The following is a 72,089-nucleotide window of genomic DNA, read 5'->3' as shown; positions in this document are numbered from 1 at the left end:
AATAGTTAACCATGTCCTATAGGATGATTTATTGTCTCCTGGTGCAAGTGTCTTTTTGTGTTGCCTTGCCTCCTAAAGGATGTTTTACAGAGTTTGTGTACTTTAGTTGTCAATAGCACTGAAAAAGAACAAGAATATGTAAAACTGAATAAATAAATCCAGTCGTAGCTGTACTATTTCAGTTCTCTAAGGAGCTTTGCTTAAAATGTCAGTGGGCAGTTGTTCATTTGTATGGAGGTAAAGCATCATACTCACTTTTTAAGTATTTTTATTGTTAAAGGTGCAATTGTCCTCAACCACCTTTTAGAAAATCCACTATAATTCAACTAACATTATAGACCTTCCCTGTAATTTCAAAATTCCCTAAATAATAAAGCAAATACAGAAATATAGCAAGTAATAATTCTTGCAAAATGTGGGAAAGAAGCTATAACTTTTCACCTTAACTTAGTCTGAATGAAAAGTAATTATTCTGAAAAAATTGGAACTACCAAACTAAATGCACCATTGGAAGCTAAAGGCTATTGTTTATTAAACATGAGTTAATAGCTGACAACATATTACAAACATATAAATTAAACATTAACAACAAAACTCAAAGATCTATTCAGATATAATATTCTTTCTTTTAAATTTATGACTTTTTAAATCACTATGCAAAAATGTTTGCTTGAAACAAAGTCAAATAGTTATTTGACACTACACTTAACAATGGGAAATAACATTTAATCAAGATTGGCCATTTACAACACTAGCTGGCATCACAGGGTTGAAATTTCACAACATACAAAGGTACTTAGAATAAGAACTACACCTTGAAAAATGATTTGAAAATATTCCTAAAAATGTTTTCATAACAAGCTGTTTTTAAAGAGAAACAACATACCAAATGTAGTGATGACACAAGCTCATTCTTTTATTCATATTATTCTGACATATGTTATTTAGTCATAAATTGCATTTTTTTGTTGTTGTCGTTGGGACTTACTGTTTTACATGTGCAGGATTTGTTTTTCCTTAACTTTTATGCTTCCCAGACACTGTACAGTACATGTGCTGCATTTAATAGCAAATCAATAGAGCAACTGCATTGAAAAATTCACCCTTCTGACACGGCACTTTGCCTTAATAGCGGAACAGAGAGAACCTTTAACCTTGTCACATATACTGTACATATTAATCTCAAAAGCACAATTGCTAGGTATGCTCTCAGAAGAAGGAGGAATTAAATTAAGAACATTAGGTGTTTTCTTCCTCAGATTGTATTATATTATATTATATATTTTAATATTTTCTCCCTCGTTTTTTTAAGTTGTTTGAATAGCCTCCTGTCTGGCAACATGAAAAGCATGCCACTCTGGTACAGTCACCATTGGCCTCTTTGCCCTGTTACTCAGGTCATTGGTGCTGCAGTGCTACTGGTTCACTCCATGAAAAAGAGTGGGTCCATCCCCCCTCCCTTCCATTTTATTCCTCATCCTTATGCCACCCCAAGTTTGCTCCCTCCTTTAGACCAGTATATTCTGTGAGCAGGAAGAAGTCCAAATTTCTTCCTTCACCATAGCAATGTGAACAAGCACTTAAAACAAACTCCACTGAAGTGTCTCTTTTTATGTCCTCATTGCTGCTGAGTTAGCTACTTGCTTTTTTAGTAGGAGCAAAGCACATTAATGAAATAAACACAAGTTTCATTTTTGTGCAGGTTTGCAAAACAAAGACTCTTTTGTCATCTCCTTTTTGAGTTTTTTTTTACCTCATATACAGTATATATTTCACAAAAGATTGTTACAGTATATTTTTTTTTCCACAGACATAATAGCTACCTGGTGGGCACTTTATTTGACCTGGTATCTGGAGATTTAAGGTGATATATACAGTACAAAAATATCGGACATAAATCTAATTTTCTTTGAGGTCCAAACTGAAATTTCCTAGTCTGAAGAAAAATTGAAAATGGTTATTTCGACACCTCGAATGAGAACTCCAGTAATTTCTAACATGTGTTCTGTCAGCTCTCTACAGATATGAGTGAGTGGCAGTTTCTGCACTGCTTTCAGAAGAGCTCAATAGCGGGAGGGCCTCTCTTCTTTCATTGAGCTTTCCCCAGGTTTCTCACCTGTCTGGTTATTATGCTTTAAAAGAGTACCCCCCAAGGGGGTTCCCTGTAATATGGCAAAATGAAAAGGTGGACAGTGTGGGCTTCACTTTGTGTGACATTTCAATTGTATGAACTATGGGCAACTTCTGATATACTGTACAGTATGTCATTAAAATTAACTTGATCATTTCTATCAGTGACTTTACCCTAAATGGTTTCTCCTTGGAGCTTCACTTTGTGTGACATTTCAATTGTATGAACTATGGGCCACTTCTGATGCACTTGATTAATATTAACCTGATCATTTCTATTAGTGACTTTACCCTAAATGGTTTCTCCTTGGGATATCTTTCACTTTGCTCTTCTACTGTTGTAAACCTTTCACGACACGTCTATTCCATGACATCTTCATCCCAGCAACTGGGACAATTGCTTCAGGCATTCCCTTTCACACATCTTGAAGTTGTTTCATGCATTTCCTATCAAACATCCACTAAAGGTAAAGGTGACTTTCTAGATTTTCAGACTCACTTCCTTGCAGATGTTTGTTCACACGAGAAAACAGTTGCCAAAATGTACAAATCCCTCATGAACTTACTGATGTTCTTAAATAATTTTGCATGCTAGATGCAAATTGAGTTATGTTTTCACCTTATGACATGAAAAAGAAATGTATTTTTTAACTGGTAGCAATATAATTGAAAACAAATATTTACTTTTACTGTTGATTTTGTTGTAAAAACAATACAGAAAGCCATTTGCGTTTTATGCCACATAGCATTTCAGATTTAGTTGTTCTGGAAATAAATCATAATTTGATCTGCATTTGCAAAGACTTTATATCAATGTGAGATGCATAGACAACAGCAATTAAAAAACAAGACTTGAAAGGCCAACAACAAAGCCTAGTGTTTTCCAATGACAAGCTGCAGTGTTTGCACTTCAGTCAGGTGGTGCTAAATAGGATCTGTGGATCAAGTAGTGCACTAAAACAAAAAAAAAATACAGTAGTGCTTGATAAAGCACTTGGTAATTATCCACCCTTTGGAAAGGTTGTTTATGGGTTTAGAATGGGAACGTACATTGGTTTTTAATGTGGTTTCAAAAGTTAAATACTATGGATGTGATAGCATCGAAACCTGTTGTCAGAAGCTGATAATCTCTACTTATGGTGAATCTACAAAAGGGTAAAGCTTCATGAGCAGATTTTTAATCCATCTATATATAGAATTTTAATATGCAACGTTGACTCATTTTATACAATATTACAGACCTTGCAACACCTTTTGTCTGGATTAAAAAATAAAACATTATGTAAAGTTATTGATTACATAAAGCAAACAGTGATGTGGTCTCGTTGGGATTATCTTGGATTTGTATTCAATTGACTGCAATTACTACAGTAAGCAATTAAAATATTACAAGATTTTTCAAAGCCTGCTTCTTGTATCGTGTTGCAGTATTCTTAAACATGTATAGACATTGTGCTTTACTGCAGGAATCATTTGGTGAGCAATAACTCCCTACATTTCAGCAGATGTTGTCCTTGTATGCAGGTATTCCTGGATAAAAGGTGGACATCAAGGGAAACCGTGGAAAGTCAGGGGGTTCATCTGAGAAGCATGAAAATGAGAGGGATTTATGTGGAAAGAAAAGAAGACAAAGATAAGGAGCTAGTTATTTCCACACCATGAAGATACCTTTCTAGGCTTTTACTCTTAGTTCGCAAATGAACTATTATAAATGTTTAGAACTAATGTATTGTACTGATTAATGTGTTCATATTTCTGTGTCTAAAAAAAAGTCACAGGAAATAATATGTTCATGATGGCTATTCCGGAAATCATTTAAATATATTGAGTGACATTTAAAATCATAAAAATATATTATTTTATATATCTCAATGTAAGAAAGGCATGAGTATTTTCCACTTCCAAGTACAGCTGAATGTGAATATAGTTAAAATAAGAATGAAATCCCCTTTTAAGATTTTTAAAATAATTTATCCAAATTATCACCTGTTTTTTAGCAAGGACGTTTATCATGCAGTGCTAATATTTCAAAGTGTACTGCACTTTCTTAAAAAGACCCTGAAGCATTAGTGTTGTTCTGGTAAAGTCTTCAGACCCCATAAAGAGCATACAACATACCATACAGTATGGCTTTTTTTCAGAAAACAGCACATCTTACATCTCATTGAAGTTTCAAAGACTTCAGTACACCTCCCTTTGTAAAATATCTTCAAGGGACCTTTCTTAATATTTCAGATAAATCATTTTGTAAAGCAGGTTTCCTCACTGGCATATTCTGCTCATCTGCCTTGGCTTGTTACTGTATGTGTCTTCTCAGTCATCTGTCCATTTGCATAAAATGTGATATGAAGTTCTTCCAAATAAATTCAATCATTCTGGAATTAGTTTGAATCACTGAAGATACAGCAATTCCTTCACCTTTAACCTAGATGGGGAGGGCTAAGAGTATTCAAGAAACCAAAACAATATTTAATAATATTAGGAGACTTTTAAATGATATATTTACTACATCAGGCTAGACTAATGCTTTTTTTTTCCAAACACGTTAGATGGAGTCTTCAAAGAAGACTATAGCCCAATTAGCCATCTTTCAAATGCTAAAACACAGATTTTTTTAACAAATTACTGCAGGATAACTCTGCTTTTGTGTCCTAATCTGGTAGGTATAGCCAGAGGAGAGGAAGTCTCACAGGGTCAGTCAATCCTAGCTTGGGGGAAGAAGATAGTAAAGTGTCCTCACTTTGCTCAGAGAGAGGAAAACCAGCTAGTTACATTAGTCTTTACAAGGTTCTTACTTAACCTCAGAGAGAAGCCCTAACATTTTTTTGTCTTTAATGTTGATGTATTTTAGTCTTACACTTACAAGAATCAATCTACTAAATATATTATTTCCTACTACATAGTAGTAGTGTAATTATTTAAAATATCATATAGTGCCTGGAGTGAATGATCTAAAGTTAATTAGTTTTCCTAGCGTAAAAAGTAATTACCTTTTTTGATATCAAAATCAAATTTCAAAATAATTCAATATATGCAAAAGGTTGTTGTGGTTTCAGGTGCACCCAATTTCAAAATTAAAGATACCATTTTAGATACTTCAATGCAAGTCTCTATATTTTATGGTTTTTAGGTAAGGTTTTAACTATCATCCACAGTGATTTTTTATGTTAATCTCTTGCATTGCTCTTGGATTTCTCATCACGTTAGTTTCAAAAAGCTTCACACTGTTTATGATCTCTTGTTTTTTAAGAACTCTAGCATTGGAATTAAATAGAAAGTGCTACAGTATAGAAAATGAATATGCTTGTATTATTCATATGCAAAAAGGGACATGCAAAGCTTTACAGCCATACTGGATATTTATTTTAAAAAATTAAACCAGGCAAGATCATTTCACAAAATCTCTCCTGAACAGATAAGGGCTTAAAATCATGAGCTTCAGAAACTGCATTAGTTGTCCCCTGTTATTTTTCTCCCTTTGAATTAGCTGTTTGGTTTCTCCATTTAAAAAAAATGTAAAAAACAGCACTGCACTAATTGCATCATGAATATGGCCTTAATTGTCTTAGAAACTGCTGGACATCAAAGGCCTTGAGAGAGTGAAATGGGAGACGTATTTGAACAGAAGTGTGACTTTCTCCTTGCCTTCTGTTTTTGTTCCAATTGCCTGAGAGGCTCGAGGCCAGACCATCTGAATTAGGCTTCAAACCCTCTTAAGCAGCAACCTTATTGAAATGCACGGAGCCTCTCTTTGTAAGAAACCTAGGTCTACTCCTCCTGCAACAGGCCCAAATTAAAGGCACAAAGAGGGAGAATGGGGATTGATTGCAATGAGGACTATTGTCTCTTATTTATATGGTTATTGGGTGATGTCAATTGAGCCTGCCAGTGTCAAAGTTCCCACATCTACGACACCTCCTCTTATTTCAGAGCCCTACTTGTCCAGCTCTTAACTGCTTGCTAACAATGCAGACTTCACTTGGGTGACAAGGGTTATAGGGCTCTGTTTCGAGCTCAAGATAATTTCCTTCAGTTAGAGACATGTCGCTAGCAGGGCTCAATTTTTCTCCATCCTGTGTGCATCATGTTGTATTTGGGGGTGGCTGGAAGGGGGGCTGGGGATTTGTGTAATGCCTCAATGTTGGGAGAGGTATTTCAGGGTAGAGGAACACCCCAATCCTCCCACTTCTTCCCCATTTCGCATACTGAGATGCGTGAAGCCCAGAGTCTTTCATTGTCACCTTGTAATGGAGTATGGCAGAGTTCAAATGTAGGGCATCTTTTAACATGCCTCATTTTAATAATCTTTTTCACAAAGATCACACCTCTCCTTAATGCACTGGTGGTTCAGCAAAATACCATTAAGCAAAAAAAAGACAACTGTAACCTAAGTATTTAAATCTAAAAAATAGCATTCATTTCTAGTCAACAGCTACTATGAACTTGGAAGTTCTGCAACACAGCAAATTAATTAGATTAATTAATGGCTGCATTAATATGTACCCGGGTACATCTGAGTATATTTTAGCATTCGAACTCTCAAGTACCGCACTCTTACTTGTGGTTGAGATGTACTGTACATAAGGCTATGGTGGTACTGTAGTTCCCCTGATGAACACCAAGAACAGCACTAGACATGACTGATGTTAATAAAGAAGACAAGCCTGTTTAAGCATGCATTATCACTAAGTGATTGCAATGTGGTGTTAAGATTTAGAATGTATGGCGTGTATCTACATATCATAAACCTTAGTAATCACAAAACAGCAGACAACTCAGAAGAAGATACACCTGAACAGGAAATGTTCAGCAAATCTCTCACGCAAAACCATTTAAAGAATTAGTTTGGATTATCTTTCCTTTTTGAGATGCCCAGATGATCTAAAAGAAAATGAATTCGACCATACTTTTTGCTTTAAATTAAACTATTTGTGAAATGGAAAGAGATAAAAATTAAACAATTTTATTTTTTTGATCAGAGAAGTAGACAAAAAGCATTCAGAAAACATGAAAAGATCAATGATCTACATACTGCATTGCATGCAAAAAGGCCACTTTACATATATAATGACAAAGATTGAAAGCAAAATAAGTTACTTGTTATTTTACCTTATATCTCCTTTGTAGTTTTGAATATGAAAGTTCCTTCGTCAAGAAAGGTACACCAGGCATGAGTGGTGTAAACTGGTGTGAAGGTTGCTATGGAATTTTCTCTGTGAATTCTGAAGTTTTTGAAACCATTCTCCGGGATCTAATTTCTAAAACTGACGCACAGTGCCAGGCTCTATTTACATTTGCATAAGTAACACAACCTGCAGTTCTAAATATTTTTTTCCAGTTCAAGAATATCAGTGTATTACACTGGAGCTAAATTTTATACACATCTTTCAAAGCCTAAATTCCACAATAACAATAATGAATATGCAGAATGAATAATAATATACTAGATATATTAGATCTAAATATATTTTATTTAGGTACAAAGAACACAAATGTCAGTTCATGTCAGTCATTTGATATGTACTGTATATTAAGTTTGGACTGTTATTCACAGTAACAGTCTCATATTGACTTTGAGACCTGTTACATTTACTGTATTTTGTATTGAATGGGATGTAATACCATGTGATACTGTATCTCAAATCAAAAACAGATGAAAAAAATCTGAATGACCATTAAATATGGAATTAAATGGGTATGAAAATACTAGATGTAAAAAGTGCTCAAAGAACAGGAGCAGGGAACAAATACTGGTCCCACATTTTTAAATAGTAAGATATCTAAGATTCCATACATCTATACATACATTTTCTAACTGTTTTTTTTTCAATACAGAGTCACAGGGGAACCAGCGAGATACGCCCTGTATAGGACGCCTGTCCATTGCATACAAACACAAATGTAGCCCAGTCACACCAGGGCTAATGTTCCCCAAAGCCAAATAACCTACCTGTATGTTTTTTGGACTGTGGGAGGAAACCGAAGCACAATGAGAAAAACCCACGTGATCACAGGAAGAACATACAAACACCACATGTAGCTCCCCAGGAACTGAACTCTTCAGATTGACTTTTATTATTTCTGGTGCCTTTTGGCCAGATACATACTCTCTTCAAAGTAAGTGGTGTAACAATGCTTTTAAGTCAAGTTAATGACGTATTTTTAAAAAAGGAGCCAAAACTACAGACCTCAGTCCAATTAATAATACACTCCGGATATCTAAGTTTAGATCAGGGCATAACAATTTCACATAGAGCTTTCTAAAATTAGACTTAAATTAAAGATGGCTCACTCAGTGTTAAGATTAACTTGGCCAAAGTCCAGAGAATTGAGTATTTTTAAAAATATGAGTTAAACCACTTAGACCTGAGTCTCAATAATAAATCGTGACTCTTAATTTTTGCTCCAGGAGTTAAAAAATTAAAGCATCATAGCTTGAGTTTTAAATTATAGATATCTCCCATAGGGTTAACATTAACTTTGTTTAAGACCAAACCAGGTCCAGAATTCAACCCAGCACCCTGGTGCTGTGAGACAGCAGTGTTTAGCACTGTACCACCAATGCTGCCATGTATAACCTTCTCATTATCAAACCAAAATTATGCAAGGGGATTTTCTCACATCTTTAGTTACAAAGCGTGATCCAGTGTTTGTCCATGACTGTGAATGGCAACCTCTTAAAACATGGGAACAATAAAAAAATAATCTAATGAATTCTGTTAGAGGACATCTTCCATTGATTGAAAAACCCCAGGAGGAAATATGAACTCTTGTTAAGTTCTGTTAAATTCTTGCTAAACCACCCAGGAGTCTGGACCAGTTCTGTTGGCAGTTTGTGTGTGGCTCAATTAGGAGCTGATATTTCCTAATATGAATGCTGACCATAATGAAAAGAAAAGAAATCATATGAATGGCTACAGTATCAAAACATTTGTTTAGGAATTCCACTCCGAAGGGGATGTATATCAATCTATTTTTGATAATAGTGTAATTTAGTGTTGAGGCCTGGCCTCTGGTGGTGACATTGTACTGGGATGAATAAGAAATGGGGGTGCAGGCTGAGCCCTCGCACTAGGCCCTGCCTGGTTCTATTCAGACTAGGCCTAATCTGATTCAGCTCAGCTCCCCTGCCAAAGCTCCTCTCTCGCTGCTACTTTTTTTTTCTGTGAGAATTTTTTTTTGTTACTGTTTCTTAAAGAGCTCAGCTGGCTTCTTGGGACTGAAAAGAATCAAATTATTATTAAAGATTTTGTGGAAAATCCACTGAGAATGGAGCCTGGGGTAAGAATGATAGCATTGTGCCTCTTGTGGACCATTCCCAGCTTCCACTGGGGATGAAATTGTCAACTCTTTCTTTGTTTTCTTAACCCTTTCAATGGAAACAAAATAATATTTAGCTTTGCACAAAATACCTCCTTTTTATCAATTTTAATCCTTTATTTTCTTTTAATTCTGTCTTTTTTAGCGTCCCTCCCTCTGGTAGTCTTGTATATTCACCCTACCTTCCACAATCAGCAGGGGTGGACAATTTAGACTGGTACAATAATGACCGGCATGCAAACAGAGGAACAACCAAGGGATTATCAACCTTTTCAGGGCCAATTCATTTTCCCCTGGCCTGTGGTGAGAGAACACATTGACAGTGCACATTTCTTCAATTGTTCCTTAGATGTTAGTCAGTTCCAGGACAGATGTGTGTGTGTGCGATGGATGTGTGCACATAGTCAACATATATGAAACAGCTTATCAGAATATTACAAAATGTAATGTAAAGGTTTTCCTACTCAATGTGAAGCTGATCAACAGTGTTGAATTGGGCTGAAAGAAGAGAAGAAGAAAAATTTGTTATCTATCAGTAACAGACTTCATAATGAAGTCAATTTTAGTGTGTATGACAGGTAGAGGTAGGCAGTCAGCCTATTGGTCTGTAATGCAATATAAGTTTAGACTGCAATCATACAATAGAAGAATTACAAGTAGGTCCATGCAAAAAGCTGGCAGAAAAGTCCTGCTGTATGGGGTCACAATAAGCCAGATCACACTGACAGTTTTTATGACTCCTATATCTTCGCTCATGTTTTCCACACCTGGAAGCATACTCAAAATTACAAAAAACAGGCTCAAATGCATTTCATTTACAAAAATAAATATATCTTTCATTTCCTTTTTGCTTTAATCTGTCAGTCTGTTAGAGTGCCACAAACCTAATCATCCCTTTTTTTCTGCCTCCATCAGTATGGATGCATGCCTATGAATTTCAATGTGCGTCTGTGTGATTTGGGGATAGGGGAAGCTCAGTCAATCAACTACCAAAATAACAGTTTGAGATCAGGTTCTAAATTAAGTCCCTCTGGATGTCGTAAACACAGAGGGTTCTTTTTTCTCCTTCATATTCTCCAGAAGGATTCTCTATTTTGCTTTCATCTCTCTGACTGACTGAAGACTCGGATCCCTGGTGGAGCTCAAAAAGCTTACATCAGCTCTGATACCACGAATGGCGTTTAATCAGCTCCATCAACAGCCAGAATACTCACAGCCCTTCGAAAGCAGAGAGAGATAAAAAGGTCGGAGGTTCTGTCTGCACCATGCCACTCAGTACCGCAGGAGATTAACAGGATCTTACCACACTGACGTCTTTTGCTTGCTCGCTTCTGTTTTCTGATTTTCAGCTGTTTCACTGGGTACACCACAAAACTGACACATTGAGAAAGTGCACACTTACAAACAAAAAGAAGAAAGAGTGTATCTTCTGTCTTCTTCTTATTTAAAGCAAAGAAAAAAAACATTAAATATGCTTGCGAGCAACAGAAAATAAATATTTTGTCCACCTCTATTTTTTTATTACTTCTGGTTTCTGGTAAAGGATGACATCCACTGATTCAGTCACTTACTTCAGAGGACCAAGAAAATCTACTGAACATTTCAGGTAACCACCAGAAAACATGAGCACACAGGGAAAAGAACTGTACCAATAAATGTCATTTTTAAAATAATATATTTTAATAATACCAGTGCTTACACTGTTACATTCTGTATATGAATCAGACTTACAAGTATATCTTGTCAAGGAACAAGTCGAGGTTTATTCCATGCTGAAAAGAAGAAAAGAAACATAATTTTTCTGCTGTGGAGCCTTCTTCAGGTGTGATATACAATGATATATCTTGTCACACATTTGAGTTGAATGGATGATTAAAAAAATAATCATATAGCTTAAAATATTGATAATTTAGCTGTCTTTAATTCTACTACATCTTTGGTCCAGTGTCCTTCTTTTAATAGTTCCGATTTTAACATTTCTATTTCCTGTAGTACAAAGATCATAGTCACTTAAGCCTGCAGGTTTTTCCCAAATCAAATAGCAATGAAAAGAATCTTGTATAAATCAGGACTCTGTCAGTGTTAATCTTTGAAGTTACGTATGAGAATATTCCTGAACATTAAACATGGTATTTAATAGTTTCAAACTAAGTTTTTTTCTAATTTGTTTTGCACATCCTTACTTTGAAGGTTTGCATATTTTATTTTTTATGACTAAATATTCTTATTTGTTGTCTGTCTTCCCTTTCTTACTGTCAACTGAATGATAACACCTTAATCTACTTCATGGCTATCCTGGGATCAGACCAAAAAAGATGGTTTACTACAGAACCCATGAGCTGATTACTATCAAAGACCAAGTTTCACTTTTAAAAACAACAACAAACTAAAGCAAATTGGAGGTTGGAAAAATAAAGATATTAAGAAAATTTCATCATGAATCCTCAGTGAAGTATGTAAAAGAAAGCCATTTGCAACTTGAAATGAATGATTTAACACATTTCAAATAATTAAAAAAAGCCTCAACTGCATCAAGAAACATGTAAATCAGCTAATCCAAATTATGAAATTTTAGTAGTCAGTTTGTAGATTTGCGATGTTTTCACTTTCAACATGTGTCTGTCAATTTTACATCACATCACATCAGTTTCTGGTCACAAACTGACATTCTCCACTCTTAACTATGGTTTATTATTCATAAGAAGGTATATTTCTGTCTTTTGTCTGTATACAGTTGAAGCACTCCAATTCTGAAATCTGTTAATAAGTATAATAATGCTATCATCATTTCTTATTATTAGTTATGATTATATTAATATTGTGGTGTTTTTTAATTTGTTTTGAATGTGTTTCACTGTGTACATAGTCTGGATGAGAAATAAACATTTTAGGAGGGTACCTCTGTATGTAATGTCTATTTGCCTACATATTATAAGATTTCAAAATGACTGGATATTGATTTATATGTTTTTCTGTAGTATTTACTAACAAATATTATAATGCTTATAATGTAACTGCTGTCACATGACTTATGATATGCCCCCCTAAAGTGTGTAAAATTTTAAATATTGTTCTTTCTGTTTTTCTGGAAGTTTAAATTTACTGATTTTTATTTTAAGAATTTGCTTAAGAATGTGTAACAGCCTTAAAATATAAAAAAATAATGAAATATTAGAAGTTATCACAGATAGAGTGAACATTGACAAACTATTTTACAGATAATGAGAAAGATAAATAATTTTAACAAATAACAATAAAGATATATGAAATATGTGGTTTACTTTTAATGTGTATTAACCTTTCTTTACAGCTCAAGTTGTTTGTAGTGTGGTTAAAAATGGTCTTCTGTATGTTCTGGTGTGCTTTGTGGAGATTGTTACTACATGTTCATACTAGTCCAGTAAAATTATAATACTTTGAACTGTTTTAAGTCTTTGAACTCTGTGATCAGCCCCTTCTCCCCTTATTTGCAATAATTGGATCATCAAAGCAGCAATAGATCAGATTAATCTCCAAACACAATCTCAATAAAAGCTGCACTTTATTTTAAAATAAATAATAAATAAATATACACCCTGGGGTAAATTTATTTTCTTAAAGAAAGACCCTTACAAGAATACGTGTCCATATTCTTTTATTTTTCTTATGGATTTTTTGGAATTATTTCTCTTTAATTTTGTTTATCCTAACACAGTATTCTCTGTTCATTAATTGACAATTAGTTTGCTTTGATACCCAATTACTTCAGGTTCCTTAGAAGTTGTGTGAGGGGTTAGTTTAAGTGAGGAGGATGCTGACAGGAGGTATTCAACCCTATTGCTGGGCTATGGTTCAGTACAACATCAGCTGAGTAACTGAATTGCCATAGGAGCTTTTATGGTTAACAAACGTACTTAAAGAGTAGACTAAACTTTGGAAAAAAACTTTTTACAAATATCTTTGTGGCTATTTACACAGTTCTCTTTTGACAGAAAGCAAGGCTTACCAAGGCTGTAATATCATAGATACCACAAGTGTAATTCTACTGTTTCTGCTAGCAAGAAGACATGCATTTTCTCAAAGAAAAGTTAAATCACCAGGACTGCACCTAAGAAAATTAAACCAATATTAAAATACTGAAAGCAAAAATATGCCTGGTTATTACTCCATATAAATGTAAAGACAGGGATTTTACATTGTCTCTGACCAATTCCTAGTAGTTGGACTAGCTCTAGTTGGCACAGAAAAGAAGTGCAAGTGTTCTGAATAATGTTCTTGCAGATTCTGTGTTCAGATATAGGCCATTCATCTCAATCTCAAAATTATTTTACTCAAAAAATAAGTTGCATGGATTCTACTGTATATGTTAAAAACTTTTCATATCATACAATTCATCATCAAGGATGATTTTCTGGTGTTACATTATATGGGTTTTAAATTAAAAAAAAGTTAAAAGGAATGAAAAGGACTATATAAATGCACTTAATTATTGATGGAGGAGAGTCACATCACTGAATGGTAAGGCATTTTGTTAACTTAGTCCTGTGATTTAAAAAAAACCCAAATTAATTATTTTCTTAATTATCTTTCTTAACAGAAGAAGACACAATCATCAAAAGAAGTGTCCACTCATACAACAAGCAAGCATCTAAGCATTTCTGAAAAGAAATGTTCTCTATGAGGAGATCAATCACAAGTCATTCTGTATTAGAGCATGCGAGGCTGTACAGTACTGTATGGGAGTGTATTGAGAGGAATTTGGCATTGCACTGTCTCTTATTGGCACCAGTCAAAAGACACTTTCCTTCTGAAAACAAACATCAAGTCTGTCCTCCTTAATGTACACTGAATTTCTTCAACCTTTTGTTCGACTCCAAAGATGCAGATTAGTGTGGTATTATTTGACAGTACATCTGTCACTTTAACATCTGCTGCGCTGACATAATTGTCACAAATCTTTCCTTAAGAGATGTTAGAGCTGCAGTCATTCACCACAGCACTGCTTCCTGAGCAGCAAGTGTGGCTGAGCCAGCTCCTGGACTGCTCTGTTTGTCATTATAACCAGAGCGGAAAACCTACCTGTGGAGACGCGGCTTAGCTGGCGAAAGCCAAGAGTGCTGTACGCCTTGAGATGTGTCATCAGTTCAGCATGATTTCCACTTGTCTTGCATGTATAAACAGCAACTTCATCAGGAGACATGAAGACAGCTGCATTTAATCTAATGATCAATTTGTGGTATCTGCTGTTTGCAAGGAAAGATTTAACTAGAGTGATGATTCACATTTCAGTGCTTTTTAACATAACTGAACAATAAAAGTGTTGCTGAGTTTTGACTGGGTGAAAGTGCATAAAATAAGCCTGATAATGAGGTCTTTAGTATGAGATACTATATCTTCTACGCATCTCAGTGAGTAGAACACACCCACAATTCAACATCCCCTAGTTACATTCAGGGGTGAATCTAAGCCCTGTTTTGTTAAATGTAGATGAATCTGAGCTCCACTCTGTTAGATGTACTTTGATATTAGACAAGCTTCAACTAATATTAATAAAGGCTTTTATAATAAAACACCTATCCCAGAACTATACTGCCATGCATTGAGTAGTACAATACAACATATATTGTTTTAAACAATGACAATTAACTACTGTATGCCGAATTTTGACAGTATCACCTTCAAATATTAGTGTTTGTTTAGCATAAAATAAAAATTGCACAGACACACAGCTATTCATCCACAACATATACTATGCAAAAGTTTATTTTGATGTTTGGAAATAAGTTACGATTGTATACAGATATTTTAATGCACTTTATTATTTTCGAGATGGTATGCCATCATGTTAACTGTAGGTAATGTGATTAACTTTACACTGGATCATTAGTGTAGCACGTGTGTATTTAAAAAAGAAAAAAAAACAAGCATTACACAAAGTGTTTTTTTAATTTGTTATTATAAAGTTAACATCTATTAGCCTAGTACAGACAGTAGGACACACGTCATAACAAGTGTGCCATCAGTGAAAAACAGACATTGAGGTAACCGTTACAGTGGAAAAGTAACAACACTGTCCCAACAAGTTATTCTTTCTGCAAATATATACTCTTACTAATATATACATTTCTTGTAAAATAAATAATCATAAAAAACATCAGACTTTAGAAATTCAAAAAAAGCCACAAACTAGTTTGTACAAAACTTTGGATTTTAAGACATGCAGAATCTTTTTCAAAAGGAAACAAACAAAAAAAAGTATAAAATAGACTACAAACTTAAATGTAGTACAGTAGTTTTTAAAATTAAAAGTGTTGCTTGCTGTTGTGACAGATTGGATGAATCATAGCTAGTGATGCGGAAAGGACTGCAAATACCTGCCATTGCAAATATTCGAATCTGGAGCTCATTACTGAAATCTGAGTCTGGGCATAGTTCCAAAGATCTGATGTTCATAATTTTGTCCTATTGAATGTGCAAAAAAGTGGATAGGTCTTGTTTAATTTAAACAACCAAGCCCACTTGACTGAGACAAAATGAGCAATCAATGCATCTGCTGGTGATGTGAAGCCACCACAGGTACAAAGATGTACAGATATTAAAAAGTACTTTTAAATGACCGATGTTTGACAGAACAAAAAAATAACCTGTTACATAGCAGAATAATGTCGCAGTATTTTTTTTTATTTGGGAGTATTAGATCTTTTTTATATCTGAATGTGAATTGTGATTTTCGGACAGGATTATACATACTTTAAACATGGTCGTAAAAAGCTTAAAGCATTGAGAGTTGGAAGGCATTGAAAATCAGATTTATAATGTTCTTAAAATATTTGCTGACAGAAAATTTGAATAAATTGGTATAAATGAAAGCAACGTTCTACCTTGTTTGAACTTGTCAATACTGTTTACAGACAGAATAACGCATTAATTCATAACCTTGTGAAATGAAGGTGAACTGCCTCCCGTTTAGAACCATTACCATCATACTGTCACAAACAGGCAACACTTTTAAAATATGTCTATCTGGTTAACATATACACGTTATATATGAAAACTGAATTAGTACAAAACTTCACATCATTTCATTTTGCTCAAAACTATTTCTACACAATTTCTTTCATAGAAAGAAAATATAGTTTTATAATGTATAGCAATGGCTGGATAGCAGCATTCAAAGAGGAAGAAATCTGAATTTATGCTTGTCATTTTGTTTTCTGGGAAATATAGCTTTTCTGGTCTGCACGATGGCATGTCTGGTCAGGTAGTGTATGACTATTTATGAGCTATAGGAATGGGCCCAATGCAGTGTGTTTTACAATAGTTCATCACTGGAATGCTCGGAATTAAGTTCAAACAACCATTTTTGGCAACTTCTTTTTCCATCTCTACAATTATGCCAGGATTTGCAAGAGTAGAGCAGGTAAATATAAGGGAAGACGTCTCTGTTCATGTTGTGGTTAAAAAGAAACAAATGGCACAGAAATAAATTTATACACCTTAAGAATATATTCACGACGTTAGACTTTCATACTTCAAGTTCCATTGAACTATGTCATAAATTAAATTGGTTTTTTTTTCAGGTACCACAGAGTAAATTTTTTATTGCAACAAACATCTTTGGAAATATGAATTCCAGAGTTGGTTTTAACCGTGCAGTGCTCTATTTCATTACAAAAATAAGATCATGGAGAGACACTTTAAATGCAGTTATGAATTAAAGCAAATTGTAAATATTCCCAAATACTCACATTTTCTGATTCTTGATTCATGTGTTTCCCTTGCATAATAATGGGATAAAATGCATGTCATAGTTGTGCAATATCCAGGCATAAATTCAAGTCAATAATCTACCCAGGCAAAAGGACTTATTGATTACATATTTGACTGCTAGCAAGATTTTTAACTTTTCCAGTGTAACAGTAGTACATTAAAGCAGGTTCCTGTTGAATCATTGTCATTGTCAAGTCATCATTGCTCACTTATATTCATCATTTGATTCAGTTTCTGAAATATATTAATTGTCAGGCTAAAGCCTCTTATTAATAACCACCCATGTAATTAGAGGAGTAGTAAAGATTTAAATTTCTTGCACTAACTGAACTTGAATAGGATTTAGAACAATTTACAATAAACAACTGTTTCATTCACCAATCATGGACTTTTGTTCCACTTGTGTTTTTACCATTGTAGTCCTGATTTGTTCAAGTACATTGTGTTAATGCGGTTGTTTGACTGTAGCAAAGTGGAAAAAGCAAGAATCAGGTTAGAGCTGGCTAAAAAGTGAAACGACCAAAAAACCTGTTGTAAGACAGTACATTCACACATGTGCAAGTGCATTCTTACCCAATGGTTAGTAATTGGTTAACACTATGTTTAATACAAACCAATATTCATTCATGACTTTAAACTAAACTCAACAATCAAACTCAAGAACATTTAAGATCACTAAATTCAAAAGAAAAATGATGCAAATCAGGAACACTTATAGATATATTTTATCTCAATAGTTTCTTGTGGGGAAGCATAGTATAGTGGGTAAGTTTCTGCACTCATTAGTGGTGCGCTATGAGTTAAAGTCCCTGTTGCAGACACTGCTGATGTACCTTCAAAGAGGTTCTTTACCCCTATTGCTCCAGTCCACCCAGCAGTGTGAATGGGAACCAGTGTTTGCTGATGGTAGGCCCATGGGGGGAGTCCTGTGCTCTCTGTTTGCTTAACGCCATGGAAAAACAAGGATAAAATCTGGTCTGGTGAGTTGTTGTGGCTCGAATATGGATTACCTACCTACAGTTTCTAACTAATTTTGAGCAAGACAATGTAATAGTATTTAGTCCTTGAAAGTACAAGCACATAATTTATCTTGCACAAAAGATATAGAAAGCTGACCTCTGCATTCTGAGGAAGTCTGACTTCGTTTAATGATGTACAAGGAATTGGCATATTTTTAAGGATAAATTACTAACCTCAATGCACTTTGAAAACTAGAAGCATGTTCCCAGAAACTGTCAAAGATTATATTGGACCTTGCTGTATTTTTACCAAAAGGGAAGACTTGTACAAAGAAAACATTTACATTTTCACAATTGTAGGCCAAGCATTGTTACGCATTGACTTGAACAATGACTTAGATGCTTCCTAAGGCAGTGCCACATTGGAATGCTCAATGAAACGTGTCACGGAAACAGCTTTTTGTGACAATTGTTGGACATTTCAGGAGCGTGAGACAACTTTCCTGCAGACCCATTCAATGTCTCTCTGAAAATCCACAAAAAATATCTTCTAGATCCTTTACAGTTCCTTTCCTGCAATTTAGAGAGTAAACTCAACATCCTCATGGGTACTAGGCTTATCAGTTCGCAAGAATATAATGCTGTTGGGCTTTCAGTTCAGAGCCTCTGAGAGCCATGGATGCCAACTTTAAGTGAAGCTGAACATCCATAACCTTTGCAGAAATTAAGAGCCATCTTGTATGTTGGTTAGTTTCCTTTGATGGACATCATGACGAAGCATCCTATTAGCAGGGTTTCAATGAGTAAGCCACTGAGGAAACTGTTCTCTGGCTGTATTAAACCAAACCTTTGCCCAGAGAGACATCGATGAGCACCTCAGTCTCAAATGTGTGGCTATCTGTTTGTGTTTATTTTTTCTCAGGGGTAAAAGTGTGACCAGATATAGGAGCTGTTCTTAGGCTCGTTATTTACAGGTGTGAACATCATAGATGCGGACACACTCTTGACAGCTCACATAGCAGCACCAGTGGAAAATACAATGGCACTTCTCTTTCCGTTTCTCAGTTCTTGTGTTGTGGCCTCGCCCACAGCACAGCAGGTCACATCCGTCTATGCCATGGGATGTGACATTGCAGATCCGATCCCGGGTGCCAAATGATCCTGTTTCCGTGTTGGGTTCGCAGAAGTTGGGGGAGCTCTCGTAGTAAACCAAGTCGCGCTCAGTGGGCGGCTTGAAGAAGGTGTACTTGGGTCTAAGTGTCTCCACCCAGCCCCTGGACTCCCGATGCTTCTCCACGACCATCTCTGATGCACTGTCGTACTTGTCCTTCAGGTAGTCCCCGATCACACGGAAATCTGGCTGAGACCACCAGCAGGTTTTCACCTCACAGCTGCCCGAGAGCCCATGGCACTTACACTTCAGGTGCAAATGATCATTGATAGACTGAAAGAAGAAGAACCCAACAGAAGACAGATGAGAATAGGTGTGTGGAAACCAAATTCTTCATTGTTTCATGCTGACATTTTTGCCATGTCAACTGCTATTGAACTATGGCCTTTCCTATGCAACACTAATGCCTGGGTTTTGTCCCACTTGTTCCTTTATGGAGCTCATCCTTTGCAGAGATCTGCCACATTCTGAAATTATTGAATCACCATGAACAAATATTATATACTCATTAACAGACATTTGTCCATTTTGATCAGGTAGACAATCCATTAGTTTTCTAACCACTGTATTCAATTTAGGGCCACAGGAAGCTATTGGGTGCATAGCAAAATACACCCTGGACAGCAATGCTGGTCAATTGCTGGACACATACAGACACAGACATGCACGCACCCACACCAGGGCTAATTTAGCCAGAAGCCAATTAACCTACCAGTATGCTTTTGGAGTGGGAACACAGAGTGGACAAGCAAACCAGGAACTAAACACAGGGCCCCTGCACTGTGAGGTAGCAGTGCTAACCATCGCACCACTGTGCCACCCCCGTTATAGTTTATTTTTCTACCATTTAAAAGGCATTAAGCTACTCAATCTAGTCCTATCCTCCACACACGTACAAACATGATATGAGAGAAATACAATCTTATAGTAGTAGTTTGAAAATTGTAGGTTTATTGTCTTGCATATTGTAATGTTATGTCTATGTTTTCTTTTAAAAAGGCCTCCAGGGAAAAATAAAGTCACAAAGATGTCAAGATTTTGGTTAATTTAATACCACAACTGCTCCTTATGAATGGGTAGTGAGGGAGTGCTGCAGCATCTGTGTTATATAACGGAAGATCTGAAGAAATAGGATTTGGAGAATTGGCAAAGTTTTAAATATGAGGTAGCAGAGAAAGATGATGATGAAATAATAAAATAGGAGTGTAAATGAAGTAATATTTATTAGTTCCCATTTCTATTTGTGAAAGATATTGATAATCAATATTACCTGATTCTTTAAGAAAGGTTTAAGGGTTGATTTGATCATTTGAAGCAATGAACAACCAAATGAGAGGGCAGATCTCAATTGCACCCTTTACTATGTTCTTGTATTTTTTTAGTTAAAAGGTAACAATTTTGCTAAATGATTACATTGTTAAATTGAAAGGATTCGTTTTATTTTATGCCACAGGTAGACACAAGACGCGTGAGATCGTGCGGGCAGCAACTCACCGTACGTCCCGCCTCATTGTTGTGACGGTTCATGGCGGAACGAGCATCAGGGCGGTTCTCTCTGGCGTCAGCAAACTCTCGGGACACCATGCTCCCGAACTCGGCGTCTTCGCTACAGCCACCCCATTTCCAGCCCTCGCCAGGGGCGCCCTTGTGCCGTGTGTCACAGCCGCAAATCGTGGCGGAGCCTTCGGCGCAGGACCGCGTCACAGCAAAAGCCACACCCGCAGAGGCAATAGCATGTACAAAAGCTGACTCTCTGGTGGCTGAAACAAAACAAAAAAGGAATATACATTTTTCATTCAAGGAATCTTTCATTTTTTTGTATAGCCTGTTAATTTAATTTTAAAAATAAGCGTATAAACAATACATTCTGTCAATTGTAATTTCTATCAGATATAACACAAAACTTTAACACAGTGTTCTAGATGCTATTATAATTATAAAGGATAAAAGGGAATAAATACATTTATTTTTATTTACCACTTTTGTTCAAAACAAATCCAAAGTCTTGGGTTTTTTTTTTGCAAATGTAAAAAGAGTTACTAAAATGAATGCAAAATGTTCATGTTCAAAAACTTAGTTTTAAAACATACACAACTACTGTACACACTGAACACACATTGTTGCTCTAATCATTCACTCTATACAATAGAAATATAAAACAGCAAGAGTCCACAGTGGAGACTTGCGCCCAGAACCCTAGTTACTGAAGAGTCTTAACTATTGCTCTGCGTGATCTTTTAATTTGCTAATTTATTAAATCATACAGTCATTTGATTTATAATTAGGGCCCCTATTCTATTTATCTAATTATGATTCTGTTGCCCTAATTACGGTCAATTAGGACGAAAAGCGAAAAGCACCTGAAAAGCTCATTGTGGACGAAATCCAGTGTGAAAATTTTTCATATGAGCCCCAAACTGTCTGCAACTAGTGTCAATCTATTTCACTTCAGGGTACACAATGCAAGAACCGATTAAAATGTTAAAACAACTTTGGAGTTTACTGTGCGCAAAAGTGACCATTAGTTTACATTAGATTCCATTAACACACCCTTTTGGTATTAGTTTGCTGAAAGGTTTTTTTTTACTACAGTCAGGTATTTTAATCCAAACCTTGTTTATTTACTGATTTACAGAACTACAGTATTCGCTTCTGGCTTCGTACATATACAGATGATTCTGAGAACAGAAATGTGTGGATATTAAGCTGCTATTTATGAACTGCCTTAACAGCAGATGGTCTGCTTTTGAATGAATAATCTTTTTCCTCAGCTGCTGAAAATGTCCAAATAGCGTCTAGCAGTACCTAGAAATTTGCACAATGAGAAAGGTGATTTTTTTCTAACCTTGGGGTTCGCAAATACAGTATCAGCTGAGACATGAACTTATCTATGTAAACTCGCTGAACTGTAAAAGCAATTGTATTGCTAAAATTTGTGCTATTTTTAAAAACCTCATTATGTACCTTTTGAACTTTGCATTTATTTACAGTATACAGCTGTTAGGAGGTGATGTCTACAAAATGAAGTGAAGAATTTACATATGAATTTAAATTTGAATTTACTCGTGTTGGTAGTAAACTCACAAAAGATACAAACTGTAAAAGAGAAAAAGGAAAGCACGTTTCAAGAAATGTCCTTCTTGAGATTTAGAAAAAGTGGTTATAATTACTGACCGAATCTATGTTTAAACACATAAAATGTCAGAGTCATACTATTGTCGAAGTGTGTGGTTACAGTAGCAGTATGGGCCTTTCAAGTATTTGCTTTCTCATAACTCTCTCTTATGGACCATATGGACTCATAAGGAATTATTGTGCTAAATACAATAATCTAGTGACAAGTTCATTTGTATTTGAAAACAACTAAAAAACCAGATCAGCAGAAATGAGGAGCTGAAGAAGAAAGAAAATCCATATACCGTACACAAGAATATAGAAATAGATATTACAGTGGGTTACTGTACTGGAATATTGAGATTTCAGTATCTGAAGCCCTGTAGTTCCCCAGTCCAGACATCAGTGGATTGCATTTGGCCTTAGTAAGCACAGTTTTGAGCAATCATCTCACTGTCAAAGTACTTAGTCATGCAAGTCAAAAAAAGGGTGATTTTGGCTCATTGCTGAAGAGAGGCAAGTTCTTGCTGGACATTTGAACAAGTATGGACAGCCAGAGGGGCATCGGCTTCCGATATGATCCTTCCATCTCATTTCATAACCAAGAGGAAAAACCAATGTGGATTTTTTAAAGCAGATTAACAGGATACAATACAAGTGTTGTTAAAATGGACAAGTCAATCACACACAGATCTACCTCAGCACCATCATTTCAAAATAAGCTACCTGTACATATCGAACACAAACACCTCCTTTCGCATTTGTCTCAGGCATCCCTCCTCCATGCATCTGTATCTCCATCTTGCAGCTACCCCTTGATTCACCCAGTTGGAATGGGGTTCAAGCTTCCTAGTGCTATGGCCAGGAGGCTACCCATTAACCAAGTGGGTTGAACCAAACTTAACTCAGCAAGTATTCCAAATATTCACAAAGCATTCAAGTCTTGGACATTGTTGTCCCTAGTGAACTATTTTTTAGAAAGGTATGAAGTACTGTAGGTGATATGTGAGGCTTGACGTACAATATGGCATTTTGTTAAATAAGGAGAACTCAGTGGCTGGCTGACATCAGTGACAGGTGAGTCAGTGAATATTTGGAACATTCATGTCCAAGACTATAAAACATCATTGACAGAACTATAATTAAGAGGTTAAATTAAGCTTTGAAAGGTTGGGCAACTGAGTATTAGGCTTGTCTGGGAAAGGAGAAACATCATACAGTATAATGAATTACTGGATCAAACATTTGAAGAAATCGGCAAAAACTTGTAAAAGATGAACATCATATTATGAGTTTACTATTCATTTTTATAATCTACGTGAATATGCTTTCAGTTGGGTAGATGATTACCTGGAAGCATGCCTGTTGTAAATAGCTTGATCCAAAATAAGCAACTAATTTTCAGACTGTTTAGTAGAAACACATAATATAAGCAATATAAGCAATTTTAGGTTTAATGGAACAAATACATACAAACACTTTTAAAGGGAAAAGGAATCTTGTATTATGTTAAATGCCACATCAGAGAAAGAGGAAATGGAACAAATTTTGTGCTCTGAAAAAATGTCCCAATGTTGTTTGGTAAAAAAAAAATCAAATGATTATGAATGGGGTGTAATGTGATTCCCTTCATGATTTGTATAACCCACATTCAGCTGCCATGCCACAGTTCCATTGTCTCTGATGTTTTCATGTGTTTTTCTTTTAAATGAGGAAGGAGTTTGGCTATTGCTTTGATGGCCAATGCAAGGAAAAGAAATGCTTTAGACATTTTGTGAAATCCAAACTTTGGCCAGTCTGTCATGAGCAAGATTCTGTTATTTTCATTTAACAAATCTGTTTTGCTACAGTATTGTGCTTGTTTAGATTTTGTTGTTTACAGTGGATACAAGATGTAGAAATTACTTCACAGGGAGTTTTTAACAATTATCTTTGCTGACCATGTTTTGGAGATAATAGTAATGATGCACAGCTTAGACTTCATTAACTTTTTAACCCTTTAGAATGTGCTCTGAAAATATAAGGCTTTGTAATGTTTTTTTTTGTTTGTCTGATGTTAGGTAATTAGCTATTATTAATCTTATTGATCTGATGATGATGTCTCCCAGTATGGAACTTCTAGCTCTTAATGACCAAAACATACTGCTACAACCTTTGCAGAAGCACAGGCAGAGACAAAAAGAGCAAGTGTCTAATCTCCAACATGTTCACTGCCACCTGCTTCTTTTTCACTATGCATGCCCAGAAAGGTTATGCAATCAGCGTTTGGCTTTTGGTGAAAACACTGCATGGTCACAAGTCCCTGGAAAGTCACATGAATCTGTGTTTCTTTGATTATTAAAAGTACTTTTGAGCAAATGACTTCATCTAAGATTACCCCAGAACACTCACAAAATGTACTATGAAGTATCACAGTTTTATTGGCATGTGTAACTAACATGTGTAGTGGAATAAGCAGAATAAATAAAGAATTATAGGTTAAAAGAAGAACTAGAAGTGAAGCGAGATCATTTGATTGAAATAAATAATATTTAAAATCAAAGCAAAAGTATTTAATGCTAAAAGTACATCCTAGAAAGATTCTTATGTATTAGATATGCATAGAGTGAGAGTGGTGTAACATCCTGGCCAAATACTAATACCACCGCCAATGAATTACTTGTCCAATTTTTGATGAATGCTAGGCCATATCCTAAGTGGCAGTGTCTGGTCTATAAGCCGCAGCCTGCTTTCCGAATGGGCTAAACCACTTAGGATTCCCTAGCATGAAGTTACTTAACTGAATTCAAATGACATTATTTTCTAGGGCATGAAATGCTAAATAAACAAGAAACTTTGAGATTCCACCTCTTGGTTCTGACATTGATAAACGATAAATCACAGCATGGAGTTTTATAAAAACAGCGCAAACTAAAACGACCTTAAAACTTGACTAACAGCCTTGTCAGCTTTATTTCATTATAATAAAAGAAATGCCCAGATTTCCTTGTCTCAAAAGCTTTGTTCTATACTTTCACAATTGACTTTTTAATTGTTAATTAAATTATGTCACATTATTTTCTCACCAGCAGAGTTTTCTAATGATTACATCTTCTCCTGGCATTGCCATTGGGTAAGAGGGTAATATGCTGTAAATCAAGAAGGTGAAGAATCCAGAGCCCCAATCTGAAAGAGCTTGGTTGGGACCCCCTCAAGAAATGATGAAGAAAAGGTATGATAAAGAAGAACGAGAAACCGGTGGAAAAAAAGGAGAAGGAGAAGCAAAAAAGGAAAAGGAGATTACAGCTATGAGGTTGAGAGAAAAGTATCCAACCAGAAAGAGGCGGGACTCCGGCCTACCTGAGAAAGGAATGTGGTGATCTGCCTAAGTGGGCTGATGGTTTGTGACAGTCCCCCCTCTGCTCCACTTTGCCCGGTTGGTATGGCAAATCGTCCATATTACCTGCTGGGGGCATGAATCCCTCTTTGTGCTGCCACTGTCACGCTGCATTAGTCCGACAATGGCCCCAGATATTTTATATGAAATTCGCTCTCGCCAGTGATTAGTGGGGACCAAGTTAAGTCATAGCAACAGAGAACTATGCATTAGCTGGGCCCTGGTTGTCGGCAGACTGGGAAATCCCTATTCAAACGGTTTAATAAAACAATCTAAAGGGCGTGTGAATCGTGAAAAGTGCTTTCTCTTCAGCTTAATCTCATGGTTGCAGAGATATTGTGCTCCAAGCAGGGCCCAGCAGGGTGTGGGCTAAGGTCCCCCATCAACCCCATTTACTGCACCCCTTCTTTCTTTCTTAAAGCGAGTTAATGATATACCGGTGTGCTGGCCTCCCCCCGGCATGGAGAAACATGCATTTTATGAAAAGGAAGGACCTCCTATCACATCCTAAATGGTAACAGTTTCTCATCTAAAGGTCAGAGGTTATAACCTGCATTCCCTGACCTTTCCTAGGCTGGTTAAGTTGAGTATTACCACACTGAAACAAATTAAGTATAGTTTTCTTCTTAAATTGAATGATTTTCTACTCGTGTTTTTATTTACTAATTAGAGAAGTTAATTGCACACACGGAGATGTTGATGCAGTTGTCAATTTTTAATAAATGTCATTTAGTCATCAGTAATTGCACATAATATTTTTATCCATAAAGAGTCACATGAAGTATAATAGACCTTTGAAATAATTTAGTCTGTTTCTACATTTTTTAAATGCCTACAGAAACAGTTTGAAATAAAAAAAAATTAGAAGAAAAGACAACATATGGTAGAAATTAGAAAAAGGCCACCTACAGTATATGAATATAGATCTCTAATAAAATTGTCTACTTTATGGAAAACAGGACTGCAGACACATCTAGCCATTTATGCCCTTAGCTTAATTAGGGCAGAGAGAAGATCCTAGAACATCTGATGTAATTGCAGATATGCTTATATATTACGGTATAACTGTAATATCGGGAGATGCCAATTTCCTTATTCTTTCCACCCTTAAAACTTTAATATTTTATGTTTTTTTGTCTTTTACCTAATGTCAGAATTACCTTAAATTCGTCTTTAATTTACAGTTGCGGATATTTTCAAAATTACATTTTTTTAAAACAAAATGTGTATAATATACTGTAACAAAAGATATAAAACTTTATCTGAAATTGTACGTTTTGGAGTTATGAAATGTTAACTGAATTCAGCCCCAAAACGATCACAATAGTCATTTTTGGCTTTAATGTACAGAAAAGGCGAAGGAATCACAGTTTCCATACTCGGTCATGTTTAGTGCAAGAGTGCTCTGACGTACCCTGTCACTAACCATTCCTCTGTACTTAAGCCTTTCTGAATAACTCCATTGACAACAGCAAGTGGTCCTTCAAGTTAAAAAGCTGAGTATCAAGTCAGGTGGATCTCAGAAAGGGCCTTTTACAGCTTTTCAGTAAAGGCAGCCAAAGTTAAGGATAAACAAAGTACATTTTCTATCATTTTAAGCTATCAAACCACATGGAATAGAACAGTTTTGGCCCAGATTACCCTATTGTGCATTAAAAAAAACTGGAAGACTTTCTGATGAGATTTTTAAAATGTTAATATGGTAGCAGTAAGCAGTTGTTACCTGTTATAATTAAATAAGGTCAGTCAACACTTAGAAGAAAATGGCACTGTACAGCTTTTTCTCAAGCAGGGACATAATCAGTTCCCTTTTCATATTTGCATTTGTTGAAATATCATAATAGTAAAAAAAAGTGTTTTATTTGAGTTTTGGCATTTGGCATTAATGGTTATTTGACACAAAAAAAAACAACAGTATATTAACAGACGGTTTAAATTTCAAAAGTGAAACTCATACTTAACAAAAATTTGCCCTTGAACTGAAGAAACATCTCAAACTCACACAAACAGAAACTTAGACTAATTACATAGTTCCTTTACATCACTTCTTGCTTGTATCAATTGCTCATATCCTCCAGTAAATGTAAATGGCAGCTGTTTCAGTTTCAGAACATAATTTTACAGTCAGGGGTGAGTCAATATGATTACGGGAGAGCAATTTATTTATGAGAGACATAAAATAGCTTTTAAGCACACTAAATAATTCTGATTTGAAATTTAGTCCTAAAAGTCACACAGCAGGCCATCCAACAGCATTATAAGAATACACTTATTGTCTTCAACTGCTAGTGTTTGTGCAAAAAAATTGCACAGGCAACACACCTGCAAGTAGCTCAACCTGTCACAAGGTAGATTCCTTGAGCAAATATTTTGACACTTTTGTTAATGTATATGAAGAGATTGCGATACGCACAAACCCCTCAGGAAATGGTATGAAATGGTCAGACTGTGAAGGGAATGGAAGAACTCAAACAAGCTTATATTTGACTGAGATGATTTGGTCTTGCTACATACTGTAGCTCTATAATTAGAGAGTCATTCATTCATTCAATGAATGGCAGTGTATTTAAAAATGCAAGAAATGAAATAAACTTTGGAGAAACATAATAGGCAGGTGTGAAGATGCACACATAAAGAGCTTGCTTGTCATTTCTATTAAAGTCCCCATTAATTGTGGAACTACAAAGACATGCTTGAGGTAATACTGATACCTCGTAAGAATACTGACAACATGCCCTATCTGATGTTTTCTTAGAGCAACTTTTTAATTGATAGAAGGAAATCTGTGTTTGGTTTAAAATATGGCATATATGCTAACTATATGGGAGAATCCACTTTCAATAATAAAAATACAGTAATACAAAACTACTCCAACCTACATGTATGTTATATTAAAAAAAAACTAGATTTCATACTGTGTCTAGCCTAAGGCCTCTCCAGAGAAATGAATAATACAGGAGTGTCTGTGTCAGTATGTGAGATAGAACAAGGGAGTCTATGTGTGTGTGAGAGAGAGAGAGACATTTGTCCAGGCTTTAGTTAATTGTGTAAACTTTATAGACTTCTGTTGCTAAAATCTGAAAAATAAAACATAAATAAAATGCAAATATATTTTCAAAATGCAGACATTTTTATGACAAATTAAATAGCAGTGAGCCAGATATATTCAAGCTACAGTGTTGTGTAAGGGTTGATGGAAGACATATACACAACACAAGCCATAATTGTTGCTGAATAAATTATACTGAAACAAATCAGTTCTTGTATAGACATTCTTATTACCATATGTATATAAAAGGTAAGAACATAAATACATTTGACATTAAATACAAACAATGAAACATGAAACCCAAACAATCCTTACAGAGGTAATTTTGATCATTCTCATTCTCTTTTATGGAGAGTGAAAATCAATTCCAGCAATTCTGTCAGCAGATTGAAGTTTTTGACTAAAACCTACCTGTTCACCTTCATCTACACCCCCTTCAAATCAGAAGAGGAGGGAAATTTGTTATAAAAATTCTCTTTTCTCAGTTTTAAATTGACAGAATTAGTGTGACAGTTAATCCACTCTTATTTTGAGTATTTCTTCAATATTGGCTTCAGTTTCAAAAATATTTGCCAAACTAGGAGAATTGATCTACCAGTGTTAAGGCAAAAACCCTTACAGGCACTTCAATGCATTACAAAGTGGCATGTGAAAACAAACACACATTCACTAACATGGCAGACAAACAGACAAGCTGGCACAATGCAGAACCACAGATACATACAAGCATCAATCAAGTTAAATTAAATGAAAACTGCTACTACTAAGCCCCATCAAAAGGATCTGTGCAAGACTCATCCTTGGCTACAAAGCACGTAATCTGGCTACTATGACCTTTAACATTATTAGGGGCCGTGGTGACCTTAATCCAATCAAATTGATTAACTAAAGCTGAGACCCTAAAAGCTGACCTCACCCCCCTCCTTATTCCACTCAAGCCTCTGCTATTTAGGACTGGCAAAAGCAGTGGGGGATATGTGGTGTATTTACACCACAATGGGGCAGCTCTGTGAACCAATATCATTACAGGGCTACTTGAGATCAAGCCTGCTCCATCAGTGTAACAATCGCTCAAGAGTTCATTAAGGGCAATTGCCTCCCCCCTTTCCATCCTGGCTAATGTTAGTCTTTTCTTAGACCAGATGACAGGCTTAGAGTCAGGCCCCCTTTTCTGGTAGCTTATAGGGATAACTGTAGTAATGCACTAACTAGATGCCTTAGGAACTGAAAGGTATTTATAGCAGCTGTGTATTGTTGGGCTCTAGCCCTGTTTAAAGTGTTAGAAAAGAACCATTTCAATTTTAAACTCCCCTCCCTGCAATTCAATGTGCACTAGCATGTTTGCAAGCTCACACATTTTATTCAGCAGTGTCTGTCTCAGGGAGATAGAAGCCAGAGCCTAATTGTTCACCAGCCACCACCTCACAACTTTCCTATGTAACAAAGAGCTGTTAACAAAGCAATAGCTGTAAGTGGGATTTTCTTTATCAAGCATTCTTCAAGGGACCACGCACAAAAGAACAAAGTAGGCGTCTGCATATCGATAGTATCACTTAAGTGCATATGAGCCTTTGTATGATTCTCTCAACAAACAAAGCAGCATATTATCTGTTAAAGGTTACACTAATAGCATGACAGTATGTCTGAATAAAGAAAGAAAAGATGCAGTGTTTAACATATTTACCTTGGGCACCTTCTATTATTCTTCAAACAACAGAAATATTGGACATTGATGCAGTGTTACAGTATGCAGTATACTTTCTCAATAAACTTTACAGACCTGGACAAAATTGAAAAGGTGTCTTTGTTTTCTTTTTTCCACTGACGAGAATCTGATGGATTGTTCACAGATTTTATATTCTAAGCTCAATATTATTCCTCCAAATCATTGTTGAAAGTGACCTAAATAAAAAGATTTGCACTTTTGGAGAATATTTAATCATTTTAAATGTTCTTTTAATTGAATCAAAATCAGGAGACATTTTGAGCAACACTAATGTTTATATTTTTGGAGAATTTTCCACTGGTGAGCCATCACAAAGCCTAGTACATACAACTTACAAAAAGGCTGTAGAAAACAGGAAAAAATAACTCTGAAAAATGATAAACAGGAATGTTTACTGTTTATAAAAGCACTGCCTTTGATACAGACAGTCCACAGCCTAGGAGCCTGATCATAGTGACATAAATGCACAAGATTATGTTTGAGTACAATTAGAAAAACAGTCATTTATTTAGGGGGAAGCTGTCAAAGGTTTCGAAAGTCTAAAGAAAGATTTTAAAATCAGTAGGAAAAACCTGAAGCCATGGTAGCTATAGGAATAGGAGCAGTATAAACCTCAGTGTCCATGAACTGACTTCTGAAATTTTGATCGTACCGCATATTCAGAATGTTTTGGACATACCAGCAAACAGAGAATTAAAATAATCAATACTGGCATATACAAAAGCATTAACCAGGCAGAACAGAACATGAGTAAAGGAGTGAGGTGGAAAATAAAATATCCAAATTAATTTCCATACATAGAGTTCAAAATATAAGTCAGTGTCATTTTTTTAGCAAATCTCAAACTGTATCTTATCAGTGGCATAGTTCAGACATTCATAGTTCAGAAAAACTAAAAACTAACCAGTAAAGTTACAGTTTAATTGGAAAATAAAAACATTTCAACAAACAAAGTGGTATTTCTGATACACTGTCAGGATGGAAACAACTACATCAATGTCAGGTATAGTTTCTAAATGTGTCCAAGTGTTATCAGCAAAGAAAAGGAAATTCACACCATGATATCAGAAGGTAGACAGAACTTTGTATGTATTTGCCGGGATATGTGGTCACTCAGGGGTCAAAGAGGGGTTGAACTTTGGAGAAGAGAGAGGATAAATGCTAGATGGGGACCAGAGGACACTCTTCTTCCATCAGACTCCCCAGTTCACCATTAGCATGCAATATTGGATTAAAACTACCATTATGAAACCAAGACTGCAAGTCTATATCTATCTGTGATCTGGATTCATCACGTTTGGAACTCAACTGGTTTAGTAGTGACTGGGTTGGGAGGGATGGAACTGTTTTTTTTGGTCGTTTTCGGCAGAACTTATAGAGCCGAGATACATGTCTTCAGTCATCGCTACCTCTCCGGTAGGGCACTGTGGATCATGCAGTGCATCAGGCTGCTTGCCATTGTGAGTATCAGAGTGGTCATAGCCCTCATGTATGAGGTCATAGTCCTGAGGCTGCACTGGTGAGCACTGGTGGTGCTCAGCTGATCCATATTCTACAACTCCAAATTGGGAGAAAAAAGAAACAAGAATAAAGGAAGAAAAAAACAAACTAACAAACAACAAATCCAAAATGGAAAAATACTGTCATTCGCTATCAATTTACATCTATGTAAACAGAATCAAAGAAATGCAAGATCTATAATGAGCAAAATGGGATTGTCAGTAGTCTACCTGGGGTGTGTTCTGTTTATATTAGGCAGGTTCGCTGTAGAAAAAAGCCCTCCTGCTTTACTCGAGTGTGGTCAGGGTGAAAACCACAAGCAGCCTGCTAGAGTTCATCAGCTCTTAGGCTTGACCACAACAGTGACACCTCTCATCACTAACTAAAATAAAATCCTGTGCAGAACAAAGACGGGTATAAAATAGGCCAACAAAGATTTTAAGTACATTGTAGGGGCAGGGGATGGATACTGTCCAAATGGTGGTTCGCACTGGTGTTTCATATCTAATGTTGGGTAGGTAAATCTGTACTATTTAAGATTTTTTAGGTTAATATTTTTGTTAGATTAACAATGCACACTGCACACCACACCATTTAGTTTATTTATCTGTCAAAGCATGTGTAAATAATGATATCTCACACACTTCAAAGCACATGAACATTAATCAATACATGATTAGTTATATAAATTATGTGAATAAGAATAATAAATCTGTGAATATATGCAGGAAACAGCTTTGGCCATTCATGGTGAAGATGCTTTCAGTAACGTTAGTAACTCATTTGTGGCTTTTCTGCTTACACACGTATGCATAGTTAGACACAAGAGTACAAAACAGGATGAGTTTTGAAATATTTCATCCTTCAGGCTAATATTAAAGGCTTATTAACAGCCCCGTACTCTGAGAACAGTTCCATACCCCTTGGAATTAATAAAATCCCACCGTGACCCATCTCGGTTTTCTCTCGGTTTTAGATTAAGTCAATTTACATTTTTGCTTTGCTTTCTATGTAAACACATTTGCTTATATTTAACATTAATGGAACATTAGAATGTTCCGTAAATAAGTCTGCTGTTATTATTGGGTTTGCTGCTATTTTAATTTATTACTTCTACTTCTATTACTGCTAATTCCAACACCCATTCTGTATGCCATCACATACTACACAGCCAGAGACATCTGTGATAAGCTGGGAAGGTAATATACAGTATAGAAGGTAGAAAGCAGGGAAAAACCAGCTCAGGAAGGAAAATTGGTGACATACTGTACTGTATAATGGCATGTACTGTACAGTTCTGCTGTTAACAATAATACTACCTCTTTTTCTTATAGTAGTTGTTTAAGTAAAATATATTCTGCTTGTAGTAGTTGTAATAATAATCTATATTTTTTTACTATACATATTAAATCCTCACTAAAGACTTCATATACATATATAAAGATAAGAGAGTTCAATATAACAAAGCAAATCCTTTTCTGATGTTTATATCATATTTATAGTGACCTAAAATGAACTTATGTCCCACCCAAGATGTATCCTGCCCTCGCCCATTGCTTGCCAGGATAGGCTCTGGCTCCCCTGTGACTCTGAATTGGAGGAACAATTGGATAATGGAAGGATATATTATTCATTTAACCTTAGCAGGTACAACAGTATGTCTTTGTACTATGGGCAGAAACAAGAAAATCCAGAGAAAACCCATGTGGCCAGGAAAACATGCAGATTTCGCATACTAGACACTCCAAGCTAAAAGTGAAACCAGGAGCTCTGATCCATGACAGGCCAGGTAGGGATGGGATGGTTTCTGTGTGAAGTGTACAGGTTCTCCCTGGGTCTGTGTGCGTTATCTCCAGGTGCTCACACCCGAAGAGGGCTCCACAGACTAAATGTTATGTTTTCTCTCTTCTCTTTTCAGCATGGAATAAACCTATTACTTGTCCCTTTGCAGACTACACATGCTGACGCAGCTACCACTTGAACCACTTATCTCCAGGTTGTCTGCTTGTCTTTTAAAGGACATGCTGGCTAGATCAATCCGTTTAGAAATTTTCTCTCTGTGCTAGTGCATGAGGCACAAGTGTCCGCCTTGACCCCCATGCCTCTGGAATACGTTACAGGTCATCATAACACATTCACCATGACAGTACACACTAGAGGGCACTAACAGCGCCAGTGTGTTGGTGATTTTATTCACTGGGGTAACACTACAGTTGAGCTTGTGTGCAGTTTTCCAGGATAGACTCTGGGTTTGTGGCTAACCACATACAGTAGGAACAGTAGTGCTTCAAATACATTGGAATTGTTTCTTTGTCATCAGAAAAGCAATGATGTGGAAATTTAAAAAGAGAGATTCTGTTTACATGGCATGGTTCACCACACAGCAGTCTGGCAGTGGGACACTGGTACTGTATAATCAGTATTTCTTGGGTGTCTGGGTGGGTTAACATATCTGTGTATGTACCACTGAGCTTGTTGTTTTAAAGTGTTCAGCTTCACTCTAACACCTTCAAAGAAAGATCTGACAACTTTGCCCTGTCTAATTGTAATCCAATGTTTATTCAACGCTGTTTTTTTTGTACACTGGGAATTCACCACTGACGACTGCAGTCAGGGAATTCCCTTCCTGAAGATCCAGGTCTGTAAGAAAATATCCCTTTATTACAATCAAAACTTTTCATGGCTATGCGACACACTCTGTTGAATGTGTTTACACTGGGATTTAAAAGTTCCTTAAGCAATGAAAATGAAGAATTAAAAGAACAGCAATATTACAGTCTTAAAAACAGCATGTGCCAGATTTATCAAAGAATATTTTGCATCATTGATTTTAAAAGGACAACTAAGTCATATGTCAAAAAAGAATAATGGCTTTTAGTTTAGGTGTTTTTCAAAGTTTTAAGCTAACCATTTAAAGGATTAGTTCACATTGACTATATTTTCCCCTTTTGATTTTTTACTTGTTGCATAGCCCATTACATGTGTTCTATGTGTTTCTCTTTGCTATTTATTTATGTTTAGATGTTGTGCTTCTGCATTTATCATATGGTCCATTTAAAAACATGTTCTTAAAAGTTGTTTGCTGGAAACCAAGTAGAGGATGTGATTTCCTGTTTTGCAGTTTAAGTGTGGATCAACTGGTGAAGCCGTATGTTGTTTAACTTGTTCATCACTAATGTACTTTCCCAAATTACTGCTTTCAATCAAGTTTCCATTTGCTTTACACAGGCTGTTACTTGCTGGAGTTCATAATTAACATGTCATATAACAAACTAAGCAGAAACATCAATGCTGAGTTATGTACAACACATATGATTGAATAGGAAAAGGGATAGATTTTAAATGGCAGAAAAAAATGCAGTTAGTACAAATCTCTTCAGGGTACCAATCTTTTTAAATCAAATATATGTTTATGGAGCTGGGATGAACCCACATTGCTGTACAAAAACCTTAAATAAGATCAATTTAATGTCAATGATATTAAATAAGATTTGGATTTTTTTTTAAATTAAGTTTAACAATGGTTATATGATGAACATTAACAGTTTTGATTATGACAATAATTAGTAACAATGGTTGCAGTACAAGAATGTAAAAGAAAACTCTTAACCCTCATAACAAATCCGTTACACTGTTCTGAATATATGCTTCAATATGATCATGTAAGATTGCTCCAAGACAATGGTCACACAGTGGTAATCTAGAAGTGGTTATCTAGGTTTACTGCCAGCTTTAAAAGTAATATAGAAGAAACCCTGGTCCTGTCTGTATCAAATTAGCATTAGAACAAATATAGTGGTCCAGCAGCTGATTATTCCTTTTATTATGTAAAATATAATAAAATTATACATTTTTTTTCTGAAGGAAATACTGCATGTTCTATTCTAATTCTATTTTTAATATGTAGTAATCACATTACAAAATTTACTATAGGGACGTAGTTTTCTTCAGATGTCATTACGAAAATGATGCACTTAAGTATGCGCATTCTAAAACATGCTAAGAAATGTATAAAGCATCACATCACTTTCAATGACCGCTTATCCAATTCAGTGTCACTGTAGCCCAGAATCTATCCCAGGAAGCATTGGGCACAAGACATGATACACCCTGGATGGGATGTCAGTTCATCGCAGTGCACACAAAGACACACACACACACCAGAGCCAATTCATACAGAATTAACAGAAGTCAATCTGCCATTATGTCTTTGGACTGTGAGAGAAAACCAGAGAAGACCCTTGTGAACAAATTCCATCCAAGATAGAACCCCTGGAACTGAACCTAGCACTGCGAGGCAGCAATGCTAACCACTGCACCACTGTGCCACCCATGTATAAATGGAAATAATAATATTGATTTGCTTCTATTTTTTTCAGTGGCCACTGTATCACATCACTCAGTACAGTGGTGCATTTGGCAGTTCGTTTCTCATCTACTGATGTCTACCATAGATCTCCAGAAGCTCCAGAGATTAAGCACAATTCTCTGTGCAAGGTGGTATTGCTCCAGGCGCTGGTGATTGGATTATTAATGCTTACTGACAGGTTGCACCACGCCCATTTTAAAAGAATAAAGAAGGGAAATTGTTTGAAAAGAAAGTTTGCCAGTTGAGCAAAACCAATGAATATTGATGCATTTTTACATCCCAGCAAGATCACTAAATGTAAACATTAACTATTAGAAATGTACAAATGAAAGTGGAACACAGAATATGATTTGCTGTGCCCAAAGCCTCATTTTCCTCCCCATTGTTCCCCTTTCTGTGTTATTCATATTTTTTGCTCTTAACTCCTCCAAGTTATTGCTATACATCAGTGTAACACTTCACAACCCTACCTCTCCCATTTCAACTTTGCTCTGACACAGTTATGACATTTCTTCTCAAGTGAAATTTGCAGAATCACTTCCTTCCCAACTGTGTTACACGGCCTGTAGTCCAGGACATTATATATTCCTGCCTGGTCTGTAATATCTCTAACTTGGCCAGACTCCAATTCTTTCTACGTTTAGTTCATCACATCCAGAATACTACTGCTTATCTTGTCCTTTCTCTTCTTTGCTTTTCCCCACCTTGGTACTTACTCCTCTGCTTCTTCTTGCTTTCAGTTGCTGAATGGCAACAAGGCCAGTTCAAATGCTTAGTTCTCCTTGTCTCGACCATTCTGCTTCTGCCTATCTTTCTCCATTATTTCTCCTTGCTCCACCTCTCACCCTTTCTGCTCTTTCTTTTCACCCAATCTTGGTTGTTACTTGTTGTACTTCTACAACTTGTTCATTCTCCCCCCTTGAACCTTGTAGTTAATTCCCTTTGAGAAATCAGTCCCCGATCACCTACAGAAGCTGACTCAAGACTGCCAGCTCTTGACTATGTCTTAAAGTAACTTACTATATATTGTGCTAGTGTTATTAATTCTAAGTATAGTAATGTAACTTGCTAATTATTCACTGCAAACAAAACATACCAATGCATATCCTTGCCAATTTTTTCTAATTCTTAATGTGTCATTTCTTGGTTTTCATTATCTCTTCATTTTTTGTACAGCATGTTATCATATATCATGTAGTTATTGCTTTCATTGCACCTACACTTAATTTAACCTTGGTATATGGGGTAATTTCCCCACATAAAAAACATTTTTAAAGGTAATAAATAATAAAAAGAATAGGTGGAAAGCTGAAAGTCCATTTTATTTTAAACGTATCAGTTTCCAGGGCTCATGTATCACTCCAAACCTGTACAACAAGAAACAGGAGTAATAGGCCAATTCTAAGTAATATTTTTTTAATTGAAACCGACAAGTTGAATTATTCATACTAAAGCAGCAGGAACCGGACCAACACAAAGAGGAATTTTCTTCAAAGATCCTGCAAACTACAATACTTTATCTGTAGGCAGGTCATCAGGTTTATCAGGTCAAGGTCTTTATCTAATAACTGTGCAATTAATCAGATTAATTGGTAAAACACCCTTTCTGAGAATATATTAAAATATAATTTGTAAAGATAGCATGTAAAGATGTGTAAAAGTATCCATTATCCAATGTTTCAGTCATATCATATGCTTGAACACAGATCACCCTTGATGCTGCAAGATCCTCAGCCTAGGACTGTTGGCACCAGCACAAATTGGCAAGTGATTTTTTTTTAAGTTGCACAAGCTCAAATAAACAGAAACTTGGCAGAATTTCTGAGAGTTTTGTACCCACTACCGACAAACACAAACATACAGTATGTATGAATCAGATTGCTTAAAAATGTCTGTAAAACCTACAAAGCTCTATCAAATGGACAGAGCAGTGATTATATTTAGTATAATATAATTATAATATATATCTTTTATATTATATTAAACATAGTACATTTAATATATATTATATTTAGAGTCGCATTGGCACTTATTTCCATCACAAATCTTGCATTTGTACATATGTACAGTATATAGCATTGTGAAAAGAATGGAATATATATGCAGTTACCTTTGCAGTTACCTTTTTCATGCTTCTTTATTCTGTACTGTATATCCAGGTAAAATTGAGCTCTACAAAATGACATTAATGCAAGCAGTGTCATGTAGCGCCTGGACATGAGTTGCAGTGGTGTGAGATTTGGTTAAAAGTTGCGTGAGACTGGGAGCTTACATCAATCTTCACAGCCCAACTGTCATCATTTCAGTATTTTGTAGCTGTTGGGCACAACTGTTCAGACAGGATAGTTATAGCAGAAGAATCTCTTTGCTGCTCTTTTTTCTTTCTTTCTAAGTAACCACAAACAAAGTTTAGTGCAGATTTTTCTCTTTCAAATCTTTCAGCAGGACTTTTTCTTTGATGAAGTGTTGTATAGTAAAATCTGGATTTGCACATCACAATCATATTGTAGTTAATGTGAATGGATTGTTCCATTGTATGAGCATTGTCAGGACTGAGGGTGTCTTTCTATATAGAGGCTCTATATGCCAAGCAACAGAAATACAGTACTAATAATATTATAGTTCTTTACTCTGGAGTGGTGTATTAAATGTGACATTTATATCTTGAACTATGATTCTTTAATATTCTAGTTGGAGTAAAATGTGCTCCCATTCATTTTGCATCAGTATTTACACAAGTGAATAGCAAGTGTTATTTCCAGAATTCTGAATATGAAATGAGGTTTTTAGACCTCTGAATCAGGATAACAACTAAACTTCAGATAATGCTTGAAACCCAAAATAGACAGCAATGCCAGAGTGGCTTACCTAGAAACTGTACATAGAGGCTGAGTAAAGGAAGAACTGCTTTGTTCTAAAAATCAGGAAAAGTGCTATTGTAACATTAAGTTGCAATATGTTGTAGTTTTGAGATACTTGAATTACCACAGGCTAAAGGCCTCTTATTCATAAGCAATAATCATGCTAAAAGTATTGGTTTGAATATTTTTTTTTCTTTTCTGAAAGTAAATTTGGCACTGAATGCACTATTAATTAAAAAAAAACATTTGTTATAACAACTGAAGATAATATTGTATAGGGATGTTTAAATTAACCACTCACAAGCTTGTTTGTATTTCAAGAATTTCTGTTGGGTCTCATTGTTTTTAAACTCCACTCAAATGAAATTCCACATGGTGAAAACAGACTTGAAATTATTATTTTAACATAATTAGATTTACAGCAAGAGAATATCAGATTTATAAATAAGTCATTTACATTGTGAGGATATCAGTGCACTGTCTGTTTTTTAGGAGTTGCTAATTTGGGAGAGACATTTTCTAAAATTCTGTCCTAATAGTGATAACAAAACCACCTAGCCACCATATTCACACATAAGCACCAATTAAATGAGTTGATATTAATGTGCCAATTTATATAATATAGATACAGAATTTATATCTATCTATTTCTAACTGCTTCTTTCAATTAAGTGTCATGGGGGAGCTGGAGCTATCCTGGCCAGCAATGGGCGTAAGGCAGGATACACCCTAGATGGGACACCAGTCCATCACAGGGCAGGCACAGAGACACAAACACAGCACTCACACCAGAGCCAATTTTTCCAGAAGCCAATTAACCTACCAGCATGTCTTTGGACTTGGGAGGAAACTGAAACATCCAGAGGAAATCCACACAAACACAGAATTAGACCCGGGGCCCCAGTGTTGTGAGGCAGCAATGCTCAACACTCTGCTACAGTGCCACCCTAGTATAATATATAATTTTCTAAATGTATGGATCCTAACTGATAAATACATGTACCAGATTCTATTATTGTGGGATATCATAAACAAATCTTGCTAAAACAAAGCATGCTAAAATCTCCATGTTGCAAAAATGAGTGTCAAATGCATGTTAGATACATTTCCACAATTCATTACAGAGCAGAACATAGAGCAGGTGGTCTATGATCATCTTTTAGCTTTGCTCTAGATTTTAATATGAGAAAGTGTTGGTCGATTATATTTAAACAATGTTAATTGGTGCAGCAGCTCTTGGAAGCTTTAATATGTTGCATCACCACATGCCTTGCATAACTGTAAATGACAGCCAGGAAATTATTATAATTCCTTTCTAAGAAATGAATTCAGCAGAAAACCACAATACAGCTGCAACAGAGAAACACCTGTGTTGTGAAAAAGGAAAGGTAAACAAAGCCATTGCTGACACTGCCATTCACAGAAGACTACCTACACTTTGAAACCCAGGTGGCTCATAACATTGCTTCAGGTTGCTATTGGGTGCTTCCTTTTAGGTTTCAAATGAATATTTGCTTAGACATTGTTGTTTATTAAAGCAGACCTATAGCTGCACTATACTGTAATACTAAATCAACATCTTTTTACAATCATCTTGGAAATCTGATATTTCAATTTTTGCACCTCTTGAAATCTACAAAATTAAAGGTGACAAAAGGCAGACAGAAAAGGATAATCTGTTTAGTACTGTCTACATCTTATGCATTACACCACAATTGACATGACTTACACATTTTAATGCTTTTATTTCATTTATTACTCCACTGTCAATTTTTTTCACTGAAAATGACTAATCAATCTTCTGTTTATGCCCTCATGTGAAATCATCAGTTTCTAATTAACCTGACAAACCACTGAATCACCAAAGAAACCTGGGGCAATATGAGACACAAAGCCTTCCAAGACGTGTGTGCTGTTAGACTGACTGATGTGAATGATAATTATAATGAACACATGATCATCATATAAAAGAAAGACATAAATGAGAATGATAGACCCCAGTGTAGCACATATCAACTCAGTAAACAGGATTTTCTGTAGCTTGGTGAGCAGAATCTGCCCTGGTCATCCCCACCCCACAAAATCCAGAGGTCACAAGTAATATAACCTCATTAGCAGTGACTATCAACCAACGGGCTCACCTGCACCTGCAACCTATGTCCTAGCCTAATACTGAACTCTTTTTCTATCTAAGCAGTATATTTTCTCCAAAGAATATCTTGCAATTTGTGTTCATACACAACTGCCATATGCACAGAAGGCAGTTTGGCCCCAATTGGAAATTAAAAACAATTTTAATGATTTAAAGAAAAAACATTGCAGATGTCTCAAAAATGCAAAACATTGAATCTGTGATATAGGGAATGGTAATGTTTAAAGCTTCTAAGCTTTAGCAGAATCTTGAGCTAAGATGGGTGACAAGTTTTAAAGAGGATTTTGATCAATGGCATTGTCATGAAGAATGTCTCTACCTTTATCAAGTACAGGTCCAAAGATGGCCAAGTTGTCATTAATCGTGGTGCAGTTCCACCTCCGGCCCCTGAATTGATGCTGGCACTCTTGAATGCCAATCTTGACTCCCTCAGCTACACTGGGCATGATCTCTACATAATTCCGGCAGAATCTCAGCTGCTTGGGCACCAGACCAGGGATGCTTCCACACAGGATGGGTTGAGTTCCCAGAGATGAATACTGATGCCCCACAGCTAGAGACCTGAAACACACATGGAAGAGAACAGGCTTGGATGAGTATACCAGCAGGAACCAAAGCCAAAGAGCTAAACTGGGATCTCATCTTTGTTACATGCTTTTGGAGGAGTCATCCCTTTAACAATCTGTAGGATAACGTTGCTTGTATGTGGTTGTGAGTGTGTGTATTTGTTCACAGAAAACTACCAAAAGCAACAGTTATAATACAGAGCACATATATTAAAAATACATTTGCATCCATACTCAAAAAATGCTTACGTGTTATAGTTGTCTTCTAGAGATTTCAGTGTTACCAGTAAGTGTAAGGAAATGAAATTAATTGTTATTAAAAACATTCAGTGATCTAAGTATTTTCCACAATTAATGGAATTGCTTTTACTGTACATATTTAACATAAGTTAGGCACTGCAGAACATACAGGGGTATCTAAATATATACAGTATATATACTGTACAATGAGTTCTAGCTGAGCAGGAAATCTGTCAACTGAAGTTCCCTCATGGTCTGATCTGAGATCATCTGGTAATCTAAACCTCCAAGGCAGCATTCTCTAAACACAATAACACAAAGTAGTGAGCAACTACTTACACCAAGAGATTTGTTTTTCTGCAATCATCACATAAACTTCCTTCTTAACAGTATGTAGCTAAAGTATCCAGTTACAACACAGGATTATTGTGATCCACTACATTCAATGTTTATCCATTATAAATGTTTAATTTCCATACAATGACCAGATACTGCCAGAACGTATTGTATTAATATACACATTTTAAATGTGCTAAACTCACAGGACATCATAATGAAAGCATGGCAATTAGTACAGGAAATCAGTGATAAAATTGTAATATTATTATGGCAAACACTCATAGTACTTCAAAATAATATAGAATCATGAACAAACTCTACATTCCATACAAAAGAAAGATGACAGAAAATGAAAACTGTGTACACGTATGTTAAAATTGTAGTAGCTAATTCTAGACCGAAAAGTAAACAAAAACAACATTTCAGCCAAAAGTATTGTGAATAGAGATAATTGGTTCAAATTTGTGTAGTCTGTCCAACAGCAAGTGGATTCCAGTCCCTTTAACCTGTGGTATTAGTGAACTTTACACATAGCATGCTGGAAGTCCTCAGAAACAGGTTGCATTGTGTCAGAAGTGGTAAAGAGTAAATTCCTCAGTCTGAAGGATATGTCTGTGAAAGTGTTCAACCCATAGAGCAAATTGCTCAGCTAAGCCAAGTTTTGCTCTTGTTCACCGTAGATTACCCCCAGAAATCTTTGTTTGAATGGGTGGTTTACAAAAACACTGCCAAGAATTTCTCAGGGATAAGCACTAAGATCCATTTTTTGTGAATATGTATTTTCTTTTGTTCTGTACTTTGTATACTGCTTATAAATTTTTATTTAACAATACTGAACACAATCTTACTGAAAAGGTGTCTCTGACAAATAGACGCAAAAGGATCTACAGAGCTTAAATAAAACACCATTCCAGTTCTAAGGGTTCTGCTTGGCATTAGTGACTTAACTAGTTATCTTTCTCATAACTGTAGTCTGCAATTCTGTAGCACTCCCCTACAATGTAATGACTGACACGCACATGGAAAACTACACACACACAAAATGATAAAGCCCTGGGAATTGATAACAGTGAAAATAAAGGGCCACAGCACTTTTTTAACAAAAAGATTAAGTGTCTTTTAAATCTTCATTAAGATTATTAAAACAATGTCCTGTTAATGTGGGAGTTGTGCTGTTCTTCTATTTTCTTTCATCCCATTCATTTCATGTTCTTTAATTTTAATGTGTGGAGGGAAGAGATAAATATGATTTCCTTGAAAATATTAATAAATAAGAAATTCAATGCACAAACTGTCACTAAAAAGAGTATTTTTCAGAATCATGTCTTGTGTGTTTTTTTCTAATTTGTTCCTGCAGCTACATATCTAATGTATACATTTACATGTACATGTTCATGTACATTATATGAATACAGACTGAAATACTGTATTAATACTGCACTGTATACTGTAATAATGTGTTATGCTGTGCTAGTTAACCTACTAGTTAATCTGTAACATATGCTATTATGAGAGGCAGTTATATGACTGTAACAATTCTAGTGCATGCCCACTTTTTACCTCTTGAAATGATGTAAGGAGTTACAGCAAAGTTCTATGATCAATTAATTACAATTATTATATATTTGTTAATTGTATCATGGATATATTAAGAAATTAAATTTTGTGAAAACGTACCCTACTGTAGATGTTTTTAGCTTATGTTCTGAATTAGTATGCTGTATACAGTACCATTGACAAGCATGAAAAGATTATATTACACATAATATTTGGCACACCTTAACTGCTTAGCTACCCATGGTAGAGTCTCTTGCAAAAGTATACACCTCATTTCAATGATGCCCCATTTTGTTGAATCACACATGAATTAGACATATTTTTAAAAGTAAATTGTTTTAATTTAAATTTGAATGCTCAAACTAAATGTCATCACTGTAAGGATGAAAGAAGTTAAATGTCAGTAAAAACAAGCATATTTCAGATTTGGACTTGGACTTTGACTGGGTCACTCAAGGAAACTTACTTTATTCTTGCTAAGCCATTCCAATGTAGCATTGAGTTTTATGTAGCCTTGAGTTTTTAGTCATTGAAAGGTGAATTTTTGATAGGTTTACCTCTATGATTTGACTGTACTTTGCTCCACACAGGTTTCTTAGTCCCAGATAACAGGAAACAGCCACAAAACATAGTGCTGCCACCACCACAGAAGTATGGAAGCATAAGAATCACCACTATAACATAAAGCTAATACAGCTATAGTAAGGATGGTGTTGACTGGGTTATGGTCTGTGTTGAGTCTGTGAGACAAATGCAGATCTCCCTGTTACTGCAGGGATTTGATCCTGGACAGGTGGGATCCACTCCAGGACACTGGCTTACTCATCCATGCCTGAAGACGGTGTCCTCTGCCATGATAGAGTTTTACACTGTCTAAATTTCAGAGAGAAGTGACCTGCATTCTGTAACTCACTTAGCGCATTGAGCCCTGTTACATTTTGCACCAGACTTAACACTTTGAATTTAGACCACAATTTCCCAAGTTTGTCATGTCTGAACATAATACCTGTTTTTGCATGTGTGCAGTATCAAATAAATCCCTTTCTGCAAAACTTTGTGCATGATTTCAGATGGTTTATTTGCATACAGGCCAGCTTTGTGGGGCAAGAGGGAAAAGAGGGATGTTATTGTTTCATGGACATTTTCTCCCAACTCAGCCACTGAACTCTGTAGCTCTTTCAAGGTTTTTCAGGCTTATACACTTCCTAAATCAGGCTTTCAGGCTGCTCAGTGTGGAGGGAGAGCCTGGTTTAGGAAGTGTACAGGTGGTACAATAGCGTCTACTGCTTAATGATTGGCTTCAGGGGTTTTCAGTACATTTGAAATTCCTTTACCCTCTTCTCCAAATCAATGTCTTTCCACAGCTTTATTAATTAGTTGTTTTGAAAATTCTTAAGTCCTCTTGATTGAATGTTGGCTAGAAACTCACTACTTGATTTTACTACAAAAGTGAATACATATGCAATCAACACATTTTAAAATCTGAGTGTTTTTGCTGACGTTAACTGTATCTTCCTTCCTCTCACAGTGTTTAAAATAATTCATTTAAAATATTCATTTCAAAACTGAGTATAATTCAACAAAATGCAATGCACTGTAGATTGATTCAGTCCAGCTTTATACACCTTAAAACTTTTCTGTTTACAAAATTGCCTTTTATTTTTTTATATCTTTCACATTAAATTAATTTTTGCTTTCACTGTTTATTAACAATTTTGGTTGATGTCTTCATCTTTCAGGAGTTCAGATACTCTAATCAAATCTCTACAAGATCTTTATCCAGTCTAATGTATGTTTTTTGTCTATTAAGGGTATGCTTTTCAGGCCTAGAAGTTCTCTGATCGCCCTGCTTTAGTTTCTTTCCAGAACAATAATGTCATTTTTTCTTTTGATGACCAAGCTGAAACTGCATTCTACAGTAAATGTCGTATTTGTTCATCCATCTTCTAAACTGCTTTATCCAGTACAGAGTCATGTGGGTAGTCCACACTCACACCTAGAGAGAGTTTTCCCAGAAGCCACTTAACCTACAGTACCAGTATGTTGGACTGTGGTGGGAAACTGGAGAACCTGCAGGAAACTCACACAAACATGGCGAGAATATACAAACTTCACAAAGATTGCACCACAGGAATTGAACCCAGTTCCCTAGTACTAGTTCCCTAGTACTGTAAGGCAGCAAAACTAACCACTGCGGGGTAATGATTGTAGTTACCTGTTTGATTGTTTGTGGCAAAACATGCAACACATCCCACCTTTCCAAGCAATTTGGGATTGTTTTAAATTGAATGTGGGGACAAAATAAGAACTGACTCCCAAGAACTGGTTTTCAAGGATCCTGACAGCAGTTCTCCACCAATCCTCAAATCTATAAAAACATAAATAAAAAAGTCCAATGCTAAGCCCTACAATACTGGTAATGTATCTATTGGTAGTGTTCCAGGAACTGCTAACTCTTTTTTTTTCTGGGGCTTCATTACTTCATTACTTGAAAGAAAAGCAAGAAAAACTCTTCTTTCATCACAATACAAATACTGGGTCCTGCTAAGCAAAGAGTACAGTGGGAACACAAACTTTGCGAAAAAACACTAAAGCACTTTAGTGGTACAAGGCTAGAAGAAAGTGACTTAAGGGATAGTGGCATCAAAGTTCTTATAAAAGCTCTTGATCAATGTGTAAGTACTTATTAGGGCGAGGCATTCCATGTTTAGACAAGCTGCCGTCCAAGGCAAGGTTAGTTTCTACAAACCCATCAGTGTTTAGACCCACGTTTTATTCCGTTGCTGTGCTTTATGCACATTGTCCACATACATGTACATAACTGGAGAGGATTCCAGAAAATATTTTATATACATATATATATATATTATATATATGTATGTATATTTCTTTATTTTTTCTTTTCAGCAAAGATGATGTTCCTTTGTGGCCCAAACACTGATGCAGCTCCTCACTCTAAAAGCTACCGAAATTCCAAGAAGCATCAGGGCTCTATCAGCCCTGACCATGTTCCAGCTCCTCTTCAAGACCCTCCTTCTTCCAACTATACCTTTGGATCATTTGATTATGATTACAGTTTCTCGGCCTTGCATTGTCGCACTGTTACTTTCAGTTACCGTAGGCTGTATGTCTAAAGGCAATGAATCATTTTAGTCCTTTAAAACTTTTTCTACATTGTTGTGGTTACTGTTTTGTGTTAAATTGTGCTACTGATGCAGTCCATCCTATATATTTTCACCTTATTTTTTAAGGTCAATAATTGTTTTAATTAATATAGTAATTTCTAGGTCACCTTGAATGTTTAAATCCTGTCTGTCTAATTTACTGCAATAGGTTTAGATAATTATGCATTTCTGTCAAATCAAGTGCAATTCCTTAGGATTTCTAAGAGAATTTGAAGATTATTAAGTTAAGTTTAAAAGGTGTAACACTGGTTATTTGGTTACCCACCAAAAACAAATATATGTTGAATAAACATTTGATAATAATTAGCCTCTGAATTAAAAAAAAGCTAAAATTAAATTTGTCTCAGTTAATTTGTAAAAATTGTAGTAAATATTTCCAGAATAAGAATAACAAATACAAGTCAAGTGTTTGGTAGTGTCCATTCATGATGGTGCCAGAAAACCTAGTAAATTACAGGATATGACTGGAAAATGCCTGGGCGCTCAGTATTTTGTCTGTGTACAAATTATGCTGAAAATTTCCATGGGAAAATAAATAAATCAGAAGCAATTCTTTCATAAACAAGGCATTAAAGGCAGTAGAAATAAATAAATACAGACAAGCCCTGTGCTCTGAGATAAACAAATTTGAAATGACTGGGAGGTTGGCCTGAAAAACTGGCCTACAGTGTTTTAACAAACACCTTACTACTGTGACTTCTCTATTCTATCTGCTTATTATGTTTCTGATGCTGCTGGACAGTAAATTATTAATATTGTTTTATAAAAATGGAGGCTTTTTTAGTTAAACTAAAAAAGGAAAAACAAATGCTACAATGGAACTTCAATGCAAGAAGTTTCCTGTGTAGATGTTATGGAGGAGATTTATTAAAGTTTGCTCTAGTCAGACAGGATTAGTGTTACCACAAGAGTAGTATTGATAAGCTTGAGATATCTGCTGATTATTATCAAAATCTCACTAGCATCAAAGTGTCCATGACTGGATAGCACAGTATATAAACAGATATCTACCAAGATAAACCTACTCAGCCTCAGTGTGTGGATCACATAATTGTCTTATCAATCACCTTTGGGTTCATAAAAGACAATCTTCCTTGTGCACAAATGGCAACGAATGACCAGTATTTAGTGAAAGGACAGAAATTAAGACAGAGATATCCTTAATAGAAATATAAGGGGGGATTCTTCTGGATTCAAACAAGAAGTAATTAATTTTAGCAAAACTGATGAATGCTAACCCAAACCAAAGTATAAATCTACTTTAATTTCTATAAGTTGTCTTTATTTGACATATCTCAAGATGTCTATATTTTAGAACAAAATAATTTAAAAATAATACCAGTACTGAAGACTGTTAAGAGTGTTTTGATAATACTTAAATGAGAGAATATTTCATATTGCAAGCAGCACATAGAAATTCCAATATTCACTCCCATTTAATGGTTATAAAGTGTTGAGAAAACTTTTAAAGACTTTCTACATCCAGGTTCCATGAAGGTAACATCCCAGAGGTTTTAGTGCAAAAGAGCGGCTGCATTGTTTTTTTCTAAAACCCAGTGGTGTTTTGGAGAAATGACAATGCTTGTATTATAATATGAAAGATCCTTCAAATATACAGTATTATACCCAACCAGCCAAGCTTATCTTTGCTAATTAGAGGGTACTGATCAGGGATCATGCAGTATGGTGGTGCAATGGGGAGAATTGCTGCTTTGCAGCACTGTTGCCCTGGATTCAATTCCTGGGATGCTATCTGTGCAGAGTTTGTATGTTTTCCCTATGTTTGCATGTTTGCATGGGTTTCCTTTACATGCACTGCTTTCTTGTCACAGTCCAAAGACATAGTGGTAGGATAAATGGCTTCTGGGAAAATTGGCCCTGGTGTGAGTGTGTATGTTTGTACCTGTGTGTGACCTGTGATGGACTGGTGTCCCATCCAGGGTGTATCCTGTCCTGTGCCTGTTACTTTCTGGGTTAGGCTCCGGCACCGTGACCTAGTTTTGGATAAGTGAATTAGAAAATGGATGGATAGATGATCAGAGATGATGATGATCTCTTGTCTCGTGAATCGATGTTTTGTGCTTAAACTGTTATTTTATATTCAAATTAAAATAATATTCAGTCATAAAACCTTTTAGATTCCATATCAAATTATCTATTGTCCCCAGAGATATTAGCTAAAAGAGCAATTTAAATTGTAAATGAATTAAGGTATGAATTGTTAATTCAAGGCATATTTCTGAATGTTTTAACACTAGGATAGTCTTGGCAGCCTGGAGACTGTAGCAATTTATGTTAGGTATAATACATATAACAAATATCAATAACACAGCATTCAGAGTGTTTTTAAAAGGCCTCTGGAAAATAAGATGTGCTGTCTTTCATGCACATTTAATCTCAATACATTTAATTTTAAAAAAGTGTATTCTTTTTCTGAACAAGTGTAAAATTGAACATCAGTATAAAGTTTTTTTGTGGTTTGTCAACACAGAATCTAAACAGTCATTCCTTCCTATTTAAGCACTGTCTCAGGAAACATGGTTGATCAAATAGATAAGCATTAGCTTTTCCTGAAGAAACAAGCACTTGTGTCACATGCCAACAGTAACAGCTACTTCCTATAAAACACAACTAAATAGGCTAAGAAATATTTACTCAAACATGGCAGTAAAAACACAAATGTATATTTTAAAAGAAACCAATGAAAGTCAATCTACCATATCCAGTGAGAGTCTATTGTAGATCAATCATCATACCTCCAACTTTGATTTGAAACAGGGCTCATACTTTACAGAATATGTTATATAATCTTCCTGGTTCTATAGAAAGTATATCCAGTGACATATGCTATATTCATCTACCAGCTACAGTCTACAAACTTTTCAATAAGTATCCCAAAGAGCTACGCTGCAGATGCAGATTACAAAAAAACTCATTTGAAAAACTCTCTCCAAAGGCAGGAAACACAATGCAGGGCTGAACTGCAAAGGATATTACTGTACATGGTACTGAATTCAGTTCAAGAAGATGAAAGCAAGTCTCAAAATCAATATGCTACAATCTTCTTGGCCTGATCAAAACGTTCAATCACCCACCAATCACAGAATCCAAAGATGTCACTAACTGTTTACAATAGGCATTCTGAAATTGCCAGTTGGAAAGCATCACAGCAAACCCATCAAGAATTGAATCTGGTTATTGACAGGTGGATTGAAGATCCTTGAATGTATTTCAAATCCATGGAGAATGGACTTAGAATGAGCCATAGAAATGTCTGGAGACAACAAATAAAATGCCAGTGGTTGTTCCCCCAAAAAGGTGCAATGGTGGCACAGTGGTTAATATTGCTGCCTCACAGCACTGGGGCCTTCTTTTCAATTCCTAGCTATCTGTGTAGTCTGTATGTTCTCCAAGTGTTTGCTTGGGTTTCCTACAGGTTCTCTGGTTTCTTTCCACAGTTCAAAGACATACTGGCCAGTTTATTGGCTTCTGGGAAAATGGGCCTGTTTGTGTCTCTGTGTCCTGCAACAGACTGGTGTCCCTTCCAGGGTGTATCCTGCTGTATGCCTTTTGCTTGCCATGTTTGGAGTGGATAAGCAATAATTCGATATTCCAAAACAGGGTCACAGGGGAGCCAAAGCCCATTTCTTGCCAGGAGAGGCCTCAGCTCCTCTGCAACGTGGTATTGGGAAACAGTTCCCATAAGGCCTAACTTACAGTATCATGCTTAACAGAGTTTAACTTTATAGAGGAAAACAGGAAGTTTTACTAATATGTTATATGAAATATGGAACACTTTTTAGAGTTTAAGTGACCATATGTTGCTGTAAAAAAATTGGAAATATACTGTAAATACTAAGAAATTCAGACTTTTTGAATGCTAGAAAGCAGAACCGTCATGATTTCCAAATATCACTGTAGTCATTGTTAGACAGGTCAACAGACCATTTGCACATAGTCATCTACATCAGCTTGTTAGTTGTTCATTTGTTATCATGACCTAAAGAACTGCGTAGTGCTATACTCACAGTGTCAGAACATTTTGTTGAATGGATACAATTTGTGTACATAATGCTAACCTATCTTCATTTTACATTGCCAATATGTTAACACTCTTTTTGTTATCATCATCCGCTATCAAAACAAATTACAAAAGGAATGTACAGTATGACACCACATTGAGGTTCACCTGCAAATCTCTTTCTTAATCCCTGTGCAGATCATCAAAACCTATATTTAACTTGGACCTAAATGGTTTTCATCACGTAATGTAATGGATTGCGCGGCTGAATGCTCAGGTGATCTAATCGCTTAGCTCCTTCTTTTTCAACAATGCAACGGCACAAGAGACACTCATCCTCACTGAGCTGCTCTACAAAAAAAGGATAATCCACCGGAATGCTTCGTATTGTCTGTTATTTCCAAGGGATTGATACCGGTTTTCAATTCACTCTTACATATCAGTTGAAGTCTGCAACATCCAACATAAACTGTTCTTAACTCTTCCCTATGTGCCAGAACATCCCTGCACAACATTTTTATTCTTAGAACGCCATGCCCCTGAAAGACAACGTAGCTGCTTTTACATTTTAACAGTTCTCTTACTCCACTTGGTGCTTACAATGATGTTTTCACAACATTTGTGTTGTGTTTCTTGTTCTCAACAATTGCTGTACAGTTGAATGATGACAGTAATGTAAATCATTAGTCAGCAGAGCTGTGTGGGGCAACATCCTATCAGTGGTACTGTACCTCTGAGCTAAATAAAGTGTTAACTAGATGACACCTATTATGTACTGAGCTCAGGCCTTCAGAATTGTCAAATTAAAACAGTGTTTTGAGGAATGGCATCAGTAATTTTGCCCTAATGGTGGTGACCAGAGATTGGAGGATATTTGCCTGGCCAGTTAGTACATGATGTCACTGCAGACCTCTAAAGGAATACTTTACAAGCGCCTGTCCTGTAACTGCACATGCTGACAAAACAAATAATTCCATAATTAGTGTTGTCTGTGACTACATGCAGGGGATTTTTACCCGGCAGATAGATGACCGATTCTTCAGTCTTCAACAGTTAACATTACTGCATTAAAATCCCTACTAAGACTAAGACATATTCTGAAAGGCAGTTAAACAGTGAATCAATGTAAGTTTTGCAGTTCAGGGACAGAGAAAGAAACAAAAATCTATTGATTCACTTTTACAAAAGTACAGTAGGAATACCAGGCACTGGATAGAACATACCAGGGAACTGTAAAACCCCTCTCCTCCCCTTTTCTGCCTCCACAGTTGCCCCCAGGGTTTTGGGAGTGAGGAGGGTGGGGCGGATTAGGAAACCTCCAGTATTTTCCCTCTCAGCCCAGGGGGCAGGAAGCCTGCACCATCTGTGATTAGAATTTTTGGCATTTATCAAACAGCAATTTGGGTGATGTTCTCGTCTCCTACCCCATACATATATAAAATACTGAAATGATTTGAGCCTTCAGATTTATTTATATAGTATTTCAGGTGCAGGCTGTACAGTACAGTGTAGGTACAGGAAAGGTGCCACTTGCTGGTTGTGGAAATAAAAAAAAAACAACAATTTATGTTGTAGGAATACAGAAAAACAAAAATGAATTCAATGTTAGAACTGTCTGTTCCACAAGATTTTTTAGAAATTTTGATTAAAGACTAATATGCTGGCTAACAACAAGAAGTCCCAAAAATCCTTATTTTAACATTTTAATAGAACTGTTCTTTCCTGAGATAGAGTGGCACATACACTGTTCAATGCAAATAGACACATAGCCTGTGCACCGTAAATGAGCTTTTTGTCTGTGAATTGACCATTTTTGTAAATTATGGACTGAAATAATAATCCCAAAAATGTATTATGTATGAATTGTGTACTGTAGTATGCATGCACTCAATGTGCTCAATTATAGTTACGGAGTATACTATAAATACAGAGATTACAGTTAAAATATTTGTGAGCCCAATGCTCAATTAGTTAACACTATGCCTTGTTAGTTAAAAATCTGAGGCAGGTACAGGCAGTCATGCACAGGTTAATTAGTGCACTTTTCATTGACCTCTGTAGCTGTGTTAAGCAATAAACACCAGAGACTACAAACATGCAAAAGACTGACCTCTGACACTGTTTAATTGCTCAAGACATGGGTTGAGATTTGTAAACTGAGACTGCAGTCATTTTGAACAACTGCTGGTAACACAACAGGGCGTCTTATTCAGCGATGCTTATCTGATATGTCTATATATCAGATATATCCCTACAATGTACAGAGGCAGACCAAGAAAACCTACCTGCATAGTAACCAGAAATCACAACCTATTACACCCTAAGTCAATTCCCAATGCATCTTACTTCTCATCCCGAAAGGAGAGACTTTGAAAATATGTGATGATAATAATAATTGCATTTCTACAGCACTTTTCTGACCTAAAGCATTTCACATTTAGGAGATAAACAACTATAGTACATCAACCACTGTGTTTCACACTCCACTTAGGTGAGGTCAGATTGTGCTGCCCGATGCGGAATTTAACCAGGACACCTGAGTTAACACACCTATTCTTTTAATGACCACAGGTAATCAGTACTTCATTTTAATGTCTCATGAGCTGGACAGGACCTCCTACAGCAGCGTTCCCTGTCACCATCCTGGGTCATTGGTTCAACCAGCACAATTAACTTCACTAACCTGATTTTCCTTAGAGATCGCCCCATCCCTGTATTGCCCAGGTACATCCTTCTTTAATTACAAAATCAGGCAAGAAGGTAGTAATGTGATCTTTATATATATGATGTCTTTTAAGAAATTCATTGCAACATCCAACATTAGGAATGGAATAAGAACACATGTTCTTATTCCATTCCACATTTTATGCAAAATATTTTTACGTGAATTTGTGTACAGTATATGTGGTTGGTGATGAATTTCACAGATTCACATCGGGCACAACACACACCTGAGCTTCAGTTTGGGAACTAGTTACAGGTTCTTTCTTTATCATGTGGCATCACCCTCAATATGGCTCATACAGTGAAAACAAGTATGAAGGGGAAAGGCAAGTCAAGAAAAGTGGCTGATTTGATACTTTCTTCGCCCTACCTCCATGTGCCTGAAAAAAGAACTATTCAAAAAAAATTACTGGACTCAAATCTGATGAACACTTTTAATACAACATAACCCCGATATATGGTTTGACACTTTTTCTATCTTTTTAATGAGTATGTTTTAGGTCTTGTTTCTTAATTATTTATGTCAAATTTTCATTTTGAGAAAACTTGACAACTAAATGAAATTCCATGCTGCCATATCTTTAAAGAAAAGGGATCCTTTTTACTATAGTGATCCTGCAAATATTTAAATGCCAAGTGAAACTGCATGGAAAGTCTTTCATGTCTTAAGCAGGAGGGCTGATGGTAAAGGAAGATTTGTAGTAGCCAACAGAGATTACAAATTGACCTCAGTTTGGCCTTAGTCACTACTTGCCTTAAGGCATTCAGCATCTTTAAACCTTTCAATCCACAGGAACATGTGTACTGCTATTAGCCTCACAACACAATATAAATCTGGCTTGTCCAGTATGGGAAAGCATCATCAATACACATTAATCACCTTTATCTGAAACAAGCTTCCTACAAATGTATTTTATGATATGATTTTCCAGATTTGCTGTCCATTGTGGGGTATTTTGCAATAATGATCTAGACTGTAATTCTCATCTTTGGTGGACAAACATTTGGTGAACCCAGGCTAAACTGGATAATATTTGCCAATTTAACATGGTCCCCAGAAAGAAAACAACATTATATTCCTTACGTTTCTGTTTCTGTGTCTCTATTTAATTGCTGAATTGAACATGTCTCTAAATGACAAGGTTCCTGCACACATCATCATCTGAAATTTCATGAAAGGATGAAATGAGGACTCATGACAACCGGAGAAATTATAATCCAAAGAGAAGAACTAAATACAAGGACCTTGCCAAAATAAAAAAAAATTGAAGGCTAGCTACTGTATATGATGAACTGCCAAAGCAAGGGACAATACCACAAAATGACACACAAAAACTTGGGGGACTTATGATTATTATTTTCAGACTAATTAATTTGAATATTAATTGAAATTGCATTTCATTCTTTAATAAAACCCAATTATTATTTAATATCAAGGGGGACTACAGCTTTCAGCTGTAAAAAAATGTTTGCTTTTTCATACAGAATAATCCCCCCAAATATCTCTGTACTTTATTGCTTTCAAATTCTGCTTCTCATCATAAAATAAACATAGAGACATTTGACATTTTTTCATGAAATATAGTGGCAAAGGCAGCAAACTGAGCAAAAAGAAAGAAAACCTTTTTGGATAAACTTTTAAGGACCCGTTTTTTTTTCCTTAAAATAACGCATTGTGAAAACCAGCATCGAAATAAAAGCAGTTAGCTTTAACAAGATCATTGAATACTTTAGACAGGTAAATCCTTTGGGGCTATTCTCTCTCTTTGAAGTCAAGGTCAATATTTTGACCAAAGCTTGTCTAGCTAAAGTTAATTTTCTTAAAACTTTCCTTACTTTTAAATACTTAAAAGAAGAAAATCAAAGTAAAAATACTTGCTTCATTCTAGATTCTTATACTGTAAGTCTCTACATAATCTTTATAATTCATTGCTCTTCCATTTCTGACCAAAAGCTGCAAAAGCAGCAGTCAAATGAATCGAACTCCAGTATTTCTCACACTGTCATTAAAAGGCTCTCAATTTATAACCAGGCATGCCAGCTTTACATGTACCACCCAGCTTTCTCTAACTCGTCTCTGCTTTTGATCCTTCAGAAATAAAAAAGGAATCGTATCTGATTCAAGTCTAACCTATTTTTTCCTTTTGATTTGAAGTGGATCCTGCCCAGATTTAATGCATATTTTAGCAAGTCCCTGCAGAGGACTCCAGAATTAGCACTTCACTTGTAGGGCCTAGGGCCATGGAGTCGACTTTGACATCAAGAAAAGCGTGTTTGGGAAAAGGAATGCACAGCAAGCCTGTACCTCCAGGTATTTAACTTGCACAAGGGGGTACCAAGAAAGAGACAGTAAAAGCACACTTAGGCCAAGTACTGTACGTTATGCACCTGCAATGCCAGAATGAAACACATGCAACCCACTTGACTTGAGACGCCATTTGCCCTGTACTCTGTATCTACAACAACATAATGAAATACAATGTCTGACCAACAAAAACAGTTCTTTGACTAGATCAGGCATTCCTAATACATTTCATTAATGCTTCCGATGTAGTCAAACCTTAAAGCTGACAGCATTAACACTAATACCCAGAGTTTGCACTATTTAAGTCAATAGCTGATGGAAATGTAAAGACTGATATCTTACTCATCACAACCAAGATGGCACCTAAAGATGGTGTATTTTAAAAGATAAATTTTTTATTAGAATTAACAATTCAAATGTATTGGTATCCAGGAGGCACTGTCCTTCTTTTTTTCTTTAATATATCCCAATGCCACACATACATATCCAATTTATATGGTATTATATTGTTAGTAGTTAAATTTTGTTTACATTTTGGGTGTCAGCATTACCGTTCCTTTGTGTATGTTCTTTCTATTTCAAAATAGTTTTTTGAGGCATCATATCACGATTAACCATAAAGACTTTGATATTGTCAAGCTAAGATGCAGGTTAAGTCATGTGTGGGATAGGAAGTGTGGGATAGGAATAGGAATGCCCCTTTATTCAGACTGTCTTCCCTCTTGGTTCTATATTCACCATTAACTAATTTTTTAAGGCACCTTCCCTTGCAAAGGAAGCCGAGCATTTTGGGAATATAATGACTTATGGAATATATGGACCACCAGCACTAACTACTGTACTCTGTTCATTAGAAACACAACAAAAACATGGTCTTCCCTTATTTCTAAACTTTTCTGACATGACAGGTAGGTATGGCCTTTGTTACATGGGGCATTTCAGTTAGGTTGCATTGCACAAGTGATCAGTGTTACCTCAAAACCTAAGGATGTAAATGGTGTGATATGGACAGACTGCACACTGCACACTGACCGCAGCAATGTTCCTTAATTCAAATTATAAAACAGCTGCAAGCCCATCAGCACTAATTGCCAGAGCTTTACATTGATGATAATCGCATTGTCCCAGAAATTCAAAATTATTTAGATTTAGATCTAGCAATATTTTGGTATAGTGCTTTGCCAATACTGACAGTCTTGAGAGGCCTGTGCTATTTGAAATGAGTGTTATCATGATGAGTTGACATTGCTGTTGCTATAACAACATAAGGCGCATAGGTCTCAAAATGTTATCAGCATAATTCTGTATAGTAAAATTTACTTTGATATTAAAACCTTGTTTCCAAATTTATCATTAATGGCCCTTAATTTCCAACTTCACTTGCACTAATAACAATACTTCCTATACACATACTGTATTCTGCTATCAGCAAATCAGACACAGATTCATGAGAAAACTTCCAACTCATATTCTGGGTGATGTCATTCATGTTGTTATATACTGTAAACCGCAAGGTGTACAACATGGTGGCATTGAGTCATATTGTGACTCTGAAAGACACAATTGCATTTGTAGTTCTTCCATGAGACTATAAGAGATCATGCAGATAGTTTTTTCTGGGTCATTATTTCATGTGATTAATAGGATCTGAGTCAATCAGGGTTGATTCCTGCCACTTGTGTCTAGTGAGAGCAAATGGATCAACCCTGAAAGCCCTTGAGATTTCACATAACCACAGTCCCTCACATCATATTCAAACAGGTTAACCATTTAGCATTGTATAATTAATAACTAGGGTTCAAATATGTGATGCTTTTATAAAGTTTTCTAAATATACTTCTTAGATCATTAAAGATTTACGGTAGCTATGGAGTCTGTCGGAACATAATATAGCAATGATCTACCTATAATGACAATAAAATAAAAGGTAGCATTTCTCTCTTCAGGGAAAAAAAAGGTATGAAAGGTTTTGCACAAATTGTACACACTGAAGAATACAAAAATATTTTTCCTCCAGGTAGTACTATTTTCTTTTCTTTTTCCTGTGTAAAGACCTTATTTCCTTGTTTTTCTGGGACTTCTTCAGTAACAAAATCCAGGGGGAAAGTGTTTATCTAGCTTATTACTTCATCATTCTGTGAGGTTGAAACTGATAATATTCCTCAGCATGTCTCATGGGACCACTGTGTAGGAAGACATGAGTAAAGATGACAGACCAAGAGGGAGCTGATGAGAGCTGCTTTTGACAAAGGAAAACTGGAGCAGACCAAAAATAAAAGCACGTAAGTCTTGTGGTGAGAATAAAGACAAAATAAGAATCAGGTCTACTGCTAGTTTGTGGTCAGACCTCACAGTATTGCACTTACTTATGAAACATTTTTTTTTCATTATTCACATATAACTGCTAACATCATAGGTTTTAGATTATTAAAAAAATAAATTTCTAATCAAATATCAACAAGTACACCCATAGTGCAATACATACTGTCTTAACAATTTTCATATTAAAAGCTGCATTGAAAAATGTCTTATGATTCAGAGGTAAAACAGTATAGTAATTTCAGATGAAAAGCTTGTCAGTGGTGGTGGCTTCGTTTTTCCATTATCACATTTCCAATTAAATGGATTCATTTTTCCACTGTTGTCTTTTTGTATAATTTCGATCCATTGTCTTGACAGTTTAGTAGGGTTATTTGTCCACTTATTTCAATACAGAGGGCACAGACTGATGCCAGATCCTATGCACTGATATTCTTTGTTAACTGAGTTGCCCTTTCATGGCAGTAAGAGATAATTAATGTATTATCTTCTCAGCTTCTCCGATCTTCAGTAAATATTTAATGGCTTAGACCAGAGTACAGACACAACTGTTCCTATTATATTTGGTACTTTTATGATTTGCAGAAAGAAAAAGGATTTTCCCCCATTTGGAGTCTTAGAAATAAAAGACAAGGCAAGAAAGAAAGAAAGAAAGAAAGAAAGACATGGTCAAAGATAAGAAACCATCAATGGTACAAAAGAGTAAAGCTAAATTTTTTATTTTGCAGATATGTATGAAGAGGCAAACATAAATGTCAGCTGTCTGGATACTGGAGGTAGGGAGGAAACTATCCTCATATTGACCTTCCTTTCTTTCTATAAATTGTTTCTAAATTGTGGCAAACCTTTACATTGGGTGGCACAGTGGTTAGGCTTCTTGACTACTAAAGCTGGGGCCCTAGGTTCAATATTAGACCTGCGGTGCTATATGGGTGAAGTTTGTATGTTCTCCCCTATTTTTTGCGTGGGTTTTCTCCTCATGCTCCTTTTTCCTTCAACAGTCCAAAGACATACTGCTTGGTTAATCAGCTTCTGGGAAAATAGGCCCTTCGGTGAGTGTATATGTCAGTGGCTTGCAATGGACTGGCATCCTCTCCAGAGTGTAACACACCTTGCGCCTATTGCTTGCCAAGATAGGCTCTAGCTCTCCTACGACTCTGAATTGGATGAAATGGTTAGAGAATGGATGGATGGACCTTGATATGGACACTTTCAGCTTGATGTTCAAGAACTAAGAGAACAGTAGCACTGTCCCACGTATACAATCCAAACACCTGCTGTCAGTGCCGGATTTCCCCTACAGTGCCTAGGGCCTACGAAATATTTAGGGCCTTGAAGGAGGGAAACACTAGTGAGTAACGAAAAACGAGATGAAACAACATTCTTGCAATCGACTCTAGGTGCTCCAAATCAATAATCATACGCTATCTACAGGCTGTTCTAGAAACTAGAAATATCGAAGTGATGGTCGCTCAACTCATTCCATCAATCACGTGGTTTAGCATTAGAACAGTTTAAAGTGCATCATGTCAATCGACTTCATTCAATTGGCATTTACCCCTCTTTTTGCACATTTCGAAGTGAAACACCAAAATCCGGCCCTGCCTGCTGTTACCAAGATTCTGCTCCTTTTGGAATAGCCAAGTGCACCAGACTCTGCAAAAGTGCATTTGCATAAAAATATCAATCATTGAATTAAAGGCATCAGAGAAAATGTTAGGAACCATTGAAGATTATTGTGTATGAATGAGGACAAAAAATAAAATCAGTGTCACCAAATTTTCATTTCTTCATATTGGATAATCTAAAATGAATACTGTAAGGATTACTGAGGAACTGAAAAAAAAACACTAAGTAGTATTCTACTACTACTTAGTGATGCGGTAGATCACACTCACTACCTGGTTCTCCATTAAGACTGCAATAAACCTTTCTTAAATAATACCAGTAAGTCTAATGTTTGAACACTGCAATAGTGCCAGAATACGTCTTTCTCTTTTTTAAGAAGCAAAACAGTAAGGAGAAACCCATTAGTGGAGACTTACAGTAAGTGAATACAACCTAGACACATAGCCCCAGGGAGCAAGTAAGCACAGGTTTGATCAAATTACAGCTTGGGATACAGCCTCAGGACCTCATGCACTACATACTGAAAAGCAAGAAACCAAAGGAACCCCATACAGCAATTAGACCTCATTGTGTTTTGAATAACTGAAAATCTGTTTGATTGATCTCAAATTCTAGAGAACAGCATACCCTGCATTTGATTACAGTGCTGATGTTTAGTTTTGTACTTCATAGCTGCCATTGCTATTATCTGGACATGCTTCTGTAATGACAGTGTAAGGACACAGTCTGAGGGATGGCAAAAACACCATTATGTTTGCATTTTATGTGACTCAGGCTACCACCAATATATCAACCCCCTTTTCCCCTTTTACCTATAATTTGCCTTTGTCACTGTAAAATGACATGCACAGCCTTGTTTCTGCTCCATGCTGGCAGTGCATGATAAGAAATTATTTGTATGTGGGTCGTCAGTGACACCCATTACAGAAAATGTCATAGTATGTTATGTGTGAAGAATGTCTCATGGAGTGTGTGAAAAATATTCAGCTATGGCTGAAGTTGATATGTCGATATATGCGGAGATATTTTTGTAAACAATCCACAAGCCTTTGTAAAAGGAAAACACAGCAAATATGAAAGATAACTGAATTCAAACCAATTGTAAGAGGGACATATGCTTTTGTACACCCCTTGATCTACAGTGTGTATAGTTTTGCCCAGAGAGTGTTTACAGTATAGCAATAATTGCAAGTATCCTGGCACTTTTGGCTAAGCCAACAGTGTATCCATGGCAACCAGTTATCATATGTTTTTTTTCGTAGATAAGCTAAGAATGCTGATGAACTTTAAAACATATTCATATGACACCAAAATGGATTGCTATACTTACTATACTTTATTGCCATGTCAACAAAATTGATTGGAATTTGCTCCAGTTCAGCCCAGATAAAAAAGCAAAAAAAGACAACAAAACACATATTACACTTGCACACACAAAAAAAACCCAACAAAAACACATAGACAGTACATATTGTATTTAACGTTTATACTGAGAAGTTTTTATACTGAGAATGCACATAGACAACAATCTCAGCTTCAGGACAGCCTCAAACAAAGAGAACAGAATAAAACTGGTGAAATTGTCTGTTTAACTGGCATTTTGAAATTCAGAGCCTGGCCTTGTTAGCAGCCTTTCCTGATTGCTGTTTACAACCAGTCACCCTTAACACCTGGTAACCCTAGGGGCGGGGCAACTCATGAAAGCATGAATATGAAACATCTATAAGAAGCTTTGTAATGAAGTGCCTTGGCTCTTCTTTGAGAATCCAGACATATACAGTATTTCAGTTCCACTCTCCATCTGCTTTCATCTTTTTCTGATGATACATACTGTATGTGCAGCTTGAACTGAACAATGTTAAACTTATGTGAGTGGGGCTATTCACAAATGTTTTGGGGAATTATGTTTTGGATTATTATTTTTTAGATTAAGTAATAAAAACTGAATTTCAAGCTGGGGGTAATTCCATTGAAATACCTGTCATTCTGAGTATGAGATCATCCAGCACTTTTGCAGGTAAACCTGAATAATATTAACAAAAAGTGGCATCACTTTAGAAACAGGTAAATTGACTATTACTCTTTGCAATTTTTCACTGTAGTTTGAAATAGTTTATAACTGTGGTTGCTTGATATTGTGGTGAAATGTACAGTATTTGTCATCAACCTTGGATGGAAAGCATTGATGTGCAAACTACTGAAGTACTTCCATGCTTGTAATAACACTTGACTATGATGGATTTTGAAGAAATACATTAAGCAGATGTAAAACCAAATCTACCATTTTGACATACAGTATCTAAACAGTTACTGTTACTTTTTGTTTCATGTGACAATTATATGATACAATATGATGAAATTCTATGACACAATATGATTTTCAGTTATGAAAATATCACTGAAATTTCAGATTTCATGACTTTATAAAAACTAGAACTTATTCTCTCCATTTACAAAACACTTAAAAATGCCTAGACTACAGTTATAAAGAAGCGGTTAGTATGTATGTTGTCTAAATTGGACTGCATTTATAGTGCTTAATAAATACAGATTCCAGGGACAGTGTGGACAGATTGTTCTATATGGTTTCATGAGAATGCCATATCCTTTACTTCACAAATACTTTCAGTCACTTTAAACGAATTACATAAAATAAAGATTACAATCCCTTTATCAAAGGCCCACCAGCACAGTAAATTACAGTAGTACAGAAATACGCATCAGCTGCATCACTTTCACGTTCGTACAGGTTTCAAAGTCGTTGAAAGTCGTTGCCACGTTTTCAAAAATACATAAAAGGGCAGGTCCATTTTCAGTGTTCTGAAAATCACGTGAAAAATGTAGTACATCTACATTTTATTTGACCTGGTAGGAACATTAGTTGGAATGCTTTTTTTTTCTCACAATGAATGGAAATGCAATGCATCACAGCTACAGAGAACAGCAAAATTAACATAAAGTGATGTTGTTGTTACATTTTAACGAAAATCATTTGAAAAAATAACAATTTCATGCCATACAATAGTGCGCAGTAAAGAGCTGGGGATCTAATATGTCACTTCCTATTTTCAAAATCAAAGCGTGATTATTTTCAACGCCCTCGAAGTTTTCCAACATGGTAGCAATTTCAAAGGCTCCTCCTGTTTGTGCTGCATATTGAGCAGTTAAATAATCGAAGAAGAAGAAAAGATCTAAATTGATAAGACTCCACTGTAAAGGGTTAGCCTGGGTAACATTTCGCAGCTAAAAAGGCTGCTTACCCAGTTCTGATCAGCACACCTGAACATCGTGCCAAGTAGCTATTAAGCAGTGCAGTTGTGCAAGCTGTTTGCGAATAAACAAGAGTTTCCTTCACTGAGGCATCATTTAGCATTGTGTGACTAACCTCCTGGCAAAGCTTTAGTGGTTGCAGAAAATTTAACGCTTTGAAAACCACCTCATTCCAAGATCAGAGCTCTTCCTTAGCTTTCTCTAAGTATGTGGGAAGTATGCTATAAAAACTGATCCCATCAAAATATACTTGACCGGCATCAACGAATTGCTTCAGCAATCACAGAAAAAAGTCTTTAAATTCTGTCATTTTATAGACTTTTTCTTGCAGTATGCACAGATTGAAGGTACAATCTCTATTTCGATTTCCCTAAATAAATATTTCAGCACACCATAAACAACACTACTGCTAATAATACCAAGAATAATTGAAAACCTGTTCTATGCAATAATCACATATCCCATTAAGCTACGTTTTTTTATGGATGATATTTGTTTCTATATGTTTGGCAGTCACAGATATAAGCGACGTAAGATTTTTATTCCGTATTTTTGTTGAATAAATTAATAAAAATCTGAAGTATTTTTGTCTGCGGACGACTATCCATTTTTGTCATGCAATTATTAGCCCTTGTACCTGTATTACACAAGGTAAAATCTGTGACTGTGGAACACCAACAGGACTCCCATTAATGGAATAAAGGCAATTCACTTTATTGCCTTATACCACAACTCAAGAAACATACAGTATAAACATGATCATGAAGGCAGTGGTGAATTTTAGACTCAATGCAGAGCTCTTCAATATATTTACATGGAAGCAATATGAACACTCACATACTGTACATTTAAACGGTACCTGGCCGGATGGCTCCAAAAAGCCACTGGTAGAGGAGCTTGAAAGTCGGCTTTATGGTTAGCCAGAAAACCCGTACGCGTGCATACCTGTGCGAATGCCCACTTCTACTCATGTGTGCCAGCTTACCCAGGGCCTCTTAAGCAGTGATGAAGTGTGCAGTTCGTGAAAGTGTGAACAACCACCACACACAGCACTGATGGTAAAGTTTATACTAAGTGAAACGGGGCCCCAAATCGATCAAATCAGGGAAGAATTACTTATTTGTTGTAACTTGTGAGTTCTTCGATACAGCAATATGTCACACCAAAAAAGTGCTCATTGTCTAGTCTTGATGGGCTGATCATTTTTTAATACTGTTTTATAGTGCTGCGACAATGTAGAATACGACCTGCTGGCCACTATGACGGACATTTTGCTTCTGACGAAGCTTTTGCCAGCTGCCTGCAGCGTATATTAGAAGAAGGCAAGAAGAATACAATACTTTTGATATATGTCCAGTACAGTACATAAAAGTTTGCTACACAGCTTAACCTGCTGTAAAAAAAAACAACAGCAAAGCCAATAAGAAAATAAAAAAAGAACTACAGACTATACTGGGGCATTTAATTTTGAAGATAATAATGATAGATTTCAGTTTATTTAACAGATGGTAAGTAAACACAGACTCCTGCTATTACATTAAAATGAACATCACGGTTTAATTCTAAGACCGTTTACGTACTTATTCATAAAACTCTAACCAAATCCAGTAGGAGTCAGTCATTTCAGAATGCCAAAATCAAGCGCATGTGCAAGGATGAAAACCACCAATGTCATACCCAATATATTACATATATTGACAATATATGAATAAACCGAGTAATTTAAATTCTAGGAAATACAGAGATGTAACTGTTTTCCATAATATATGGAATATTTTCATATAGGATATCTTAAATAATTGGTTTGAAAAACGCTAAACGTAATTTAACCTAATATACTATTGCTAATATTATTTTGGAATATTATGCTGATGATAAATGATGCAGGGATGCTGAGATGAACGAATATAAAAAGTATTTAAATATATTTTTCCCAAAATAATCGTCTCACACAGTAAGTCAAAAAATCTAATTTAATGCAACATACTTTTATCTTTTTGCCTTAATAATAAAAACAAACAAGGAAGCAAATAAATGAATGCGTTTAATCTCATGCTATGCCAAAGCATTGCAGGTAGTCATCACTACAAGCAACCGTAGACGTATCTTCCCAACACCTAAAAAGTAATTTCGTTTCTGTTTAATTTAAGGTAGTTATTTCGCAATGACATTACCTGATAACTTCATCAAAAAGAAATAGTGCCCTTTAATAATAACAAAAATAGTTAATGGAGAAATCTCACGGAAACGAGTTTAGGATTACATGCGTATATCTGTCAACATCTACCAAGAATTGTATTATATGAGGCGAATGTGTCAATAGCTCAGCGTTTTAATTATGATAAGGGAAACCATAGAATTCCTACATCAGGTATGCAGGAGGAATTTCTAATGATTAGGCGTGGGATGATAGCACATAGAATACCGCCTCCTATTAATTGTTCTTATCCAGGTGTACATTTGCTCCAGTGCTGTCAAAGGGTGCGTTAACATTTTATCTCCTGTACTTGCTTAACCTCTTGAAACAATTGTCATGATCAAAATTTTCTTCTCCGATTGGAATCTCGACAACTTGTCCACGTTTGCGTAAATGGATCAGAAGTTTTACTTTTGTTTTAATCTAAAAATAATAATTTTGTATCAATACACCCTAATATGACTGTACGTGTCTATACACGTGAAATTACTCAATATAGAAAGGAGATTAGATCTCCAAGCGATTTGTCAGTTTCGTTAATGTACAGTAATGTATAGGAAACTTAGATTTAAATTAACGTTTTACATATTTTCTTTGGTTACACTCTTTACTCATGAATAAATAGTCTACTAAAAATCTCGTTTTACGCAGTGCTTACATTTCTTTAAATAAAAAAAATCTCTCCTTAACTCCGTAAAATCTGATTTTCGTTTTATTATTGATGCATCAAAATATTGCAGTGTCTTTGAAATTTCACAATACTTATCATGTGTAAGTTCTTCCAAGAGGTTAAACCTCAAAACTAATCACAGAAAAAAAACGAGCGTTAGGCACAATCTGCGTCTACTCCTAACCTAACCAACACAGATTTCAAGTTTTATCTGAAATCAGGATTGCACATGAACTGTCATCATCAGTGTGATCCTGATATGATAATGCAATGTTTGCTTCAGCTATTTTGTGGTTTTTATGTTGATGTTTTACCGTTTAATGGGTAACAGTGACCAAGACAAAAGCTTATTATTATCATCATCCACAGGGATTCCGTCTTCTACAACAACTAAACTTCACAATTATACCTGCAGAGCCTATACATGTCTTCTCAAGTACAGTTTGGTAACTTCTCTTTTGTAGTGGGTGTTATAATTACAGATCTGTCTTAAGGTAAAAATCTTTTTCATAACTGCAGTCACATTAATGAAGTACAATACAGAGTGTTGCAATAATCTCCAGAAAGCGTCAGTGCATCGTACAGAGGTGGCACCTTATTACATGAATTCAATCCCAAAAACTATTGTTATAATAATAATAATAATAATAATAATAATAATAGTAGTAGTAGTAGTAGTAGTAGTAGGCCTAGAAATATTAGCTTGAATACCAATGTCTTATTTATTCATAAATAAAACATTTTTTTTCTAAATATACACCACGGTTTAATTCATTGAGAAATTTGTGTATTTGTGTACCCTGCATTTTTAAACCTCTCCCAAAAACATTACTTAAACCCGCTTGCTTGTAAACGTCTGGACTCTGTCAGTAAAACATTCTATATTTCTGAGGGCGTTCTCTATATCAGAGATATTCTATTAATACCGCTCAATGAGGCATTTTATGTCTTTCTTAGTCTATTGAAAAGCAAAAGTCTTTCTGTTTTCTTTTATCAGACCGATCACTAATTGGTTTAAAGACACATTCTGCGACTTTTTTTCTCCTGAACCAGTCCGGATTGTTCAGTCCTACCTGCTATAAAAAGCACCTTTACGCCCAGCCTCAATGCTTCTCTTACTGTTTTACTGCTTTCACGATTCCACTTGACTAGCTCAAAATTCAACTTGAAGTGCTCATGTCAGCTTGTATCATTATCTGCTGAATTCAGCCAATGTTTTCCAACAGGATCAAAGCATCGTTTCACTTTAAACGGCTATCTGATACCTCTCTATGGTGCTGAGCACTGGATCAGGTATCATTTTTTAAGACAGCAAAACGATGAATAAGTATCGTTTATGACAAGGAACTGAATTAACCAACACCTAAAATATTGAGCCTTTTTGTTACAACAAGAATGACATTTAAATTAAACAAGGCAAGCCTTGAAAAAAAAAAGAAAAGATAAAAACTTACCACCAGATAGGGTAACTTGCCATGACTTGCGTAAGCCCACAAAGAAACAGGAAACATCCAAGGTAGATCATCCTTAGAAAAGTTTCGGAAAACATTTTTTTTTTCCCTCACACACACACAAAAGTTTGTAATGAAAAAAAAATCACAGACCAAAGTCGTTCCTCCTGTCTGAAATAGTTTCAGAGAGACAGTCCTTTACAACCAGTCAAGGCAGTGTTCGGGAGCCAAATATTAAAAGTTTAAAGCCGCTTGCTTTTGGGACCCAATCAGCATGTATTGCCAAAGGGAAAATTCTGATGATACTGTTCTCTCGCGCTCCCTTTCCTTGTGTCAGTCAGGCTGAACACAAACTCAGGAATGAGCTAATTGCAAGAAGATAGTGTTTTAGTACTCATTAGGGTTTGTGGGCCTCGAGAAGCCGTGTGTGATATATAATGTTGTTTAAAGGGAGAAGGAGGGGGGGCAGAGGGGTTTAAATAGACATGGGGACCCCTGTGGATTGGGTAGCTATAACAACCTGTCCGGATTTCACTCCCTAGTTTGAAGCTGCTAAAATGCAAAATTATAAACGTGTGAATTGCTTTTACTGTTTTGCTCTTGGTTTTCGTTTATTCTTTGTTTCCATCGAAGCTAAATTGCTATTTCCAATATTATTCTAGGTAGACTCTTGTAAACACTTCTAATCATTTTCATACAGTGTGTAGGAATTGCAGTAAAGAATATGCGGCTTTCTGAGCGTTTGTGCATCAGTAATCTACATGCAAATTGAACATTTTGTATTTATAGTACAAAAAACATTAAATATTTCACAAATACTGTCGATAAGGGATCGGAGAAGGGAATAATAATAATAATCATCGTATTTCTATTCATACGCTTTTGATTCAGTTTCAGAATGATTTTGTCGGCTTTATTTTAGTAAATAGATTTTAAAACACTATATTCATCTCATTGAGATTCAAATCTTCATGAAATAGTTTTCTTTTTTTTTCTTTTCCTACACAATATATATAGTAATAACAGCTATATATAGTTATACAACGATAGTCACGGGCATATAAGCAATTCATCTTCTAAGTACAGGGCGATCGAGATCATACCTACAGTATTCCGGTCGAAAACAAGATACCTGTGCATTCGCAGTTTTGAAGTTAAAATGTAAGTACACTTGAGCCATTAAGCCATTATAATAGTTCGTTTATAATATTGACAGTAACAATCAAAAGTATTTATTTTAAAATGAGTTATTTTAAACCAAATCCTCCAGCGATTAAGCAGTACAGATTGTTGAAGAAGCAATCCAGCCTATATCAGGACGCAACGGTCTCCACCCACGCACAAAAGATGTTCGGTTTACTGAAATCATATCATCTCGTAGACCTGGGATTCAAATACGGGGCACTCTGCAAAGAAATTATTTTCTGTTCTTTGGTATCTCTATATGACATCACAAACACCTGCAGATGTTTCTGCTACGGAGGTCGAAAATATATGATTGGCTGGTTGGATTAAAATATATTCAACCAAGCCCTCGTTTGAACAATAATTACCAGAACTTTTGGTAGTTTTTCTTTATTAATGTTGTCCTTAATGTTTATGTCAGGTGTTAAAAAAGGTTTCCTCTTCATCAAAAAGACAACGACCCAATGTCCCCATAACAAATGCTAATCTTAAAATCATAATATTACCATAAGCAACCTTTCTCTTCTTATATAGATATTTTTGTTAATGTCATTTATTAGTTCACGATTAATTAAACAAAACATGTTACTTTTATGATCTAAGCGTAGTGCTATCTTCTTCGAAGCATTAAAGAACAAAATTGCCCTATTTCCCTATTTCTATTTATCGTTACTGTTGTTTTTCAAAAATTGTCATTTTCACAGAACAAAACACTGAAAGACGCATAATGTTAATAATGAGCATTATGAATCAAAAATACCTTTGGACTGTAGTTCTGGTTTCTGGGGACTCAGTGTTGAGTTAGATTTCTGAAAAAAAGGTGTTGAGGCTTCTAAATGTGCGGATGGATAAAAAAGGTAACTATACCATAAAAATATACGTTAAAAGGTAAAAACGCCATATAAATATACGTAGTGCATGTTTATATAACTGAGATAATAACATATACAGAAGCAGCAAGCAGCAATGCTTGATTTGTGCCTTTACTCCTGACCTGCTTGCTTGCTGGTCGCTGCTTTCGTCAAGCGGTGTGGCACTAGCTCTCCTAGTGGAGTTTCAAAGACAAGATCCCTTTGAAGATCGTCTGTTGTGTTTATTTAAAGCGACAGGGTGTTTTGTTTTCCTATTTTGATGTCAAGTAGCTGTTGATAGCGGATGAAGAAAGAAAGATCTACTGCAAGGAGCATTGGGAAGTGGAGTGCTTGTTCGTATTGATATTCATTATTGTGTCACTGCCTCATGTTTTTTTTCCCTGAGAATGAAAAGACAGGTTACACAGAGAGGTGATGCTGTTCTACTACACGTGTCTGTGTACAGTACTTCAGCTGTTAAGTTTATCTTTGTAAACTCGAAAGCAGCAACAATAAGACGTGTATGTGATAGAGTAAATGGCCGATATATTTATTATTTGTAAGTTTATAAATGAGATACTTTATTTATAGTCATTCCCAGTTACGTCTTACATTTTAGGATTCGTTCCAAAATCAATAAAAATAAGTATATGACATTTGAAATAAAAAAAACTAAACTCAACGTCGGAGACAAAGAGAGAAAGATGAGTTTATCAGAGTTTATCATATTTTGTCATTAATAGCTGTAGGCCTATATGAGTCAATTGAAAAGCTTTTTAGGTAAGAGGCAGCCCGATATTTCACACATTGTGCTCACACACCGTTTAATAAAGTCCAATGCTCGAGCCAGGAGCCTCATCAGTTCTTGGAACTCATTTCGGTCTCTGTCTCGGTCTCAACCTGAGAGTGGATGCTTGACTCTGGATGGGAAGGTACTCCATCGCAAGGTTACCTCAAAGAATTGCCGGTAGAGCTTCATACGTTCCATGTCCACAACGTTCCCAGGAAGAGTGCAACAAATTATTCTTAATTTTCAAACTGGAAATGTTCTGTAGCTGTCTGTTGTAAACTCACTGTAATGACGTAGTTAGAAAAGCACAACTACGAGGACGTAGAAAAAGAGTTTAGGCTGTCACAAGAATGACCTTCACACTACAGATGTATTCATATTAAACATGAAATAAAGGTTTAAAAATCGTATTCAAATACTCAGCCATAAATACGCTAGAATGAACTTTTTTTCTCCCCAGAATGAGTTTCCCCGATGTTGCGAGCAAAACTGAGATTTGTGTCCACTGCCACCCTGCGTTGAGGAAACGTAAAGCAGCAAACTAGTGACAATTCGGTCAAAAAGAAAACTCGTTTTCAACATTGTATTTACCGACTGTTTTGGCCTCAGATCGTTTTATATGTTCATAAAGTAAGTGGGAGTAATATAAAGTACTCAACATTAGTTGCGGATATTGTTAGTGTGATCGCTGGTTGACTTTCATTATTTCACTGTTCTTTTTCCTTCGCTCTTGTAACGTTTTGTTTTCAGAGAGGGACATTTAATATGGTACACGTTTTTCATTTGGTGACAGTCTGGCGTGATATGTAAAAATCGACAAAAAATACACTACACACTACGCTGGTTGAAATGCGGCGTGGCACGATGTCTATTTAATTAGGTAGCTCAGTTCAGTTTACTGTGACATTTTTAGCAGACGCTCCTTGCTGCAACACTCCAGTTCTGTGTAATGTCAGAACTCTTCTGACAAGTGAAGAGTTCTGCACACTTACATCGGCAAAGCTTAGCTAAACAGTGATAAAAGAAAGCAAATACAGTACATAGAGCTATATAGAAGCATACATAAAGTACGACTAAGGAAAAGACAAGCGGAACACATAATGAGAAAGTGAAAACGAGATGAAGTAGCATACAAGAAAGAAAGACGTGGGTGAAGACATGGGTGATAGAGCTTTGAAAAAAGTGAATAACAATAGATTTTAGCATTACAAAGCACAATCTCATTAGCAACAATGAACAAAAAAGGGCATAAGGACAAGTGCATTGTTAACGAGCGGATTCGGAGTTTTTCTTTTTTTAAGATAAACCCATAAA

At 35.9% G+C, this 72,089-nt stretch overlaps 1 protein-coding gene across 1 annotated transcript; it reads right to left on the bottom strand.

Moving 5' to 3' along the window:
- Positions 1–15,359: 15,359 nt before the first annotated feature.
- On the bottom strand, positions 15,360–68,047 carry wnt3a (wingless-type MMTV integration site family, member 3A). Its single transcript, XM_088918664.1, has 4 exons — positions 67,953–68,047; positions 41,796–42,037; positions 20,824–21,089; positions 15,360–19,602 (listed from the first exon to the last, which is right to left on the bottom strand). Exons 1-4 carry the CDS (start codon positions 68,045–68,047, stop codon positions 19,123–19,125), a joined length of 1,083 nt encoding a protein of 360 aa, XP_088774790.1. The 3' UTR covers positions 15,360–19,122.
- Between the last annotated feature and the right edge of the window lie 4,042 nt (positions 68,048–72,089).

The sequence above is a fragment of the Atractosteus spatula genome, chromosome 6 (genome assembly GCF_055471065.1).
Source record: "Atractosteus spatula isolate fAtrSpa1 chromosome 6, fAtrSpa1.hap1, whole genome shotgun sequence".
NCBI classification, from domain to species: Eukaryota; Metazoa; Chordata; class Actinopteri; order Semionotiformes; family Lepisosteidae; genus Atractosteus; species Atractosteus spatula.
The sequence above is the reverse complement of the archived record's forward strand: the minus strand, read 5'-3'. Positions and strand labels throughout refer to the sequence as shown.

Excerpts from the sequence above, each read along its gene's own strand:
- wnt3a (XM_088918664.1), bottom strand. The coding sequence starts at position 68,047 with ATGTTTTCCGAAACTTTTCTAAGGATGATCTACCTTGGATGTTTCCTG. Across the intron at positions 21,090-41,795 it reads TGGACCTGTACTTGATAAAG|CCACCAGAGAGTCAGCTTTT; the intron begins GTAGAGACATTC and ends GTTTTGTTTCAG. Across the intron at positions 19,603-20,823 it reads ACAATGAGGCGGGACGTACG|TCTATCAATGATCATTTGCA; the intron begins GTGAGTTGCTGC and ends TTCTTCTTTCAG.